Raw genomic sequence first — 72,089 nt, 5'->3', positions numbered from 1 at the left:
TAGGGCCGCGGACAGGGGCGCCCACGACCCGATCAATGCAGCTGAGCCTGTCACTGTTGTCCTGCGGTGCTCAGTAAACTACATTCTGAGGAGATCTTGTGACACTCTCACAGCGCGCCGTGGAAGGACAACATTGACAGGAGAAGGTAAGCGCTTGGGGGCGGCGGCGGGCGGCTAACAGGGGGGGCCTCATGGGGGGGCAGCAGATGGCTAACAGAGAGGGTCCTCATGTGGGAATCGGGGCCCCCTTAGCCCAGGGACCTCCATTCCTTTAATCCGGCCCTTCACTCATCTTGAACCCCAGGTATCAGTTCTTTACACACAATACTTTACAGCCTTTTATTGTGTCTGCTTACTGTGACTGGCTCCGCCTTGTGTTGCTATGACTCAGCCTAGCACTGCATGTTGCATTAGCCTCGACTGCCACTGATGACCGATGTGGTTTATAATTCCGTTAACCTCGCCTACTTTTATGTTGGAGCCGCCCACCATCGATTTGGTCACGCCCATTTGAGGCCTCTTCCAGAATTTTTCACAATGTCACTTTAAGTTCCTAATACGCCCCTGCATGTAACTCTCCCACTTGGGGCCAAATTAGCACAAAACATGACTACTTATTTGATATTACTATTAAATTAGGCAATACAGTTATGGGAATACCCAACACCTGTCAAACATGTTCTTTTTATCATAATAACCATAGGCGTGCACACAGGGTATGCCGAGTGTGCCCAGGAATATCACAATGCACAGCCGAATTGTGGTAGGGACACAAGCGGTCCATTTGCAACAGTCGCACAGCGACTGCTTCTCTTGAATAGCCACAATATATATATATCACTGTCGGAACATAGCTGCTGTGCATGCTCAGCCGCAGCAACCGCTCCCATGTTTATTGGTGGAACTGAAGAGTTCGATATGACTCCAGAGGTGAGTGGGGGTAATACTGTGTGGCATAATATGAATTAGGAACACATATGAATTGGGAGAAATACTGTGTAGCATAATATGAATTGGAGGCGCTGCTATGTGGTATAATATAAACTGGGGACACTTCTATTTGGCATAATATAATCTGCTGGCACTACAGTGTGATATAATATGAACTAGGGGCACTAGTGTGATCTGGAAGCACTTCTAGACACCCTTCCACCCATGTGTTGCTAGATACGCCCATCTGGTGGCTAGCTGTGGCGCAGAGTATCCCTCTCTAGGATTCCCTGGGTGCACACCCTAATGAAAGGCACTGCACACTCCTTTGATAATATCCCTATGAATGCAAAGTTTAAAAGGGAATGCTTAAACTTAAAAATTAATGCAGCCCTACATTATGTGATTTATTATCTATTTGAAATGGGTGGTTCAGAAAGCCCTAAAATAAATATTATTGAACGTATTTCATTAGGCAAGACACAAGGGAATGGCAAAGAAATTGATACTCTTAAACCTAAATTAAAATAGTGAGACAGATTCAGCTCAAATGCAATATTCTATATTTATAGCATGAGCATACTAAATAGAAGCAATAATATTCCTGTACAGCTCTAAAACATCTCTCCAGTAAATCTTCTCACTGTATTATCCTCTGCTTATAAAAATGAATCTGGAGAAAAATATGAATGTTCTTGGAGTCAACCCAGAATTCAGGGTCATGTAGAAATAAGGAAAAAAACACTCTTATCGTGATCACATTTATAAGTATCTTACATTTAAAATCTTTTTTTTTTACAAGTATCTTGCATTTTATATTTTATGATGTAGTTTAAAAGAAGTCAATAATTAGCTTTCATTTATAATAATGTTGATTTAAATGTCCTGATCTTTATTATGATTATAAATGTTGCAGGAATGAGGAAGTAATTCTGCTGCTGAAATGAAAGTGATTTAGGTTCTGTTTAATAGACAATAAGTGCCAGATTTTGAGTTGGATGCTAAGTCCAACTCTCAGACTTAAAAGTGCACTTTATTTTACTGTGTATGTGCAGTAAAATAACGAGTGCAGTTATTGAGTGAGCATAGTGTAAGTTGCACTTGCAGTCCCCAGCACCAGGAGAGGCAGGTCAGTATTGTGCAACATATGCATAAAGGGTATGCACATTATTGTGTCACACCTCCTGGAGATGTGGTGTATACAGGGCTGGATTAAGGGATGGGAGGCCCCCGGGCTAAGGGTACTGTGAGGGCCCCCCCTCCCCATGAGGCCCCCCCACCCCAGAGCCGTAACTAGGGTGGTGCGGGCGGTGCCGTCGCTACCTTCCCCTCTGTGGCACTTAGTAAAAAAAAAATATATAAAAAGAAAAAAAATTGTGGCCCCTCCCCCGACTCGCGCCCCCCCCGTGCGACTCGTGCAGGTGGGGGGGGGGGGGTGCCGCGAGTCGGGGGAGGGGGGCAGGGGCGGATTTAAATCTATTTTCTATTTTTTTTTTGTAGGATAAGGACCATCATCAGCCCGAGCCAATCAGGGCCGCCCTGACTAACTAGTGGCCAGCCCCGGCATTGGTCTGCTTTCTTCTTCGTCCCTCCCCTTCCTGCTTCTTACCACTCAATTTCTACTCACTCAGCATGGGCTGTCAGTGTCTGGAGTAGCATGTTGGTTTTTTTCACTTTCCAAAGTGCTGCAGACGCTGGAAGCTCTTATCAGTGTCTGAGCAGGGAGGTCATAAAAACAAAACGGAATAGAGAGGGGGGAGAAAAAAAAATCACTGTTACACATCATTTTTGCCTGCACCGCCAGGGAATAACAGGAAATGCAAGGTGGAAGTTACCAGACATCCTTTTTTTCTCCTTCCCCTGCACACTGCTATGGATGACAGGTCACAGGGAACTGCAAAGTCTGTGAACAGTTCTACAGGATTGTCAGGGTATATGCACAGACAGAAGTGTGTTGATAGAGCAAACAGAATACACTCAGTGGAGAAGAGGTGGATGTTATACTTAACCCTATCTTTTTAGTCTGAGTCTATGTAAGTACGTGGATTATTTACACTAAATATCTATTTTGAACTAATGTTTGTTTTCTGAGATGTTCTGGTACCAGATATTGTATGTTGAATCTAAAATCACTAGTAAAACAGATGGGGGGGGGGGGGGTCATTTATGGTTTAAAATTCAGCAGAAGAGTTGAAATACTGCACCTGCCCTTGAACACATAGGAAGATAAAATTAGCACTTAGGATCTTCATTACTTAACCATCCGTCCATTAATAAGCCACCAGTAGAAGTAATTCCCAACAAGATGCCACCAGCAGTAGAATTATTTATTAATGAAGTTGAAGTAGTAGTAATTGCCACAATACTGGGGCACCCTCGGGCTACTGAACTAAACCAAATGGCAGACAGTGTACCTGGTGTGCCACTAGATGTTGGTGTGTGTGCTGTGCATATATATATTTTTTTTTTTAAACCAAGAAGGTGGTTAGTACCCTTTCCCTGTACCAGCCACCTTCCTTCCAGTGGTCACGAATCCGTTTCTCTTCACCCTATATGTGGCCAATCCCATAAGAACTAGATGTCACATGGGACGCACACCATGTGACAGGTGCCATCGTTCCATGTGAGCAGAGAAGACAGCGCGGCTGCAAGGTAAGTGTGAACGGGGGGTGTGATGTCAGTGTTGTGTGTGTGTTGACAAAAGGGGCTGGTGTCAGTGTTGTGTGTGTGTGATGACAAGGGGTCTGGTGTCAGTGTTGTGTGTGTGTTGACAAAAGGGGCTGGTGTCAGTGTTGTGTGTGTGATGACAAGGGGTCTGGTGTCAGTGTTGTATGTGTGTTGACAAGGGGGCTGGTGTCAGTGTTGTGTATGTGTGATGGCAAAGGGACTTTTAATTGAATGTGGGGCTGACTTTGGGAAAGATGGCTATTTATTAAATGTGAATATTAATTATTTAATGCCTGGATGGTTGTGGGAAATGGTTATATTTATTATACGTAAATGCTATTAATTTGTTGCTGGTACTGTTTGGAGGCAGGGAAATAGGTTTATTTATTAAATGTGAACACTAGCATTTTAATGTTGGGGCTGGAGAGAGACCTAATTTTTAAATGTGGGTGCTATTTATTTAATGCCGGGAATGGTTGGAGTTTTCTAAATGTCATGTACCCATTTTTTTTCTCTAAATAGGGCCGCCAGCATTCCAGGATCCAGACAAGCGGCAACTGAGCAAGAGACACCAGCAGCCACAGGTAGGGAAAGCAACAAGAACAGGTAGGAGAGAGCAGGACAGTCTGCCAACTGTATATTTCTACATTAGCAGTTCTTCTGCACCATGTTATTAAATAAACACGAATATGTATATATTGTTACTGGCTCACTACTGCTAAATTTAGTTGCTCATTTGTCCTACTTTTTTACCCAGAGAAAAACAAAAAGCAAGGGGAGAAAAAGCATCATAAAGGGGCACAGCAATAGAGGGAAGACTCAAAGGGGAGGAAATATATCATAAATGGAACAGCAAAAAAGGGGAGAGAAACAGCATGATGGGCACAGTGTGATGCCACTGTGTGTGTGTATTATGTGTGTGTGAGGGGCCACTGTGTTTGTGTATTATGTGTGTGTGAGGGGCCACTGTGTGTGTGAATGGGGGCCCAAACCAATATCTTGCCTAGGGCCCCATGAGGTGTAAATCCGGCTCTGATAGATATATATATATATCATGCATTTGCAAATATGTGTAGCAGAATTATTTCAGTAAAGTGCTAGCCACACACCCACATTAGGTTGGCCACACCCACTTGGCAAATGTCACTCCCACTTCGATGGGGGGCGCCGGTGCCCTGTCTCGCCCAGGGCACTGAAATGTCTAGTTACGGCACTGCCCCACCCACGACCCCCCCAACACTCCCTGTAATGCTTCTGCGGCACGCTGTTATCTCCTTACTGAGTACTACAGTGACAGCAGGCTGCTAACAGCATAACATTTGCTGTTAGCTGCCTGCCATTCTCCTTGAACAGATGACAGTCGGAGCCGGGGGCGGGGACGCCTCGAGCCAATGAATGCCAGTGGGCACCCCAACTCCCCGAGGCCCCTGGGCTGTAGCCCCTTTAGCCCTATTGTTAATCCGGATATGGGTGTATACTGAGTAGGTTAAGAGGCCTAAATTAAAACTTGAGTACTCATAATAGTTGAAATATTATTATCAGTTTCAACATTGCATAATATCTAATTAAAGTGGCTAAACTAAGGTGCTCTAGAATGGGGTAGAATATGGTAAATAAATATTTTAGATAGCTAATCTTTTGAATATAGGGGCATACAACCTTTTTTTGGTCAGAGGGCCCCATTAGGAGATATACATATTTGAAGGGGACAAAAATAAAATTGAACTTGCTTAATCAAGAATTTACTACAGGTGAAAAGCAACATCAGTTATGCCACACCTCTCAAGATTGTTAAAAGTGCCCAAATGGACAGAATTGTGAACCGTCACTGCAAGACAGAGGACTCGGGACACCAGGACAGAAGTACTATTAGCACAATGCTAGACATATTCAGGGGGTCTCAGGACATCATGGCAGAAATACTATCTGTACAATGCAGGACAGATACAGGGGGACCTGGGGCACTGGGACAGAAGTACTATTGGTACAATGCGGGAAATATACAGGGGGACACAGGACATGAGGCAGAAATAATACTTGTACGATACGGGACAAATTCAGGGAGACTCAAGACACAGGTGAAGAAATACTACCTGTACAATGTAGACGTATATAGGAGGACCCGGGACACTGGGTCAGAAGTACTATTGGTAAAATGCAGGACATATACAGGGGGACTTAGGACATCAGGGCAGAAATACTACCTGTACAATGCAGGACATATACAGGAGGACCTGGGACAGAAGTACCATTGGTGAAATGCAGGACATATACAGGGGGACTTAGGACATCAGGGAAGAAATACTACCTGTACAATGCAGGACATATACAGGGGGGCTCAGGACATCAGGGCAGAAATACTACCTGTACAATGCAGGACATATACAGGAGGACCCGGGACACTGGGACAGAAGTACCATTGGTAAAATGCAGAACCTATACAGGGGGACTTAGGACATCAGGGCAGAAATACTACCTGTACAATGCAGGACAGATACAGGAGGACTTGGACACTGGAACAGAAGTACTATTGGAATTACTATTAGGCCAGATACAGGGGAACCCAGGACACTGGAGTAGAACATACATGTTACTGTCCCAGCATCATGGGTACCCGTGAAACTCTCCCGCATTATATGAAAAGTATTTCGGTCCTGGGTCCCCTTGCATCTGTCATATATTATACTGTGGAGCTCAGTCTCACTGCTTGGGAGCCAGGGAGGGCAAGTAATGTGCAGAATGTGTTGCTGCATGGAAGAAATACTACAGTAGTATTTTTGTCCTGGGCCTTCCTTTATCTGTTTTGCTTCTGGTGGGCTACAAAAAATTGCCTTGAGGGTTGCCTGGGGCTAGGGTGCATTAGTGTATATCAGTGCTTTAAACTATGCCCTTATAAGACTAGTTGCACTGACAAGTCAGCTTCAAATAAATAAAGCATTGCACCGCTCACAAAGCTTGCTTGGTAAAGCAGTCTACTTATATATAAGTATAAACCTCTATAAAAGTATAAACCTTATTTAGAACACTGCCACTCTGCCGTCCCTCATTGGTGCTTTTACTAATTACATAAATGTTGAACAATTAGCTACAAAATTTAAAAACATTCTTTTGTTCATATGACCATGACAAATAGCAGAAGGAAAATGTTGATGGGCAGTACTGAGTTTATACATTATATTGCAACATAAATTTGTGTGCTGTATCATTTGTGACATGAAGAGCCAAGAGGGATCCAATGAAGGCAATTAGTGTTCTAATAAAAACACTAATAATACTGAGAAATTAAAGAACAGCTGCATAGCAACAAAACGACTGCATTAAGTTAAATGACTTCAGTAAACTAACTGTAGATATTTAAGAGAAATACCCTTTAGGGATGGATCATTTCCAATTTGTTCACGCAGTTCATTTAAATAATTAAATTCAGAAGTGTTAATTTTACTGTGTTTAAAGATGCATGGTATAATTCCTAATTTTAAACAGTGTATAATTGGTGCAAACTGTATAAAGGGAAAATAAAAGCAGGGTTATAATTGCTATCCGTGGAGTGAAATTCTTTTGGAATCCACTTTAAACCATTTTATATAGTAAAAATGCTTCAGTTGGCGCTAGAATCTGGCTGAGTGAAGCAGACAATTCAGGCAACAGAATATACACTACATGGAGGGTCATTTATGATAATAAAAAGAAATTGTTATGGAGTGCAGCCTGAAAGCAGATTTATCCATATCTATCATTGTGACGATATATGCACAGGGGTCAAATTATGGACCCACATTGCGACTGGTAGAATGCTTACACATCTGGTGCGTGGAGTCTAAAAACCACCCTGGAATTCACCAGGTACCTTGCAAAGATGTGATGCGCTTTGTAACAGGATGACCACAGGTCACGGCCTCTAGGCTAACTCCACTAGGCAGCAGCTGTAAAGGCAATAATGGTCACTGACTCATAAGCCAGGGCAAGCAGCATATGTACGGAGCAGCAATATCAAAGTAAGTAAAGGAGCCAAAGTCAGTGTCACTAGCAAACAACAGTCAGTAACTGGTAATCAGAATTGCAATAGGAAATACAGACACACAACTAGCAAAAAGTAACCTATTGCTCAGCTGGTCTGCACAGGTAGAGTGGCTTATATAGCAGCAGTTATGACCATTTCTTTTAAGAGGCAAGGTGAAAGCATAATGTCTGGCAGAGCCAGAGATACGATTTTCATCTTGCCTTGCACAGCTTTAAATTGCATCTCCTCCAGCTCTCTGGTACCTTTATTCTCTTTCCGGAATAACTGAGTATAGAAGAGGGGCAGGGTGACATATTTCTCCTGTGCTCCTTCCTGCAATCATTTCAGCACAGTGACTGCAGTATGGGAGCAGTAGGGATAGGAGAGTGAGCAGAAGTATTCAAACTTAGATTTGCAAGATTTCCCAATGAACAAAAGTACCAGAATTGAATGCCACAGTGGAGGTGATGTTATCAGCTACTGTCACCAGGGTGTCTTTTCCTCAGCCTTGATGCACAAAGGTCCTCATTATTAATTTAATCCATAAATGAGGCTGATCAGTATTTTAATGTTTCATTATATGAAGGGATAGTAGGGGGTGGATCTTTAATGTCACCAATTACACATTTCCACCTCTCTGCACACCTAGGAACATTTATAGTCTCCTTTGCAGAGTAGACATGCTCTTGTTGTGAACTGGTGCTATCTAGGTGCATTGTTGCAAGACTAAGGTATTTTGCACTGTGCGGTGAGTGTACATCGTATTTCAGACCCGTAATTTTGAGCTGAATTTGGTCTAAAATATATAATCAATCATCTTTTCAACCACACCAACTGCAATATTTGTTGGAGTGAAGAAAGACATTTGAAAGTCTTGGTGAACGGACTCTGTCATTACAATAAAATAAGACAAAAATCCAATTGATATAATATAAACTACACTACATAGCAATTCACTGTGATATATTTAATAAATATATGCATAGTGCTTTGTCTTTTTACTAGCATCTTAAATAACAGACCAGAATAGGCATTATAACAAGAAGGGGAGAGGGGAAGAGGAGGAGAAGAATGGCGGAAGGGGGGGGGGAGGAGTGACAGCATCAGATTGTACATTGTATGCCTTTGTTTTATGTATGTCCTGTTCCTCATACTGTACGGCACTGCAGAACCTTACATATTTGAAGTAATAATAATACTGAACCTAGGATTTGCACATTCATTTCTCGACAGTGTACACACATATTTCTGTGACAGTTTGTGATTACCCTTATAGTTACCTATTTATTCTTAGCAGCAATTCTTTTTAACCAAGTTTATATATACAGGGCCTGATTCATCTTTGGACGTAAGTCCCTTTCCGTGCTCTATCTTGCATGAAACTTCTCTGCGCATGCTCAGAAAGGGACTTTATGCCATTGATCGCAATTGCATGTAATTCATGTGTGAACACAAAGGACACTTACTACTGCCTACGACTTGAAGGGCAGAATGGGGGGAGGAAAGGGCGGATAAACGTAGACAATGTAAAGTAAGGCGAGTTAAGCTCTGGGCATCTTGTATGTACGTGTTTTTTAGCTGTATAATTTGCAACAGCTACAGGGCAGGTGTAAGTGCCGAATGGTAGTGATGACTACACGTATGCATGCTACTAGATTGCATATAACATTTGTATGCAAGGTAGAGAAAGTATGAACACAAATTGTATGTACAGTATGCAGGGCCGGTGCTAGGGTCCATGGCGCCCTAAGCAAAATCGGCGCCCTCTCCCCCCCGCCGCGCAAAAATCGGTGCCCTCCTCCCTCCTCACCCCGTCTTTTCTTACCTTGTCTCACCACCGCCGCCTCTCTGCTCCGTCTCCTCCCCTCCACTCACTGACACTAGTGAGTGGAGGGGAAGAGACGGAGCAGAGAGGCGGCGGTGGTGAGCAATAGCCTCTTCCCCCCCTCCCCATGCATCTGAATGCTGTGCGGCGGCCGTGACAGGTATGGTCAGCGGTCGCCGCACAGTTTTAAAATTAAGTTCCAGTTCTGTGGCGCCCTCCAGAGCCCGGCGCCCTAGGCAAGTGCCTAACCTTGCCTAATGGGTGCATGGGTGCGCCGGGCCTGACAGTATGCACTAAGAACATCCTGATTTATCTATTTAATGTAGGTTTTTTTAAAAAAAAAAACAAAAAAAAACAACACATTTTTATTAATGATTATCGTATTATGAGTTGGTAATTTATTTTATAATTCTTTTTTTTACATGTGACAAGTACCGTATAGCCAGAGTGTACTTCATCCAGATTCAAATGAAAAAAGTGTCTTGATTTTCTCTTGTATTTGAATATGGGCACACAAGTTAGGTGCATTTTTTTTTAACTCAAGGTACATTCACATTACTTTCGAACATGACTAATGCCCACAGTGAAATACTTATGTTCCTAACTTAAATAAACAGACTATTACTAGCAGCTCTGCTCATTATGCACCATAGTTGCTGTTTAGCATGTTGCGTATCTGTAACTTATTTATGTATGTTGCTGACCTGTATTAAAAATGAAGGGGTGTGCATATAGATAATGTGGTTATCCTTCTGACATCTGGTTTATTCTGACCCAGAAGGGTATGTCTAGAACAATCTGCTTCTCCTGCAGCGCCCTCTACCGAAACCTCCACAAACAGCCAATGTTTTTAATTAGGCTTTACCTATGTGGAATGGCGAAACCAACCAACAATAAAACGTAAGGGGTGGGCTTATTCACTAAAGCATTTTAAGGTGATTTTGCTTGCTATTTCCTAACCACTAAACATGCAATGTTGTTGTTATACAGGGGTGCAGGAATGAAAATTTTCATGGGGGGGTAAAAGGCCAAGGACTACTATAGGGCTTGTTGTAACAGTGGCTGTAGATTACAAAGACTCACAATGTTAATTTTTGTCAGTGTTTCAGGGGTTGGCCAAAAAATTATTTATACATTATTAAATAAATAATATTATTAATATTAATTAACAATTATTACAAAAGCTTTTAGAAATATATATAAATTAAATTGTTAATCTTAAAAATGTACATTTTTCATAGTCATTAATGTAGTTTTTATTCAGATTTCGTTGACGACCTAATCTCATTTCATTGGGAGTCTTTTTAAACGGTGGTAGTCACTCTCTAAATGTCGAGAATACTTACCCCGACATGATTACACCAAAGACCTCGTAGCCGACACATTGGTAGCACAGACTGCTAGAAACAGAGACTTAAATTGTGGCAGCTGAAGATCCCTGCACACTCCGATGACGTCACATTGAACGGATACACTGTTTTGCGAGCTGTTAGGGTAGTAATTTGATTTAATTTTTTTGTGGATTTTCACTTTAAGCAATGCCATTTTATAGAGTTGAGAACTGCATGCGTAACGGGAAAGAGTCCTTGTTGCCTTTCTCTGGGTCCTCCGGAACAGCTGAGAATTGTGACAAAGCTTTTGATGCCATCTATCAGAGACAAGAGAGACTCCTGTAAAAGTTTTAGAGCTTATTCATTTGACTCGATATAGAGGAAGAATATCTATAGGGAGGGGGGGGGGGAAACTACCCAGCATATCTATAGGTAGGGGGGGGACTACCCTGCATATCTATAGGGAGGGAGAGGGGGGACTGTCATGCATATGTATAGGGAGGGAGAGGGGGACTGTCATACAAATCTATAGGGTGGGAGGGAGGGGCTGCCATGAAAATCTATAGGGAGGGAGAGAGGTTGATATGTATGAAGGAGGGCAGAGGAGGGGGGCTGATATATGTGACTGGGGGAGTTTTGATGTGACGGGGGGGGGGAAGCTACAGAGTGGAGGTAAGGAAAATAGCTGCAAGGGGGATGGATGCAGGGTGGGAGGTAAAGAAAATGGCTGCAGCAGGGGTTAAGGAAAACGGCTGTGGGGGGGGGTGTTGTGGTTAAGGAAAATGGCTGCAGGGGGTATTTAAAAAATAGAGCAGCTTTGGGGGGCAGAATCTCGTGATTGTGTGGTGGTCACATGGGTGGTCTCAGCAATCACTAGAATACTAAATATTAGTGAGATGGGGCTGGTAGAGGTTTGTATTTGATTGACAACAAATATTCAGATATTGCTTAAATATGCCTGTCCAATGGGGTACTTTTAGCTGGTCATAATGGAGTGTTTTGTTTTAACTAAAGGGCCTAATCATTCAGGGTTTGCAATATAATACAGTTTTGCATTTTCAAAACAGGACGCCAACTTTCCAGAAGCCAGCGAGAGGATAACAAAGTTGCAAGAGAGAAGAGCAAGAACAGGTAAGAGACAATGGCACAATCTGTCTAAATTTGAATGCTGGAGAATACACCTGAACATTTATATTCAGGAGTGTTCCTATACACCTATATATTCGGAGGAGGGGGGGGGGGGGCGCTGCGGCCGTATTAACCTAGGGCGGCCAGAACCCTTAATCAGGCCCTGGATAGAGTAGTGACAGTACAAAGAAGGTTTATTCCTGAGAATAAAGACAATATCCTGGTTGATGTTTGGAAGACAATAGAGAACGGTTGAGAGGTCATTACCTCTGCATGTGGTTTTCTGCTCTATAAAGAGCCATAACGCCTTACCTTATAAACAGTATTATTGTATGTTTTGTAAACATCTTTTAAACAGAATATTTCCAGTAAAATCCCTTTGTACAAACACAATTGGAGACCCATCATTTGGACAGCATGGTGGCATAGTGGTTAGCACTTCTGCCACAGCACTGGGGTTATGAGTTCAATTCCCCACCATGGACTTATCTGTGTGGAGTTTGTATGTTCTACCCGTGTTTGCGTGAGTTCCTTAAACGACCTGCATTGTTCTTTAAACAACCTGCATAGTTCCTTCTTGTTTCAGGATTAGCTCTCTGCTAAAGACATGGACTAATTCTCTAGTGCTACAATTTCATGAGAGTGATTGTATATGCTTTGTGATTTAACATCATATTTTGAGTACATTAACAAGGGGAACGTACATGTGATAAATATTTGGACAGCCCTGAAGACTGGTATATTCTTAGTCTTTATTGTTCTTTCTTTTCAGTGCTTTTTATTTTGAAATTGCCCAGTCTACTCCTGCTTCTTTGTAATATTTTAATTTATTACAGTCTTGATGTGATTGTGTTAGGGGTTTGTGCAGGCTGCTTTCATTTGTGTGTCAGTTGAGTATATATATTTTGATGTGATCGTTTTAGTTAAAGTAATGTATAATGGTATCGCTTTTGGGTCCCGGGTAGCAAACAACATTATAAGTAGAATATATTGATGACCCAGGGCAGACCTTATTAGAGGCCTAACTAGTCCCATGGCTTTTTATTCAAATGAAATCCCTATAATAAGTAATTGGACCAAAGGACTACAAAAATGTGGCCTGGGAGCTTTGTATTGCTATTTAGGCCACTATGCATTTTTGTATTTGTAAGCATGAGCCATGTCTAACACCATTCTCTGATATAATTTATGAACTACCAGTTGTTCCACAATCTGTTCCCCTTTTTGCCACCTGATACAACAAATCATGATGTATGTGAGGATGCAAAGCATACTACCAGTTTCTACTGACTTTCAATTAACTACATTTATATTTTCTCAGATATCAGTCCTTTCTCCAATCTGTGGTCCTATCAGGATCTCTGGGTGCAGCCCATCTTTGTGAGGTGGATGAGATAATGCTTCTGTGAGCAGGTGGCCACTCATTGCATCTGGATAGCTAGGATTACTCACAAACAAGTTAAGATTTATATTCTCAATTTGTCATAGTTCTGTTCATAAGCAGAACTCAAATAAAATTAAGATTTTTGCGACCTGCTCATTATTCTTTAGGCCAGCCCACTCACTTATCTGTTTTCACAAAGGTTGTTAAGAGGCCTTGACATCATGACTCACAACCATCTTCTGTACAAAATTACTAACCCATATACAGCTTGGCACGTGTGGAGGCATTTCAAGCCACCTCTTTTATGATTTCCAGGTCTTGGTAATGTTTCCTCCGGTGTCTTTGATTGCCAATTGGTATTGGTGCACCTTGGTGTCCTCCCACTGAGCGGCTGATGCCTGTTTACTGACCTGGAAGGCAAGTAGACCTGAACTGGCATTCAGGAATGGAAGCCTGCACTTTCTCCAGGGAGAGATACATATGCCCCAGGTTTCTGTCATCTGTGTTTTAAAACTCCAGGGAGAGTGAGTTTGTTTGGGAAAGTAAGTTTCCAAACAACGGTCCAGCTTAAGCGGTAAGCCGGAGAAAGGGTCCCTGGGGTCATGAATGGAAAGAGAAGTGCAGGCTCCATTCATAAGGCCCATTTTGGGTATTCCAACCTGCTAACCAGTTGCTGGATAATTAGAAGTTGCACCTGTGTGGTGTAGATAAAAGGCTGTGAGGCTGTTCCCTCAATCTCTTACTACCTGGGGAACAGGTCAGAGGCCTGCTGAGAGACACTGCCATTGTTACCTGTGAGTTCTATTATTTTGTGTGTGTGTGGCATTTGGTCCTTTCACTTTACAGATGGAATTCCTTATTGTATTGTGTTAGAGCCAGAACAGGCTAGGAATTTTGTTTATGTTTTGTTTATTTTGGAGCTGCTCAATAAAAATAGCTGGGGCTACTTAAACTAAGGCACTGGACTGGTGTGATATTGTTTGACTGATACTTTGGAAGTGCAGACGTTTACCCTAGGAAATGGCGCCCCTAACCTTATCATGTGGCACAATATATGTATCAAGTACATCTCTTTTTTCTGGTATATGTGTTACTGTTTGTATGAAGGCGTTAATAATGATGATTTGGATGTATCCAGTGTGGACTGTATTCTTACTTTTTTCATAAGGTACCAAATATTAATTTGCTTTGGACAACTTCTTGGTAACCACGTGCCCTTTTCTCACAGTAGCCTACTGTACATTTCTAAAATACACTGTTAAATACATTAGCAACCTTGAAATGATTGCTTAGGATCTATGTCTCAGTGTGTAGTGATAGAAAGTCCAATGCTAGGCAACTGGGCTAACGCCCAGCACACAGAATCACTCATACACCTGTATATGCATGACGTGTATTTTACATAAATGATTACAAGTAAATGATTATTCAAGACGTTGTGCAATGTGAAATTATTAGGTGCTAGGCAACCAGAATTATTTATTCATATTACCTATTAATTTACCTATACATAAATATGCATGATGTGTATTATATATCATTTACATGAAGTAAGTAAACAATAGAAACTTGAAAAAATACAATGAATAGTTGATTCAAACTAAAATAAAAGGCCAATGACTAATTACAGCTAACCAAAACACTAGTAGAGGGAAAAGCATACAGGGATACTACAGATCAAACAACTGGTCCATGAAATTTCTTTTTTTAAGATTTTAATGTATTCCCATTTTGTGGCCAACTCTCCATCAGACCCTTTTTCTTTAAAACATAGTTACCGCGGGGTGCGGCAGATAGCGTCATTTTGTGACACAATGAGGCAAAAGTGTCATTTTGATGCAAGGGCGAGCTCAAAATGATGCAATTCAATGCGAATCGCATCTTGGAGACTCCCCTACTGCCCACTTCACTAGGAAGTAGGCAGGATTTGGGAGAATGAACTGTTCTCCCGGGAGACCTACCCGGAAATCAGGAGTGCCCCAGAAATTCCGGGAGAGTGGGCAAGTATAATTTAAACTATTAATAAACCATTTGTTTACAAATTCTACAGCAATCACGCCATTGCAATATAATCATGAGTCATCCCATACAAACATACAAGGAAATGTAATTTATCTCTAGACAGAACTGTCAGGACATACATTAAATGCTGCTAATATTATCTCAAACATTATGTTTGATCTTGGTCACATCACTGGTGTGGAGGCAGCCATGTCATTTTCCATTATGTGATTATGGTTTGGAACCTCCCAGATAAGAATATTGCAAATGTATAGAAATAAAATAGGAACTAGGAAGTGTTTATCATCAAACTGACAATAACACCTGAGAAAATAATGTTATTTAAATTATCCTCTACTCTGCTCACTCTTGTTATGTTAGCTGTGCCATTTGTCACTAGATTGTAAATTTTCACAAATATAGTCCTTTCTATCCTTTGTTTTCACATCTGCACTTACTTTGCCTACCTTGTATGTTCCTGTCTTATGTATGCTCTATTTTCTCCACTGTCTGGTGCTGCGGTGCACTGGAGCGCCTTACAAATGAATGATGCTACTATTACTACTACTAATGATAGACTGCCTTATGGCGAGGGGTGTGGGGATTAGGCACACAATACATTGCCACAGTATTCATCGGTTGCCAAGATCATAGCTGTCATTACCTTGATTTACTTATATGAACGTGCCATAATCCTGACCAGGGGACTCATATTTATTTATTGGGAGGGAAGGCTGAAAAATCATTCCCCCTCAGTGGAAACTTCATCCAACCCCAAGGTAAAAGGTACTGCCCCAGACTTGCAGCGGAGGTGGCCCCTAAGAACCATGTATTTAAATATGGAATGTATATAAATAATATTTATATGTTCTATTAGTGACGTGTAAGAAATATGTAAAACACAGTTCAGATAGGCCCATAGTAGCTCTTCCCACACATGTACGTATATATAATACTTATACTTGATGCAGATTTGGTTGCCCAAAACATGTCTTGACAATGCAATTGAAAGTCCACATTCTGAGAAATTATAAGGACAGATTTTGAACATGGCAAATAATACATGTATAAATGGAGATATGATGGAAGATGATTTATGCTATGTGATGGAGTTAGAGAACCATAAAGTATGGATAATTATTTCTTGAACTGAATCAGAGAAAGCAAATGCACTGGTGGTAGTTTTACAAAATCCTTCATTAAGGCAACAGTGGACAACTACGGACAGCGGCATTAGTGGACATTTAAAAAATGATGAGAGGGCACAATGTTAAATGGTGCAAGTAATGACGGCATTGTCCTTGGAGTGAGGTACATCTGTGCCATAATACTGCCCTTCTGAATCAAACCGTGGACTAGTAAATATTTATGTTTGAGGGAGGGTGAAAAAAATCATTGTCTCTGTGGTAAGCTTCGTCCAACCGCGGGATAAAGGGGACTGCCCGAGACTTGTAGCAGAGGCGGTCGCCAAGAAGAGGTGTACTCCCTCTGATGCCAGGGCAACCAGGATGCCTCACGCAGCCGCTACGTCTCGGCTAGTGACAAGCAGCCAGGGCGCGCGTCTTTAATTAAAATTATTGCTGCCTCTTGAGTGGACTTGGGGGGAAGGGGGGGGGTGTTCTTGACCCCATTTCTGCTATCTCTGTACTACTGGTTCCTGCTCATATGCTTTACTATGTTAGGTCCTGGGGGCATCCGAGTACCTGTGAGTGCATCCAACTCTTCAGGAAAGGCGGGTGCTTTAGGTGAAGACCTATCCTGCTAGTTCTAAAAGCTTATGACAGTTACTAGGAAGCCGTAACATTGTAAAGAATGAAATCCTGAGACCAGTGCTGTAATAGCAATCTGACCTTCCACTGTTTGGTTTTGCTATTAGTTGTTAGCTGACGTACATTACTCTTTCCGCCACCATTTTTGTTTAAATAAAAACTGTGACCTTTTGCCAAAATTACATTGGTGTCCGTGTGGTTATTTATTTATTCAAGTACAGTAATAATAAGTCTGAACATGTAAAGGAGGTTTGGGTGCAGCGAAAGGTAGATATCAGCCATATGCTGTTTATTATTTTTTAAATTGAATTGAATCAGAGAAAGCAAATGCAATGATGGCAAACTTACAAAATCCTTCATTATGACAGCTCGCTGCAGACTTTGGCCAAAATTGGTGGAAATGGGGGTTGTTGTAAAGGGATCATTAGAAAATAGACTGGAAATGACTGGAAATTAATGTCAATACTATAAATAGTAATATAGGAGCAAAAGCAGCTCGAAATGACATTATTTTACATATTTTCCACAATTTTTCATTAAATCCAGATCCAAGACCAAAACCTTTTGTGTTTGTTCGATAAAACCAGTAGCAAAGCTGAAACACGAACTTGGTTTACAACCGACAATGGTTTTAAACCGGAAACACGAGCGCACATCTCTACTTTAAAGTCCTGCCCACTCACACATTAAGGGCATGAATCATGTTCTGATGTATGCCCATTTTCTTGCTGTATCTTGCGTGAAATAGCACTACACATGCTCAAAAATGGTCTTTACACTAATGAGCTCAATTGCATCGATTCATTTCTGAATGAAAATAACACTTATAATAACCTACAACTTGAAGGGCAGAACAGGGGTGGGAAGGGTGGACTAACATAGGCAATGTACAGTAAAGGGGTTCAATGGGTGTACCAGCGCTTATTATTCAAGTAAAGGGTTTCTCTTAATTACTCTTGTTTAAGCCGTATCATTTGCACCAACTACAGGTCAGGTGTAAGTGCCAACTGATAGTGATGACTGGCACATCATAGTGTGATTGGAAAAGTACACTTATGCATGCCACTAGCTAACACAGAACATGTGTATGCAAGTAAGATAGACCATAAAAACGCATTGTATGTTCAGTACGTGTTAAAAGCATCTTAGGTCTTAGTTTATGAATTTAAAGGGAAAAAAATATATACATATATATATTTTTTTAAATGCAACCATATTTTCATGAATGATTAAACTGTTTAGAGTAGAGATGCTCGGGCTTGGTATTCTGAAAACCGAGCCCACTGGAACTTAGGAGATCCGAGTAGGCTCGGTACTTTCATGCGTCTTCAGATCTGAATTGAGGCAAAACGCTATCGTTGCGTTGTCGGATCTCGCAGGTTTTGGATTCCATAAGTACCACTAGGGGAGGATTTGGAATTTAAAGTGACCCTGGAATTTTTTTTTAAAGTGGCCTCATGTAGGCAGGACCAAATAAATGGTAGGCGGAGCCAATATTGGGCTGCTTTAGCACACCATTAGCCCTAGCCACATCGGTTTTAGGCAAGGCAAATGCAATGGTAGGCGAAGTCCGCCTGTCACAGTTGGTGGAGCTAACAAGTAGGCGGAGCATTGCCCATGTAGGCAGAGCAAACACAAGTAGGCAGAGTCAGCACACCAGTGGGTGGATTACACACATTGGTTATGTGAGTGGAGCAGATTAATCCAACAGCATTGGGTTCCCAGAGTTAGCATTAATTTAATAGTAGTTGGGTCTCCCACCTGTTCAAAGTCTCTCTAACAGTATAAATGTTAATAAAACAAACAAAGAAAACAACACTTCTGCAAAGCTGTATGTAAAACTTTAGGGTGTTCCAACCATGGTGGTGTGTGCCCTACACCCCAAAAAGAGGTTCCACCCTCCCATGTCCTCTATTCCGCCCAATCTCCTCTTCTTGGGGATGGGGGATTTTAAAGATTGAAAACGACATACTTTTAAATAAAACTGTGATTACTTCTACACACTAGCATGAAGAACTAAAAAAAAAAATGTTTTTTTTTAGAATTAAACAAAAATACTCCCATGGATGCGCCATACAAATTGTTCTGCAAGGTTTATACTGTTCTGCATTATAATTTGGACAGTATTAGTGATACAGAAATGCTGGGAAAAGTATTGAATGGCAGAGGTATATGTCCCAGGCTTTCTACCTTGTGTTTATTAAAACCCCAGGAAGATTGTTTGTGTGTGTGGAAAAAGGTTCCCACACACACAGTGTGTTTCTCAACTGTAGGAAAAACTGATAAGGGTCCCTGGGGTTATGAATGGAGAGAGAGGGTCTTAATTCATCATGCCCATTCCAAGTCTTCTAGGCCTCCAACCTAACTGTAGGCTGATTTGCAACTGCACCTCTGTGTGGGAGTTTAAAAAGCAGTCAGGATGCAGTCTCTCAGACCTGGGGAGGAGGTTTTATGCCTCCTGAGAGACTCTGCAATTACCTCTAGTTGTGTGTGGTACACAAGAACCTTCATAGGAGAGATGGTCTTCCTGTATGTTTATTGTTCCTAGTAACAGCCATACAATGCAGAGAGCATTCAAGTGAACGACATACAATGCAGTGGGCATTCCTGTGATCACTATACTGTCCCCTGTTTAATGTGTGCATCCAGTCTGTCTGTCCCTGTATGCAGGGACAATCTAGGCTGCAGCCTAGGGTGTAAGATTTTAGGGGTGCAAAAGTGTGTCAGGTAGAGTCATAAACTGAAATTCACTTTAAAATATAAGAACTCTTCCTTCGGCAGGTGACTGATGATAAATGGGTAGAATACAGCGAGAGGTGCAGGCCCCCCTCAGTAACGCTCATCACAACCCCCTTTCACTATACATATGTATCTGTTTTTACTTAAATAAAATGAGTGATAAAGATCAATGTGACCCTTTTAAAAAGCCAAGTGGAGCTGAGTTTCAAAAACACGCAAATATAAATATTGGTGGGGGGTGAAGGAAACTTTGAATAAAGGACAAATTTGTTTTCGCCTACCACTTATTAGACTGCCATGGAAGATAAGAGGAACTACGAGAGTATTAGCCTAGGGTGACCTGAACTCCTAATCAGGCCTTGTCTGTATGAGTGCGCCCACTTTGTCTGTCCCTGTATGTGTGTGTGCCCAGTGCGTCTGTCCCTGTATGTGTGTACGCCCAGTGCATCTGTCCCTGTGTGTGTGTGTGCACCCAGTTCGTCTGCTCCTGTGTGTGTGTGTGTGTGTGTGCGCGCCCAGTGCGTCTGTCCCTGTATGTGTGTGCGCCCAGTGCGTCTGTCCCTGTATGTGTGTGCGCCCAGTGCGTCTGTCCCTGTGTGTGTGTGCGCCCAGTGCGTCTGTCCCTGTGTGTGTGTGCGCCCAGTGCGTCTGTCCCTGTGTGTGTGTGCGCCCAGTGCGTCTGCTCCTGTGTGTGTGTGTGTGTGCCCAGTGCGTCTGCTCCTGTGTGTGTGTGTGTGTGCGCGCCCAGTGCGTCTGCTCCTGTGTGTGTGTATGCGCCCAGTGCGTCTGCACCTGTATGTGTGTGCGCCCAGTGCGTCTGCTCCTGTGTGTGTGCCCAGTGTGTCTGTGTATGTGCACGCCCAGTGTATGTACCTGTCGATTTGGAAAATTAAATTACCATAAGATATCCAGGGACACAATTAATTTACAAGCTGTATAGTATATTACAATTTTTACAAATATTAATATGTGGGGTTTTTAGCAGCTATTGCTATGACACAATAATCTCTGTAATTTTGATATAAGAAAACTTAATACCCATTATTAAAAAAAAAAAAAGACAACAGTATAATTTATGTATTTTATGTTACTCTTTACATTAGCACATTAGTCTGTTGCCTGTTGTTCCTACCTTAACCTGATCCTGATTCTGTGGTGCCCCTGACATCCGTCTGGGTGGATTTCATCCCTGCCTGATGAAGTCTTGTGAAAGCCTCTGCAGCCCCCACTCCACTCAGCAACAAGCAGCCTCGCACTTTGCTGCATGCATCTCTCCACTCACTGGAATGCCCCCTGGCAAGGAAGCCGGCAGCGTATCCCAAATAGGATACAAGCTCGCAACACCCCCCCTGAGGGCCACAGGTGGGGTTCAGAGGGCCATCTGTTCCCCACCAATGTACTAGATCCATAGAAATTGGATGGTGGGGGACCAAAACATTTATGGTAAAAATGCTAGTTGGACAGCCCTGGCCTATATATTGAAGTACAGGACGTATTTCCCTCCTACAGTGCCACCAGCCCCTGCTTTTTGTCCCCCCAATTTTGCCAGTACCAGCCTAGGCGGCAGCACTAAAGTGATTTGGTTTTGTTTTTGGGTTCACGTTTTTTTTTTAAAAAGTATTTCTTTGACGGACTTACACGCTGTAGCGTATGATATGCTTAAAGATTATCATACGCTTTTACCATAGGATACGCTTTAATCATATCTCACTAAAATGTCTGCATTTTTTGCATTCAGTGTGGTTCTGAATAGAGAGTAAACTATGGGGCCAATTTACAGCTACATTTTGTGTCCAGCTCTACATAAGCCCCTTAATGTTGGGTAGTGCTTTATGTCACCTAGGACTTAATTTAGTGATTGTTGCACCCACATACTTGTAAACGTATGGCTGCAAAATTACACTTTTTAATAATACAGCATATAAATTCTCTTTGGTATTGAAGATAAATAAATAGTGGCTTGCTTCCCTCCCTCAAATGAAAAAGCAGCATCAGTTCTACAGACTACCTCTGGGTCTAGACCAGCAGACCCGTAGCACATCTGGCCTGCACATGATTACCACGACCTGCAATTGGCCCATTACCTCCGTGGCTAGACCAGAACACCCGTACTATACCTGGCCTGCGCAGCAAGTGGGCCATCACCTCCAGGTCTCCAGCACCTGTACCATACCTAGCCTGCGCACATGTGGCCCAACATTAACTCCGAGGCTAGACCAGCACAGCGGGACCATACCACGATTTGCGCACCAAGTGGCCCATTACCTCTGGGGCTAGACCGGCACACCCATACCAAACCTGGCCTGTGCATGATTACCACAGTCTGCGCATCAAGTGACCCATTACCTCCGGGGCTCCAGCACATGTATCATACCTGGCCTGTGCACCATGTGGCCCAACATTACCTCCGGGGCTATACCAGCACACCAGGACCATACCACGACTTGCGCACCAAGTGGCCCATAATACCTCTGCGGCTAGACCAGCACACCCATACTAGTATGCCACAAAATTAAAATTTTCCCATTTCAGTAAATTAGGCACATATGTACATCCAATCTGCACTCCCAAACACCAGGATCCTCCTAACTCTTTCTATTGGAAACTGCAATTGCACCTACACAGATGCCACCATGTTAACCTACAAAGGCTGAAAGATGGATGTGCATCTTTAAATGTGCATAGTGGACAATTAGTGGTATAGTTCAACAATTTTCCATAAAACTGAGCATACTTGCACAAAAGAGTATCTGCACTGTGGATTTGCACTTTTTGTCCATACAGTCATATGGGTTTAGTCTAGATCTGTTTGGAGATGATAGAATTGAACCAGCTACTTCTGGCCCGGAATATTAATTTCTGTCTCACGGGCAGAGCAGCTGGTAATTTATTTTACCTATAGCACTATAGGAGGAGTCACTGCAGCAGCCTGGAGCTGGAAAGTTTTGTACCTGTGATGGAAGGAAGCTATTATCTGAGAACTGGGTTCCACCCCTTGTAACACTGCAATCTTCCTGCCTGGTATATAATTTGTTGCAGTGTTTATGCACATATCATTCATTTAGATCAAGAGAAGGCAAACATTTTAAAAGGAACTGCCAGGTTATCTTCTCCTGTTCATACGTTAACAATTGACAATGAAGGAGATGTGCACTGGGCCCTTCACAAGGGCATTTGCAGCAGAACTTTTGGGCACTTTGATATTTGTCTTTTTTGGCCTGGGCTCCACCATGAGTTGGCCATCAGCGCTACCAACTGTACTGCAGATCTCCCTCACCTTTGGCCTGGGCATAGGAACACTTGTCCAGGCAGTGGGGCACATCAGTGGTGCCCATCTCAATCCAGCTGTGACTGTGGCTTTCCTGGTGTCATCTCAGATCTCCCTCCTCCGTGCTGTTTGTTATGTCTGTGCCCAGCTGTTGGGAGCAGTGATCGGAGCTGCCCTACTATATGAGTTCACACCTGAAGCAGTTCATGGCACCTTTGGTGTTAATGGGGTAAGTTGCCAACAATAAATAGCGTATGAAATTACGAAAGTTAGAGGAGTGGGGATACGGACAGAAAGTAAGATACTTAAGTAAGATATGTCATTTAATGTTACAATATAATATGTATGTAAAATATTTTTATGGACATTATACTGTATCCAGGGACAAATAATGGTTCGGTAGGCCCCCTGAAGTATGGTTCCACAGATAAATGCACTATTTTGTTTTTACATGTTGGTTTAAGAAACCAGGGGCTAGATTTACTAAGCTGTGGGTTTGAAAAAGTGGAGATGTTGCCTATAGCAACCAATCAGATTCTAGGTATTATTTATTTAGTACATTCTACAAAATGACAGCTAGAATCTGATTGGTTGCTATAGGCAACATCTCCACTTTCCCAAACCCGCAGTTTAGTAAATCTAGCCCCGGGTATCTGGTGCATTTGTTATATACACATAGATGTTTTAAGTGAAAAATAGCATTCATTAACGAATACAGATTTTTTTCCTATCAAGATATACAAATTACACGTTACAATCTAAAGCTAAATAACATATGTAAACTAGAACGTATATAAACTATATGGCAGTTTAAAAAAAAAATCTCTCTCCACCTTTGAATATTCTCAGTTTAAACAAAAATGGGACTTTTCCTTTGTAGCTGTGCAAATATATTTTTAGTCTAGTTAATAAACTGAAACTGTGTCTTTCCTCTGATGTGTGTCGAGAGATTTAAAGTAATGTGATTTGCTTGTACTTCATAACTTAATGTTGGGGAAAATATTGTTAGACTATGAAGAAATAATAAAAAAGATACACAATAAATGATGAAACAGAGACATTGCCAAGAGCTGAATCTGATTATATCGCAGAGTTTTCTAAGACAACATAATTAAATCCTTTGTTGCCGCACAGTCTGCAAAGTGTATTGTTAAATGTTAAAGTAGAATGTCAAATCTTTAAAAGCCTTTTACTGAAAAATCATCCAGCACTAAAAAAGTGGTTACATATGGAAGGACCAATATTATTCAAACTGATTCGTTAAGGAAGATTCTCAATTAGATTAATTAAACTTTTAAACATGGAGGAGTCCAAACTGTTGACATGTTCACTCTCCCAGACTGTTTGTTATCCTGGATTACAAACTAGTCCGTTATACATAAATCAATTATAGTTCAGTGACTAATAATTGGAAATACTTCCCATACATCACTTATGACTTTAATGCATGCTTATCCCTCATCCCATTGAGTGCCTTTGTTGTCTAATAATAATAATTGAGATACTTCACACAATTAAGCCATATGAAAGAAGTGAGCTGTCATAATCAGAAGGATGTTACTGAGTATGTAAAGATCATTATCATTTGCCATGTTTAGCTGTAATTGGGGGAATTCAGTGCGATGCTTCCTGTGTTTCAGGTGAAATTCCAGGTGAGTATTCTGATCTCATTCACGATGTTGCATATGTCACATGTAATATATTAATTATAGAGACTAATGGGCTGATTCCTAGTTTTCAATTATACCTTTGGCTTTAGTTTTTTTTTAACAACTCCCAATGATTATCACAACTTTCTTGAACTATTGGTTAGAATTGGCCTAACAATGACCTTTGAAATCGTATAGCTGATTTTCAGCTATAGACTACAGATGTGTCCAGGCATTTTCATATCAATTCAAATAATTTTTTATATGATATAAATAAGATTGTGCTTTTCTGCAATAGTATGGATATTTTATTAGATAACACTTCTGAGAGGTATTTCAGAGATCCTGAACTGTGTTAGCCAGTGTGGATATGTTACACATTTATAGACAGATTTATATAGTATATTAAACATTACACAAGAGTCGGACAAGAGCTGAACATTCTACCTGAAAACAAAGTTACATGAGGACAAGATTCAACAATCACCTGTAACTCCATATTGCGCGCCTGAGTTTTTCTTCTCTCCCTGACTGCATACTTCACACTCAAGAAGTCTAGGTCTGTTTTTCGATCTGTCAGTTTATTCCCCTGCAACATCCCCTCTGTTAATCACTCTGCTGTACTAATTGCCCAGCCACTCCCTCCCCCTGCAACAGCTGATTCAGCGTCTTTCAACACTGTATTATCAAGCCTGTTCAAGGCTCTGTCTGCCATCAGAAGCATGAAGAGTTGAAACTGGAGTTTGAACTGGATTTGGACTGACTTTGGCCCACTCTCCTAATTCATGGCTCTGCTTTTCCTTACTACTCTATATTCAACACTTCCACCCATTCCCCCCACATGGCTCCCCACATCATTGCTCCATACTACATTCCAAAGCCTATCCCCTCTATCTGCTGTCACTCCCCTCTCCACCATATATCACCCTGTCTTCCCAGGAAATACAATCCCTCTAAATTCCTATGCTCCCTCTCTCCCATTGCCTGTTGTCACCTTGCTCACCTCTTCAGCCTCTCTCTCTCCACTGGTATCTTCCCCTTGGCCTTCAAGCATGCTCTCATCTTCCCTATTCTCAAGAAATCCTCCATTGACCCACCATGTCTCTCCATCTATCGCCCTGTATCTCTTCTTCCCCTTGCTTCTAAAATTCTTGAATGACTTGTCTTCAATCATCTGACCCACTTTCTCTCTTTCCCCGCTCTTCTTGACCCTCTCAAGTCTGACATCCGTCCCCTTCGCTCAACTGAAACTGCACTCACTAAAGTAATAAACAACTTACGGTCAGCTAAGTCTAAAGGCCACTTCTCCGTTCTTGAACTCCTTGAGCTCTCTGCTACTTTTGTCACTCTTGATCATTATCTTCTCCTCACCTCCCTTCACTCCCTAGGTCTTCGCAAATCAGCTCTCTCCTGGTTTGTCTCCTACCTCTCTGGCCATTACTTTAGTGTCTCTACTTCTGACTATTTCTCCCCCCCTCTTTCTCTTTCTATTGAAGTCCACCAAAGCTCTGTCCTTGGACCTCTACTCTTCTTTCTCAGCACCACCTCTATCGGTGAACTAGTTCAATCATTTTGCCTCCATTACCACCTCTACGCTGATAACAAGATAATCTATCTTTCCCCCCTGACCAGTCTCGCTCCTTCCCCTCCCAAGTATCTAGCTGTCTCACTGCTGTCACTATCTGGTTATCACAATGCTTCCTCAAACTCAACATCTTCAAATCCGAATTTCATTATCATTCCTCCTGCCAATGTTGCTATTCCTCCCAATAATATTCCTCTTGGTCAATAACATAACTCTCCTGTCACCCAAGTTCGCTGCCATAGAGTTACCTTTGACACTGTCCTCAGCTTAACTCCTTATATCCAGACTATCACCAAATTCTGCCACAGCTGCCTTATCAATAAAATCCATCCCTCTCAGGAAACAACCAAATTCCTGGTACATTCACTCATTTCTCATTCTGACTATTGCAACCTCCTTCTCACTGGCCTACCTGTCTCTCATCATCCCTTCATTGACTGCTTTTCCATGTCAGATTCAGTTCAAGTTGCTTACCCTCACTTACAAAACCCTTACCAAGACGTCTTCCTCATACATCTCTAACCATGTCTCTAAGTACATACTCACCCGGCTACCCCGCTCTGCCTCTGACTTCTGCCTTAATTCACGTCTCATTACATCCTCCCATGCTCACCTCCAAGACTTCTCCTGTGCTGCCCAATCTTTGGAACTCCCTACCCTGCCTTACTTGACTACCCCCCAACCTACAATCCTTCAAATGCTCACTCAAAACTCACTGCTTCAAAGCTTATCTATCCTACTACCTCCTGACCATCTTTTACATCACTTCCTCTTCCTCCGCCCATCATCTCCATTTTATCCCAGTTGGCCTTAATATCTCTCAACACACCACCCTTTAGATCATAAAGATTCTCTCTACCTTTGTTCTCATGTAAGTCTACTGTCTTAGTCCCTCGTATGTCCTGTCATGCCTTTTGCTGCATTCTCTGTGAGTTCCCATAGCATTACTCATACTTATCTGTGCTACCTATGTGTCTTACCTTATCTATTTCTTACTTGCTCACTGTATCCGGCACCACAGAATCTGAGGCTCCTTATAAATAAATAATTAAATAAATAATAACTATGATGGCTATTTCTTAAGCTAACTGGCAGGGAACTGTGAATGGTTCTCCATCATGTTCCATTTCCTTATATTTTACATACTGTAGGTCGATGCTTTTTTGCCATAACTTCAAGCGTGACATATAGCATAAAGTTGTTCTGTAATATTACAGTCTGTTTGTCTCCCTTTAAATGGCCTATGTATGGCTAAACTTGTTTACCATATGGATAAATATAATGATTATATTTGAAAACTTGTGGATTTGGTTCATTATCTTCATATAAATACTGCTGGAAATATTGATTTGCATGTTACTGCTGCTTGTATTATTCATGGCCATAGACTAATGTTATTGCAGTCTGTTTACACCCAACTCTTAATTACTGTATTTCAAAACTAATGATCTGTTGGACCATCTGCAATCTGGTTATTGTGCTTCTCACTGGACAGAGACAGCTATCTCTGTAGTGGCAGAAAACATCCACTCGGCTGTATCCATGGCTATTTCTTAATTCTCATGTTGACATATCAGCTGATTTTGACAGCGTTTTTCACTCTATGCTTGTTCAGTTTTTTCATCCTCTGGGGTTTTGTAATAAGACAGCTACATGGTTATTAATTCAATTTTTATTTCTCAGATTCAGTAAATGACACATTCTTTATCTATACCTATATTTGGTGGTATACCTCAAGATTCCCTGTTAGATCCTGAGCTATTCTTCCTATATACGGTTTAACTGTGGCTTCTTATTAGATTGTGTGGCTTCAATTAATACTTTTAAGCAAATGATACATTAAAATACCTGGCTGTGTAGCGCCTACGGAAAGTTTCTTACCTGATCACGATCGGTCCACCTACCATTCACACTGAATCCTCACATAGCTCCCCTCACAATGCTTCGGGTTAGGTGGAAGAGTACAACAATTTATTCAAGTGAAATAATACAGGAGGGAAAGAAGAAAGTTTTCGAAGTGATGGGCAAGAGTAGAGATTTCTGTCTTGGCCTGGGTGCTGGGCTGCAGTTATTCGCGGCAGGGAAGTCTCCCGCCCGAATATCTTGCTCACAGATTCACTGGTGAGAGCCTCACTAAGAGAAAGACAAAACCCAACAGAGAACACTCACCGTGTAGTCACTGTCTACTGTTGATGGTCATCTGGAACTCCCAGGAATGGCTTCTAGTAGAAGGGGCGACACACAACAACCCTCCGACAGAGCTGTCTACTGAGCTAGTATATACTAACCAATTTAGTGGTAACTACAACAACAACAGCAGCATTATGGTCCAAACAATGCTCTATGTGACCGGTATGCTGCGCAACATTAATTTTAGGGAGCAAATGGGAACCAGGTTGGGCGTGGTCTCTTAGTGTCAAGGACTAAACTCCTACTGATGCCAGGCCTATGGCCTAAGTTGCCTCCACAGATTCGCTGTCACCATGCCCGTGGAGCACTGCCGGAAGGGAGAACTTACCTGCGTTGGATCGCTGGTTGTATGAGTGGAATCCTCTTCTTCTTGTTTCCCTCTTCATGGGCTCCACATCAGGGAGATACCATTCTACATCTGTATCAAAAATCATTCAGAAGTGATATGGCTGGATAGTTTTTTCTTTGGGTTCAATTCATTTCCAGACTTTCATTACATTTTTTCGAAAACTGATTTTGCTGGCTAAAGGCATGCTCTGGTGCAAAAAAATACCTTTTCAGTTTCCCAGGCAATATGGTGGAGATTACCATTCTCAAGATTTTGAATTGATAAATTGATTCAAATAACTAAAAAAAAGTACACTAACTACCGAAGTATTATTAGAGATAAAACACTACTCCAAAGTAGCAATTGATTTCTTTTAACCCTTACAATACACACTTCTCAAGTTTTCAAAGGACCAGCAATACTCTCATATACTAATGATTTGTTTTATGATACACATCTCATGTGCATCATTTTATGTTACTAGGTTTTCCTTGTGCTGCTATGTTGTACCATCTGTTCCCTTATGACTGTTAAACTGCTGTGGGGTCTTTGTTTGTTGCTTTTTGTCATTACATATGTACATTTGTTGTTTCTGAGAATTGTGTAGTTCTTTGTAATGTTAATGTTTTGTGACATTCCCATGTACTAAATATAAATGTACATATTAAGAACTTATTAAATAAATGTATAACCTACTGTAACTGCGATCTAAAAATGTTCTTATTCTTTTTTTCTGTGCTAAAACACACTGTTAGGTACACACTGAAGAATGTTCCAACTGATGTGTTATCTACAACGATTTTACTAACGACTGAAGCTCCGTTCAATCGTGTGATTCATGTATACACACTGATGTGTACATTCATGTGTACACACTGATTTACCTTCAGATCTGTCCTCTTCATCTGGTCCTCTAGTCGTTTAGAGAATAACAGCATAATAATCACTCATTCATTCCTGTCACACTGATTAAAACTGCCTTGTTATAGCCGGTCATAGTCATAATCATGGCTTACTAAAAACGATAGTACTTACAACACGACTCGAGGATCCCGAAATTCTGATGCCAGGCATGCTGACATTGAAGACTGTTTGAAAAACTGAAGTGGAACCATTTCGACGCATGAAGATCCCGGCTTCCAGAATGACGTCAGTTTGCACGGCAACAGTGTGATTGCGGCTGTTAAATGGGTGAGCAAGGACGCGCGTGCTGTGCAATGCACACGACTCAGTAAAAGCATTGTCCAGCACCTTATCACCCCTTTACCAGCCGTAATTTTTGGGATCCTTGAGTCGTGGCATCTACTGTCATTTTTCAGTAAGCCGTAATTTAGTACCCAACCCGTTATAGCTATCCATATGTCCTTACAATTCCATTAGCTTTTGTGACTCTGAAACAAATTTTCAGTCTCACAACGAACAAACAAACTATTCTATCTACAGCACTCTCTACATTTAAGTCACTGGGACATGTTCATTACCGGCATCGGCTGAAAAGACCATGACTATGCAAACCTATATAGATCCTGATCGTGAGTGCATACACACTACATGATCGGAAAGTGATATGGAACGAGATTATTAAACAGTATGACAAACCAAATTAAACGACAATCGGCACTTTGGAACAATTGTTCATCTTGTGATTATACACACTAACGTGATATGTGGTTGAATGGTCGTTTATCGGGTGATTGGCCCGATAATCAGCTGAAAAACCTCCAGTGTGTTCCTAGCCTTAGTAGATATAAACCAGACAGATATGAATACAAAAGATATTATTTATTATATAGTGTAAATAGTATAAACTTATTCAGTGCCATAACTGTGAATTGCTTTGTTTTGCAATATTCCTTAGGCATACCTGGACTATGTCCATTTCCTGTTGGATGTAGTTCAGCTATGCCTGAGTTAGGTGGATTTTGCTATCCAGAGTGATTTACTGGAGCTATGGAAAGAGAAAAATAACACATATAAGTTTCCTTCTATGTAAGTTGTAGTGTCATTCAATATTCACAAAGACTACTACGTAAACATCATTATGCATCTTGTTGAAATTGGATCTTTTACATGTTTGCACTGGGGGCATGGTACAAGGGAATTAATAGCGACTGTGACATTCCATATTTGTCATTAATAGGCCTATGGCCTATGGTCTACACATACTATAACACAAATATATTTTACACATCAAAAAGCATCAAGCCAAAAGCTGATATGCTTCACAATTATTTTGGGTGACTAACTTGAAATTATTCATGAAACATTTTTTGTTATACATATTATTTGCATAAACATATATAGACATTTAGGTTTGACAACATTCAGTCATCTAAAAGTTAGAGTGTCATGTTTATGTAATTCATTTGTTGTTGTTAATCAATTATTGTGTTATTTTTTCACACTCTACACATTGACCATATATAATGCCAGAGACCTATCTTAAAGAATACCATATTTTCATTCTTAAGGGGGTGGGCATCATATTTGCACATTGTAGTTATATTGGGTGAGGTCAGAAATAATAAGTCTAACACATTGTCCATCTTTTAAATTAATGTTGCCAGCAAACAAAGAGTATGAAGGTGTCATGTCCTAGGGGAATTAGGAGTAGCTTCTTGTACATACAGCTCTAAACAGATAGAAAATCACCATTGGCTATAACTGCCATAGAATGTTATACTAATTAGACTACAGGGAAAACATATGTATCATTTAACATACTGTCACATGCATACTTACGGCGTCTATTCCACCGCCGAATTTGGGCAGCCTCCTCCTCAGATTTCTCCATCGTCCTGTAATTGTATGATAGAGTGCCCGACCCCAACTATGGAAATTGTCCAGGGCATATGCCCTGAGTTTTTACTACATTTTGCACAGGCACAGGTGACCTGTAGTGCTTGTCCATGCAGCATGTCAGGATGAGGAGCTGAACCTATCAGCTTGCATGCTTACAACTAATGAGATATTTCAATAATTGCTATGCTGATTGGCTGTGCAATGGTAAGAGGGCTGTCCTTTTGAACGTAATTAGGCTGCCGAGCTTCCTCGGATCCCTTAAGTAAAATGGCCTATATACAAACATTGCTATCACGTTACAGAACTCTATGTGGTGTGCACGCGTAACGTTCTTACACACCATAATCTGCTGCAAATTTTGGCCAAGTAACACCGACAATCACGTTTACTCATACTGTATATAAAGTCACATAGGCAAGCCACAACTTGGTATGCTGCAGAATGGCAAAAGCAAAAATATAAACAAAAGCTTGGTATTCTTACACAGAAAATATCTGTGCAGCCACATGAGGAGCACACTGGCTCCAGCCGTACCCTGACACAGAAACATCAGCCAAAGAGTGATATGGGAGGACATCACCGAGTAAGTCAAACTGATGAAAAAGAGGTGGGTATTACATAAAAATTATTATATTACTGACATGTGATTGGGATGTATGCATATAAACTTTATTATTATAGTCCAATCTATGTTCTCAAGCAACAATAACGCAATCAAAATGTTATTATTTTCAACACTAATATGTTCTACTGCAACAAAGGGAAATATTTAGTTGGCAACCTGCAAAGAGGACATATGTGTGACAAAATAATAGTATAAAGTTTGATTTAACTTACATGGTTTGAAGTGTCTTTTCCCACAGCAGGCTGACAGGGAGTGCTGTAGTCAGAGCAAACAAGAGCAGCTGAGAGAACTCCCTTTTAAAGGGAAGGTGGGACTGTCACCTGTCCATCAGGATATGGCTGTGGGAGGAGTGTCACGTATAAAAACCTGATGCTTGAGAAGTTGGCTGGTGGCTAGAGAGCTGCTCTCTCTTTATTTAGTGTTTAGGGTCACAAAAAACTTTGTGGAATAATTATATTGCCGAGTACTTTTACCATCCTGACATTAAAACAAAGTAAAAAGGCAAGAAGTTGTTCACATGTGTTTCCCCAGAAGTGTGTTTTTTCCAAACTACTTGACAAAAATTGTTTTAATATTTTTATTATATTGTTTTAACAGGTGGCAGGACTTGAAAGACAAATTGAGGGATGACCATTGTTATGCAAGTAAGATCGACGGCGGCCCATCTACAACTGTTGAAATTTCACCTGTAGATCGGACGGCGGTGGCCTGCTTTCATATGAAACAGATAAAAGGTGTTGGAGTAGTGGGCAGTGATGCAGGTTCCCCTACTGCAACACCATATCAAGAGTCAGGTAATTATAATTACTATTTTATATTTGAGAAATACAATTGAATTTTTGAATAGTGTATAAATGCTTGACATTAAAAGTATCTGCTTCATCTATGAGCACAGAAAGTGATATATCTGTAGTTGCTACATTTGATTAAAATTGGGTTTTCATTTTAGTAATGCCTAGCCTCACTAACAATTGCAATCTATATAAAGTATGTTAAGGTTCAGGTTGGGTGCTTGATTTTTAAATTAGTGTCTTTTAGATGAGGACCAACCATCCACCTTAGTGGCAGAGGAGGAGACACAGGAGGAGGAAGAGGAGGAGGAGGAGGAAGAGGGCCAAACAGAGATAGCAACATCCTCTCCTACTGTAAAGGTCTATCCACAGCACCAAGCTCCTGAAGGAGCTCTAAGCAGTCTCACTATTGAGAATCAAAAGATCATGATGGTACTCCTCCAATTAACTAACAGCAGTAGAATCTCATGTGCAAGCAAATAACAGCCACATAAATGCAATTTTTGCAGTGGGAGTTGGTGCCAGCAATACAAGCAAATGCCAATGCATAGCTTCCACTCCTCGATAAAACTGTCCCCAGAGCCCTAGGACCTGGCCACCCCATTTGGCTCCCATGTGTCTGAGCCTGATGGAGCAGAGGCTTCAACACCTGCCTCTGTTCCTTCATCTGTCAGTGCTCAGGCAACACATAGCCAGGTGCGGAAGCCAGCATCAAACAATGGCCCTGGGGGCAAAAGAAGAAACAAAACAAAGTAAAAATGTTATTTATTCTGTAATGCTTATTTTCGAATTTTAATTTGTTTCAATGAATGACTTTCTTTATTTTTTTGTTTGGAAAAACAAATATATATATTATATTCTTAATAAATTGCTTAATGATTTTGACCAACTCTGCTGTCCTTGATTAGTTAATAATCCATTACATAGTGAATACAGAGTCCAAGTTCTTATTTTAAATATGTTAGATCACATTTTCTGTGGTAAAACAAGATATGCTGCAGAATTATTTGTGTTTATTTAATAAAAATAAATAGTTACACCACCATTTTTAAAAGGTAACATGTATGCTCCATTTTCACACAGAATGTATTCTATGGCCATACATACCTCTTGAGAGCAGCCACTATACATGTTTTCATAATTATAATATGATGTGGGATGGTAAATGTTATCAAGTGCCAATAAATATGTTGAGGTATAGAATTTTATTTTAAAGAAAAAAACACTTACAGGAAAATATATGTGGAGGACATACTCCTGGAACCGCAGTTGCTCCTGGGAGTGGATGTATTCCTCACCATCATCAGCCTCTTCCTCAGCCACCTCCTCGTCCATTGGCAACCCACTCCTAATGGTGATATTATGAAAGATTGTACATGGAATAATAATTTTACACACTACATCTGGAACATACATGAGGGCTTCTCTGGACTGGTCAAGTAAACGGAATCGGGCATTTAAAAGCCCAAACAACGATCAATGACTGATCTGGTGGAGGTATGCACAGCATTATATACAACTTCTTGTTCTGTGGCTGAATGTAATATAGGAGTGAGGAGACAAGGGTGGAAAGGGTACACGCTGTCTCCTTTAAAAAAAATACAAAATATTCAACAAAGATTAACAAACCTATGTTGAATATGTAGAATGACAAAGTTGAAAAACCATGCATACATGTCCATATTAACATGTTTTAAACATTGTGTTATACACATTTACATTTCGAATTAAAGACAAGGAGCATTATGGCACATATATGAGGGAGTATTTGGCTACAAATACTGACATGAAACAAAAAGCACTGTGGCTAAGTGGTTAGCACTTCTGCCTCACAGCACTGGGGTCATGAGTTCAATTCCCGACCATGGCCTTATCTGTGTGGAGTTTGTATGTTCTCCCTGTGTTTGCGTGGGTTTCCTCGGGTGCTCCGGTTTCCTCCCACACTCCAAAAACATACTAGTAGGTTAATTGGCTGCTATCAAAATTGACTCTAGTCTCTCTTTCTCTGTGTGTGTGTATGTTAGAGAATTTAGACTGTAAGCTCCAATGGGGCAGGGACTGATATGAATGACGTTCTCTGTACAGCGCTGCGGAATCAGTGGCGCTATATAAATAAATGATGATGATGATGATAAAAAAATGTCAAAAAAAGTACATATTACTAATATTCTTACCCAATAGCCACACTTCGCCACCTTGCCTCTGTGATAATGACCGCTATATGAGGGATTGCCTCATGACAAAAGAGTCATTAGCACTTCTTGGAAAATCAACACAAATGCTGCAGATAAAGAGAGAGGCATCACATATAGCGTGTACATTTATGGAATGAAAAAGCTTCCTATTCCTAAATATTTCTGCATTTTCCCCATGGGGTATCAGGGCTACCATTTACTACTCCTATGGGCTGTAGAAAAATTACAATATTTTTTCACTGTTTTACCTGCAAAAGGGCTGCCTCATCCAGTGGCCTAGTAATTAATTGATTGATGCGGGACAGAAACGCCAGCAACACGAACTTCCGCACTCATCTGAAGACTATGTGAGAAATTCCTGGCCACGACACCAACTATAGTCTGGAAGGACCCCAAAATGTAACACTGCCAACAATTTTGTGTCAGTGGTGCTATTGTATATGTAGATGTACATATGCTGATAGGTGCAGAGTTTCCATGATGACATGAGGTGTTAGCCTGAAACGGTGTATCACCTCTGCAACTGGAATCCCAATAAAGCTTACATTTGACATACGCTCCCTGGGCTAGTGATGTCTTTGGAGTTGCTGCCGTGAGAGGCAACGAGGGGAGGACTCAGAACAGAACAAGCTCTTCTCTTTTCTTGATGTGTAGATAACACAAAGAAATGTGAAGAAAGCACATATAAAAACATCATGGTAACACCCAAAACATATTTTAAAAACGTAACTTTTCACTAAAATGCTAGAAAACTTAAAAATGTTGCAATAATATTTTTTTTGTGCCTGACATTATATTATAGACAATATAATATCTGGCACATTCGTATTGCCTTTTTTTTAAATAAGTTACACATACAACAAACCTAAATGCATGTTTATAAGGTATTGGTTGGATCTATATACCAAAAATAAATAAATATTTGGACTTGCTGAACATTTTAATTAAGTTAGAATAACAGAGGACAGGAATTGGCCCGATGGTTTATACTGTATGTGCCAAGGTTGTGGTGAAGAAGAAAAACTTGAGCCCTGCATGAGCTGATATTACTAGGTCTGTTAGTTATAGTTAGCCAGCCAATCAGTAAAGATTTTGGGGAATGTACTGAACTGGGAAGGTTTCTAAGGAGATACATAGTCTAGTTTATCTCTTCATTGCCTGCAACCCTGCCCAGGTTGCCCTTCCACATGGCCAGGGTGTTTATGATATATTTTATTTCCAAGTCTTAGCCTTCATCTTTTGGTGGGGATGGAGGCTCACAGTGTGAGGAGCATGGTTTGTATTTCCTTGGTTCCCTTGCAGGGTCAAGTGTGCTGGTTACTTCTGTGGTGCTAAGCCATTGGGAGTCACGGGGTTGGCTCGATATCAGCAGCCTCACGCTCGATGTACAGTGTTGACATGTGGGATATGGGGGAACCTCATGCCTCGGGTGAGCTGGCACGCTGTGTTGGCTGTTGGGAAAGACAGGAACCATTAAGCGTAAGGGATAGTGGCTTTCTTGGTTGTGGACTGGATGAGTGGAAGACGAGCCCTACAGCAGTGAGTTTCAGAGGTTGGACAACTTTTTGGCTTTGGCCTGTCCTTTGGTAACCTGGCCTTCTGTCCAGTGTCTACCATACTGTTTAAATTCCATGATTGTGGGCATGTGCATACAGTCTAGTGGAACTATGCACAGGAAGGGTGGCGTAGGTAAGGAGGCCTACTGTTGCATGTGCTGACAGAATATTGGTTGGTCAATTATTTAGAGACCAGGTCCAAGAACCATTTGAATTTCATGAAGTATAGGTACCCGCCCTGACCAGTTTCTGTACTGTCTAGGTCGTTTGTGGTGACTTGGAGGGAGGTTCATAGTGTGCGGAACATGGCTTCTAGTGTCTGTGTTACTGGGTTTAGCGGGCAGGGAACTCCTCAGATGTTGGGTTGGAGGAGTTCCAGGGGTGGCTTTGCACACGAATAGCGTAAAGTGTATATACATATGTACATGAGGGAGTGTCTTTGCTCCTAGGATTGAGTTGCAACTTGCTTGGTCTATAAATCTTGCACAAACCCCCTGACCCTGCCCAGGGTTTTTGTTGTGCCTCAGCCTCCTTTGGTGATTTAGAGGGAAGTTTCTGGTGTGAGGAGCATATTTTCCTCTATTACCAGGTTGAGCGAGCAAGTGACTCCCCAGGAGGCAGGTAAGAGGAGGCGAAGGTTCGGGTCGGCAACTGCATTAAAAGGTGAGGTGGTGTAGGCGAGGAGGCCTACACAAGCTATGTCACTTTATTGGATTTGTCGGTTAATGTTTTAGGCCCATTATGTTGGTTTGATTTACAGGGCATGGGTGTTTTTTATTTATTTCAAATAAAGTTATTTTTCAAATGAGGTGTGTATTTTATTTACATTTGTCTTGGTGCAATAAGGGTCCCAGCTGGCCCTGGCTGCTAGGGCATGCTGGTGCTTGTATTACTACAAACTGTTAATGGCAGCCTGGGACCTTTAGCGCACCATGGACAAAATGGTGTTTTTAACATTAAATATTTTCTATTGCCCCACACCCACCACCTAGGGGTGTTATAAGAGCCCTAATACTTTCAACACCGTGATGGGTATCCCTAGGGGGACCCCATCTCCCTAGGAAAGGCAGCCTTGTGCTTTCCTTTTCATGGTCGATGATTGTGTAAAATGAAGTTACATCACATGTGAGAAGGATAAACCCCTCCTCACACTTGATATCTTTAAGGACTTCTAACGTATGGCTAGTATCCCTCAAATAGCTCTTCTGTTGGATAACAAGTGGTTGTAAAAAATGGTCTATGTAACTGAATAGATTATAGAGCGAGTCTATCCCAGACATAATGGGTCTCCCTGGTGGGTTGGTACGGGATTTGTGCACTTTGGGGAGATGGTAGATGACTGGCAACCCAGGATTCTTAATTTTTAAGAAATCCAGTTCTCTTTTATTTAGTATCCCCTCCTGGGATGCATTCTTGAGTAATGTCTCCAAATCCTTCTGGTATTTTACAAGGGAATCCTAAGATTTTATATTTATTTTGCTCCTTGCTGCTCTTGAGTTCACATTTGGAATTCAAGGGCCTTATTTTGTGTTAGGAGTACATCTGGCTAACGATGCAAATTTATACCTTGGTAAGCCAAGTTGCAAAGCAAAGGGAACAAATACATTTTTTTCATGCATTGCAAATCCTGTCTGTTTTTTCATGTAGCAAACTAATACCTGGCAGCTCTACTTTACTATTGTTTGTCAGGGTTTATGGTATTTGTATAGTGGTTACAGGTTGGATGAATTCCAATGACAGTAACAGTTTACAGTGAAAAAGATGTAATGTAACATTAAGTACAAAGCATGAGCCTGAGGACTCAAGTATAGCAATGTTCAGGTATAGCCAGGAGTCCAGAGCTGGAATGATAGTCATCCGAGAGCCAGGTGCAGAAGCCAGAAAAGTAGTCGTCCTAGAGCCAGGGGTCAGGAGCATGGGAAATCAGCAAGAAAGGAACAGGATTAAGAATGCTGGTTCACAGAGACAAGGCTCAATAAACTAGCAATATGTTGTTCAGAAGTAGCTGCCAATATAGGCCTGAGCCTATGGTAACAAGCAGCTCATTACCGGCAGCAGGTCACTAGGCTAATCCCACATAGGTAAAATGAAAAGTTGGAATATATATATATATTATATTTACGTATTTTCCTTTTGGGATCACACGGAGGTGTCCACTATTATCCATTAATTTGGATAAGAAAATATTTGTTGGTGTGAAAAACCCTGCACCTGCAGCAGTGAAGCAGTCTCATCATATAAGAGCAGTGGCACAATCTATTTTAGTGGCTCCTGCGTGCTAATCGTGAGTCCTTCAGGACATATGAAACCTACACAGCACTCTAAATATGTCTGCACATTTTAAGTTGTCCTACAGGAGTGGAACATGGTTTTTGTTAAGGTTAAGGTTTAAAACTAAACCTTCTAGCTGGTTTTATTCCTATCTCCAAGTGATGCCCTAAATCTCTACAAACTGTAAACTGAATGAAAACTAGGGTGATAAATGCATCCCGAGTGACTCAAATCATACATTGACATCACAGGCCTGGTACTTGAAACTGAATATGTCTTGATTTCTCCTTGACCTACCTCTGGCTGACTTTTGTGATTTTCTTCTAACCATAGTCCACAGATTTTAGACTGTAACCCATTTATACAACACTTTGCATGAATATCTTACTGATCTGTATTAGAGCAATTCCTCCTGATTCTGGTAAATTGGCCTTTAGGAATGTTGTGCAGCCAGTTCTTGTGATGGCTGCTACAGGCTGGGATATATGAATTACAGTCTACGTCTTTAAGGTGTGTTCTAGTGGCAAAAGCGTTATTTTCAATGTATATCTCTAGGTCCAAAAATACTACTTTTTCCATACTGTAGTTAGCCGTAAAGTGCATATTAAGATCGTTACTGTTAATGTAAACCAAAAATGCTTCAAGTTGTTCCTTGGTGCCTGTCCATACACAAAGTCTGTCGTCTATGAAACTATACCATTAGTGTACATATACAGCAAAGGGATTATTGGCTCATATGCATTGGTTCTCCCAGAGGGCCACAAACAAATTCGCATAACTGGGTGCGAATTTCGCGCCCATAGCTGTTCCGCAAATTTGCCTGTAAAACCCGCTGTTCGCCCAAAAGTAATTGTGTTGTAGAACAAATGGCATGCTGTTGAGAAGGAAGTCTATCTGTTCTTGTGGAAGGTCAGACTCATCTCTTAGAATGGTACCCACATGATTACATCCCTTTTCATGGTCGATGATTGTGTAAAATGAAGTTACATCACATGTGAGAAGGATAAACCCCTCCTCACACTTGATATCTTTAAGGACTTCTAACATATGACTAGTATCCCTCAAATAGCTCTTCCGTTGGATAACAAGTGGTTGTAAAAAATGGTCTATGTAACTGGATAATGGGTCTCCCTGGTGGGTTGGTACGGGATTTGTGCATTTTGGGGAGATGGTAGATGACTGGCAACCCAGGATTCTTAATTTTTAAGAAATCCAGTTCTCTTTTATTAAGTACCCCCTCCTGGGATGCATTCTTGAGTAATGTCTCCAAATCCTTCTGGTATTTTACAAGGGGATTCTATGTAAGATGTTCATATGTGCTGGAGTCCCCCAGTTGTCTTTGCAATTCCGCTATATAATCAGTAGTATTCAAGATAGTGATCCTCCTCTTTATCTGCCGGTTTTATGACTATCTCTCGATTGTCTTTAATTCCTTAATGGCCTTTCTCTCTGCTTTGCTGATGTTAGAGCGAATTTTCTTCTATTTTCAATTTCTCAATATCATTCTCTACCAGTTTTTGGAAGGCGGTAATAAAAGATCCTTTCATAAAATTGGGGTAAAAAGTGGACTTGTTTCTCAGGTCTGTATGTGTAAATCTATCTAGTTGTTCCTCTCCATCTTTCTCTTTTGAGATTGATGCAATTTCCCTTTGATCCTTAATAAAAAAAACTTTTTGAGAGTGAGATTGCGAATAAATCTATGTACATCAATATATGTCTCAAATTTATTGAGCGGCGTTACAGGGGCAAATTTTAGTCCCTTTTTAGGACCTTGTTCTGAGATGTGGTGAGAGGAACACTACTAAGATTAAAAATCCCCTCATTAGATGACCTAATCATCTCTTTGCTTTTGGTTTTGTCCCTGCACATTCTTCCTTCTCATTTCCCTCTGAAGGTATACGGGCTAGATTTACTATGCTGCGGGTTTGAAAAAGTGGGGATGTTGCCTATAGCAACCTATCAGATTCTAGCTGTCATTTTGTAGAAAGTACTAAATAGATGAAAGCTAGAATCTGATTGGTTGCTATAGGCATCATCCCCACTTTTTCAAACCCGCAGCTTAGTAAATCTAGCCCAGACGTCTTTTTCTCCTTTTGGGGGATGGAGGTGTTCTCCCCATGGGGTTTGTGTCCATATGGACTACCTCTGTCAAGCACCTCTGATCCTTAGTGAGGTCTATAAAAGGTCCAAATTTTTCGGAGTCCTGATCCCATGGTATATCTGGGTGTTGCGTGGGGTTAGTTATGGGTATGCGTACTTTATTTAACTTGTTCAAAATATCTAACTGTACTTTGGTAATTTCTCTGTTGGCCGTATCCTTGCCTTCTCTAAATTCATCCCATGCTAGTTCAGTGTAACCATTTGAGGGAGATGTCTGCCTATGTATATTGCCTACATTCCTTGGGTCTAAAGGTTTGTAGACCCTTTTATGAATATTCCTCTGTGGTAATTGCTTAATTAGAGGGGATTTGGGAACAGATTTCCTCCTCAAATGTAAAGATTCTGGCCTTTGTATAGGGGGACCAACCCTTTTTCTAGAAGTTGGCCGCAAACTTTCTCCCCAATTGACTCACTTTGTCAAAACCCTTGGTAAATCACAAATTCTAACTCTTGCTATTTTAGAAACTCTGGCAAAATCCCAATTTTAGAGAAAAAAATCTTAGCAAGCTATAGCTATGCAGACTCAAATTGGACAAATTAGACACATGTCCACAAAGTTTTCTAAAGTTTTTTACATCCCACAAAAAGATCACTACTGGGAACATATTTTTCAAAGCAACAAACAAGCTGCAATAACAGGGTACAATGTATATATTGAAAGCAGAGCTCATTACTTGACAAGGTGGGCTTGCTTATACTTTGCTTTACTTAATTGGGACTGCTGTACATATAATGTGCTTTGTCGATCTTACTTGGCTCGATCCTCAAATCCCTTTTACTTTTCACAATCCTTGTCATATTCACAATGAAGGTACTGATCTCTGCTTATAGTCTGCAATTTGTTTGGGACATCCTGTGCATGTATGTAGACTATATAACTCCATCTAGTACCTCCACATGGCTTCTAAATACATATTTGACTGTGATTATGTCCTAGTTTAGCACCTGATGAATTATTAAAAGTGTTATGTGCTATATTTTATTAGCAGAAGAAAGTTGTATTGGGTCTTTCCTGGCTTCACCTACACTCTCCAGCGATTGATTGGCACACCACACCTCAGGACTCCAAGACAGCGCTTGTGGGTCCTCATTGCCATTCTCAGTATCTTCAAAAGTTTGTCCATCTTCCTCAATTACCTGTGTCTTCCACCACTGTGGAGCATCTTTTACTTCCTTAATATACCCCCTTTGCTATATAATGTTTCTTAGGGTTTGCAAATTATTATTGCCAATTTCGGTGGTAGTCGATTTCCCGAACATGAAAATACCGACAATTATTACGACTTCAAAAATCAATTACTATAAATCCGACATATGTGAAATAAAAACATATCATAATTTAGATGCACAGTATGTCCGACACTTGTTATAGCCGTGAGGTATAAAATGTGACTGGAGAGAGGGCGATGAGTCGCTATCTCGTCATTTCCATTGGTCTGATAGGTGGTTTAGAGGTGGCACCGCCAGACGCCTGTATCCATTATACAGGCGGCTGGTCGTGGCATTGTCACCTTAAAACCGCTTTTATTGACAATTACATTAAGTTTATGCAAAGAGTTATTACCAAATTTCGATGTTTTGATCACCGAGCCACATAGGTATCACTTTTTCTGGAAAAGACATTGCTCGTCACCAATCTGTTCTTGGATGGTTGGGAGAAGTTGCTCTTGGAGGGTGTTTTGGTACCATTCTCTTTTCATGGCTGTGTTGTTAGTAGAGATGGTCACTGACCCCCGTGTTTTGGTTTTGGATTCGGTTTTGGATCTGGATTACCGTCGTGTTTTGGTTTTGGTTTTGGTTTTGCAAAACCGCCATTGCGTGTTTTGGTTTTGGTTTTGGTTTTGTTTGGTTTTGTTTTGCTATTTTTTTGGAAAATCCATGTTTTTGGGCCTAAATTAACCCAATTTAGTGCTCCAACTGTTTTAGAGACAAGTAATCTAATTGTTGAGGTAATAAATCATCCAAAAAAACAGTTTAATTCTTCGTTGGTAGACCTATTCTACACACAAAACAGATTGTCTTCCTCTCCATCTATGCATATTGGCAATGCAGCCATCGTCTTTGAATGTATATTACACCCTACACTTATAGTTAAATATGTAAAGAAATGGAAAAAGCCAGTTTGGTTTCTGTCTCTCAAGGCCCCCCTCCACTTGTATAAAATACCAAAAAATTCAGCCATTATAGACTGTACAATATTAATTGACATGGAGAAAGCCAGTTTGGTTTCTGTCTCTCTAGGCCCCCCTCCACTTGTATAAAATACTAAAAAATTCAGCCATTATAGACTGTACAATATTAATTGACATGGAGAAAGACAGTTTGGGGTCACTCTGTCTCTCTAGGCCCCCCTCCACTTGTATAAAATACCAAAAAATTCAGCCATTATAGACTGTACAATATTAATTGACATGGAAAAAGCCAGTTTGGTTTCTGTCTCTCTAGGCCCCCCTCCACTTGTATAAAATACCCCAAAATTCAGCCATTATAGACTGTACAATATTATGAAAAATGGACAAAGCCAGTTTAGGGTCACTCTGTCTATGACACCCTACCCTTAAGGATAAATTGCCCTAACAGCAGCCTTTCAAGATGGTATGTGATATGGAAATGCCACAAGTCCCTTTCCTCTTTGGGGGTAGATTGCACCCTACACTTACATAGAAAGTTTTAAAAAGATGTTATCGGCATCATCTTCAGCTTAATCCTCACCCTCATCAGTGTGTACGTCATCATCACAGACTATCAATTCATCGCCGCTTGAATCCGCCATTAGAGAACAGTCAGTGCTTGGATGTCTTGGATGGTGAAGGCCTTCCTCGTGGAAGATGTAGTTCATTTTTATAAACATCATTTTCTCCACATTTTTGGGAAGTAACCTTCTACGGCGATCACTGACTAAGTTCCCTGCTGTGCTGAACACTCGTTCAGAGTACACACTGGAGGGTGGGCAGCTTAGGTATTGCAAAGCAAGTTTGTACATGGGTTTCCAAATGGCCTGCTTTTCTTCCCAGTAAGGAAAGGGACTGTCTGACATTTCCATATCAACTACCTCTTGAAAGTAATCCTCCACCATCCTTTGCATGTTTATACTCATATTGGATGGAGTTATGGGCAAAGTGACACATTTTTTTGAAAAATCCTTCAAACCAGCCCAGATGTTAAATTGTTCTGGTCTGCCCCCTGTGTCTTCCCTGCTTCTTTTTTGGAAATTTAATTTTTTACGAGCAACAGCTTGAGAAAGTGAAGGAGGACACGTCGTCAAGCCGAGGCCCAGTTCAGCGGCCAACTTGCTGAGCAATAGCTCCTTGCAAAAGTTCACATCTCGCTCATTTACAAGTAAAGACTCAATGTAGGTTTTAAACCTTGGATCAAGCACAGTGGCCAAAACGTACTGATCCGAGTTCAAGATCTTAATAACTCGAGGATCATTGTGAAGCGAATTAAGTACTTGATCGACAAGGCCAACATACTTTGCTGAATTGCTTGCTTTCAGCTCCTCCTTCATTTTCTCAAGCTGCTTTTCCAATAGTCTAATTAAAGGAATGACTTGGCTCAAATTAGCAGAGTCTGCACTGACCTCACATGTCACAACTTCAAATGGTTTCAGCACCTTGCACAGCACTGAAAGGATTCCCCACTGTGCAAGAGTGAAATACATCCCCCCTCCTTTCCCAATGTCATGACTTGTGCAATATGCTTGGATGGCTTTGCGCTGTTCCTCCATCCTCTGAAGCATGTACAGGGTGGAATTCCACCGAGTTACCACCTCTTGCTTAAGTTGGTGGCAGGGCAAGTTAAACTGCTCTTGGAGCTGCTGTAATCTCCTACATGCTGTGGCTGAATGCCTGAAATGGCCTGAAATTTTACGGGCCACCGAAAGCATCTCCTGCACCTCACGGTTATTTCGTAGGAAGCTCTGCACCACCAAGTTGATGGTGTGAGCAAAACAGGGAATATGTTGGAAATCACCCAGCTGTAATGCTCGCACTATATTGTTGGCGTTATCTGAAATGACATACCCTGGGGAGAGTCCGAGTGGTATAAGCCATGCATCAATCACATCTCTCAGTTTGCGTAACAAATTGTCAGCCGTATGCCTGTTAGTGAAGCCGGTGATACAAAGAGTGGCCTGCCTGTGACAAATGTTACGTAGTGGTGTACATGCTGCTGCTGTTCCTGCTGGTGAAGGTGAATGACCAACCCAGTGGGCTGTCACAGTCATATAGTCTTTGGTTTGGCCACTTCCACTTGTCCACATATCTGTGGTTAAGTGAACAGTGGGCAGAATGGCATTTTTAAGCGCAATCTCTACATTTTTACACACTTTTTGGTATAGTTGTGGAATAGCTTTACGGGAGAAATGGTGCCGCGATGGAATTCTGTAACGCGGACACAAAACCTCAGTTAACTGTGAAAAACCAGCTGCGTTTAATGTGGAGATTGGACGCAGATCTAACACTAACATTGCAGCCATGGCGTCTGTGATTCGCTTGGCGACTGGGTGACTGCTGTCATATTTGCTTCCCCTCGCAAATGATTGTTTCACAGTTAATTGCTGAAATGTAGGACTGCTCATTTTATTAACCTGCCTCTGGGATGACGATTCACCCCCAGCAGAAGCAACAGCAGCAGCAGGACTAACGCTTTCTTCAGAGGAATCAATAATAGTGCCGGAGTTATCCAGCCTTAAGTGGGATGCCGGGCTAACTCCGAGCGCTACTGAGGATATTGATGAGGATGGTGTGGTGGGTGTATTTTGTAGCCGTCGGTATGTCGGTGAGCGGAGGGTCTTAGCTGATGAGGGAGTGCTTGTATTCTTTTGGGAAGAACTTTCAGCTTTTCCCAACAATTTGCCATGAACTCTCGTTAAATGGCGTAACATAGACGAGGTTCCAAGATGGTTAAGGTCCCTCCCTCGACTGACTGTGGCTTCACATACACTACAAATGGCTATACAATTGTTGTCTGGATTTGGGTAGAAATAATTCCACACATAAGAAGTGGATTTTTTTGTTTTATGCCCAGGCATGACAATGGCCTTTTTCTTGTCACGTGCCAGAACTGCTGCCACTGGTGCAGGACTTACACAAACAACCTCATCCTCATCAACATCCTCATTAGCGCCCTCGTCGCCTACACAAATCTCCCCCTCATCCTCTTCTAATTCCAAAGTGGCATCCTCAATTTGGGTATCACCGGCTACACTCGGGCTATTAAGGCACACATCAGCAGAATGCTCACGATTAGACATCCCACTGTTGGATGGACTCTCCACAGGGATTGTTGTCATTTGTGAATCAGAGCAAATATTCTCCTGTAATGCCTCACTGTTATCTTGTTGCTCGGCTTTGACGCGTAACAGTAGTTGTGCACCAATTGTAGGCTGGGTAACTTTTTGGGATCTGCCACTAATAGCCAAAGGTGAAGGCCTCATTCTCTCTTTGCCACTGCGTGTGTAAAATGGCATGCTTGCAATTTTTTTTTTATCGTCACTTAACTTTTGCTCAGTTACACTTCTTTTTCGCTTCAATACAGTAAATTTTTTTTTGGTTTTTGTTTTTTGCACTAATTTGAAAACACTCTGTTGTTTGACATCGCCTTGGCCAGATGACGTACTGGGAACACTGACATCAGGACTGGTGACAGAACCTGTTTGCTCATTCAGATCATATGTGGACTGCTTTGAATCCATTCTGAGCGCAAACCACTGGGGAGTGCTAAAAATTATTTAGTAGATACTGCTGACAGATATGACTTTTGACAGCCAGAAATATTAATGCACAATTAGGGAGGACACCCCAAAAGCACTGAGGAGTGCTAAAAATTATTTAGTAGATACTGCTGACAGATATGACTTTTGACAGCCAGAAATATTAATGCACAATTAGGGAGGACACCCCAAAAGCACTGAGGAGTGCTAAAAATTATTTAGTAGATACTGCTGACAGATATGACTTTTGACAGCCAGAAATATTAATGCACAATTAGGGAGGACACCCCAAAAGCATTGAGGAGTGCTAAAAATTATTTAGTAGATACTGCTGACAGATATGACTTTTGACAGCCAGAAATATTAATGCACAATTAGGGAGGACACCCCAAAAGCACTGAGGAGTGCTAAAAATTATTTAGTAGATACTGCTGACAGATATGACTTTTGACAGCCAGAGATATTAATGCACAATTAGGGAGGACACCCCAAAAGCACTGAGGTGTGCTAAAAATTATTTAGTAGATACTGCTGACAGAAATGACTTTTGACAGCCAGAAATATTAATGCACAATTAGGGAGGACACCCCAAAAGCACTGAGGAGTGCTAAAAATTATTTGGTAGATACTGCTGACAGATATGACTTTTGACAGCCAGAAATATTAATGCACAATTAGGGAGGACACCCCAAAAGCACTGAGGAGTGCTAAAAATTATTTAGTAGATACTGCTGACAGATATGACTTTTGACAGCCAGAAATATTAATGCACAATTAGGGAGGACACCCCAAAAGCACTGAGGAGTGCTAAAAATTATTTAGTAGATACTGCTGATAGATATGACTTTTGACAGCCAGAAATATTAATGCACAATTAGGGAGGACACCCCAAAAGCACTGAGGAGTGCTAAAAATTATTTAGTAGATACTGCTGACAGATATGACTTTTGACAGCCAGAAATATTAATGCACAATTAGGGAGGACACCCCAAAAGCACTGAGGAGTGCTAAAAATTATTTAGTAGATACTGCTGACAGATATGACTTTTGACAGCCAGAAATATTAATGCACAATTAGGGAGGACACCCCAAAAGCACTGAGGAGTGCTAAAAATTATTTAGTAGATACTGCTGACAGATATGACTTTTGACAGCCAGAAATATTTATGCACAATTATGGGGGACACCCCAAAAGCGCTGGGGAGTGCCAAATATGAAGAAAAAATAATAAACCTCTATCCTCCTCTCTGCACTAGCGATTTTGGTTAGAGCAATTGCAAGAACAATATTGTATTCTCTGTCCCTGCTCTAATTAGCCTATGACAACACCCTGCTCTCTCCCTCTGTCAAATGGCGATGGATTGCTGTGGAGGCGTGTATTTATAAAGTTGAAGTATCGCGAGAACCGAGCCCCGAGATCCGACGACGTCACAAAACGTTCGGCCTCGATTTGGATTCGGAATGGGCGGGAGAGTACCGAGCTGCTCAGCTCGGTACTCGGATACCCAAAGTTCGGGTGGGTTCGGTTCTCGGAGAACCGGACCCGCCCATCTCTAGTTGTTAGGCACAATTGTGAGTGAGCCCACTCCTTTGGCTGAGAAGCAACCCCACACATGAATGGTCTCAGGATGCTTTACTGTTGGCATGACACAGGACTGATGGTAGCGCTCACCATTCCTTCTGCGGAAAAGCATTTTTCCAGATGCCCCAAACAATCTCAAAGGGGATTCATCAGAGAAAATGACTTTACCCCAGTCCTCAGCAGTCCAATCCCTGTACCTTTTGCAGAATATCAGTCTGTCCCTGATGTTTTTCCTGGAGAGAGTGGCTTCTTTGCTGGCCTTCTTGATACCAGGCCATCCTCCAAAATCCTTGGCATCACTGTGCATGCAGATGCACTCACACCTGTCTGTTGCCATTCCTGAGCAAGCTCTGCACTGGTGGTGCTCCGATCCTGCAACTGAATCAACTTTAGGAGACGTATTAGCGCTTGCCTTCTTCACATCTATTGAACCTCTCTCCTTGAAGTTCTGGATAATCCGGTAAATGGTTGATTTAGGTGCAATCTTGCAGCAATATCCTTGCCTGTGAAGTCCTTTTTTTGCAAAGCAATGATGAATGCATTTGTTTCCCTGCAGGTAGCCATAACAGAGGAAGAACAATGATTTAAAGCACCACTTTCCTTTTAAAGCTTCCAGTCTGTTATTCTAACTCAATCAGCATGACCGAGGGATCTCCAGCCTTGTCCTCGTCAACACTCTCACCTGTGATAACGAAGAAAATCACTGCCCTGATCTCACCTGGTCCTTTTGTGGCGGGGCTGGAATCAGAGAAAATGTTATTTTCAGAATAAATGTCATTGTCATGGCAAAGAGGGACTTTGAAATTAATTGCAATTCATCTGATCACTCTTCATGACTTTCTGGAGTATATGCAAATTGGCATCATAAAACTGAGGCAGCAGACTTTGTGTAAAATAATATTTTTGTCATTCTCAAAACTTTTGGCCATGACTGTACACTCTGAATCTCTGCCTCCGGGTCCCAACCATTCAAAAACCCACAAACAGTTAATCCAGTAGCCTTCAGATTGGATTTGTCTGCTTCTTTATGGGTTTATATATTCCATGTTTCCTTTTTATCTTATTTCATCAACTGCTTCTCTGCCACTCTCTATTATGCTGTACCGTTAAGGAGGGGGGTACTGTCACACTCTGGACTTGAAGTCTGGAGGCCGCCTACCTGATCCAGTGTCCTGTGTTCTCCCTCCATCCTATTCACTGCAGGACATGGTGCTTGGTTTCTGTGCTCCCTCTCCCCTGCTGACGTCACAATTCTGCCAATTTTTAATCTGTCAAAGCCGATATAAGCACTGCTCTTTGCACAACTATTAGTCTATCTTTTTCACAGTATTAGGCTCACTCTGTACCTGTGCTCCAACATTCCATGTGACTCCTTGAGGCTGATTCTTGTGTACCAAACCTGGACTTTTGATATGTATCTTTAGCTTGGGATTCTGTACTGTCACTAGTTACCTGTTCATTTCTGATTCGGCTTGCCCTCACACTCCTTCTGTCCCCTGTTTTCGCACCCTACAGTACGACTATGTAAAAGACACCAACCAATTGACCCATCTTATTCTCACTGTTCTGACATCAGCTTGTCACACCAGGGTGCAAAACAGTGGACCAAGACTTGCAGACCCACCAGCAGCATAGCCCAAACCTCCTTATGGGGGTCCCAAGTAAACATCGGATGTCCGTTATACTACACAACAACAAACATCAAAATGGAATCATAGCAAAGCAAACACTTGTCAGAAAGTGTGTACAGATCAATTTGCTTACATTATGTTTTGCACAACTGTACAAGGCCTTTCTCTCCAAGCACACATATATGATATTGAATAATCATTTAATAATAATTATGCCTTTTTTGCATTGCATACATTTTAAAGTATACTGATGCAAAATATGTATTTTGATATTTTTAATTAATTAAACTAGGGTCAGAGCACCTATTGCTTCCTCTCCCACCGCTCCTCTTCTGCTGCATTACCCAGTAAATCCCTTCACTGGCTTTCTTTTACCACCAGAATTCAGTTCAAGCTGTTCACCCTAATCTACAAAGCCCTCACTAACTCTTCCTCTCCATTCATGTCTGACCTTGTCAAGAAAATACCCCATTTCACCGCTCTTCTGTGTCTCTGACCTTCAACTCAGCTACCCTCTTATAACCTCCTCCCATTCCTGTCTCCGTGACTTCTACCACACTCCACAGCACCTTTGAAACTTGCCCTACCAGACTCTCCCCCCAACCTACAATCCTTCAAACGCTCACTCAAAACCCTACCCTTGTCTACCCTATCCCCTCCTAGACCCTCAGTTCTGCTTCCTCTACTTCCTCCATAAACCAAATTCACTTGTGTCCTTTGGCTCCTACTTTCTCTCCTTACCCCCTCCCTCTAGAACAGGCCTGTCCAACCTGCGGCCCTCCACGTGTTGTGAAACTACAAGCCCCAGCATGCTTTGCAGGTAGACAACCAGTTGATAACTGGAAGGGCATGCTGGGACTTGTAGTTTCACAACATCTGGAGGGCCGCAGGTTGGACAGGCCTGCTCTAGAATGTAAGCTCTTACGAGCAGGGCACTCTCTACCCTATGTCTCATGTTTGTCTATCATGTACATTTCTGATGTCATGTCTTATGCTTACGTATATCCCTGATGTCATGTCTTATGCTTACGAATATCCCTGATGTCATGTCTTATCAGTTTTTTACTGTTTATTCACTGACATTCATGGAATTTGTACCTCTATTCATGCTAGCTGTAATTGTCAACTCGTGTCTATCCATGTTTGTGTTATTATGCTTAATTGTATTCATATTATCTGTGGCGCCTAAAAATAACTTATGATGATTATGTTGATGATTCATTCCTCAAAACTGATGACACACAGATGAGCAGTGATGTTTGTACAACGTAGAAGCACCACATTATACCTCACAACTGGCCTGATCTGTTTTACATAATTAACATTAGGACAAAGTTAATGTCAATTCGCTGTGATGTGAGACTAGAAGTGCCTGTTGAAATACATTTTATCTTTCACACTTCTCCTATATTGTCTTTAAAAATGTATATTGTCCCTTGTTTTAAAAACATTTCCTTTGCAGGACACATATATGTCACTATTATCCACACAGTAGCTATACGTAAGTGCACAGGCTTTGGCCTGAAATGCTTTAAATAGAGATGTTCAATTTTGAGCCCTGTCCGGACATAATGAAACCATGCACACAATTAAATCTAATGCAGAAATGTGATTTTCTATGACATTTTATATGCATGTAGCTCCCCTTTATTAAGATGCTGTGCCAACATTATTCATTATTTAACATTACCCACAGCCTGGACTTTTTCACAGCATTTACTGTAGAGAAGAAAAGACTAATCATGTTAGTGATCTGATGTATTTGGTTTAATCGTTTAATTCTCTTTAATAACTAAGATGCTTGCCTGCAATATGATATAATAATGTGGATAATTCAGTATAGAATGAAACGTATTACAGAACAGGAAAATGACATTATCATAATGAAAGCACTTTTGTTTCTGTAAATGGGTAAACATAGAGTAATATAATCAGATTTGAATGCCTTTTGGGTATGGAATTTAATTAAGTATTTGATACATGTCTTTCTTTCAGCCAAGCAATAACGCAACAGAAGGACAGGCCGTCACTGTAGAAATAATCCTTACCCTGCAGCTTGTGCTTTGCATTTATGCCTCTACTGATAGCAGACGTGATGACAATGTGGGATCCCCATCAATTTCCATTGGTCTCTCAGTTGCGCTGGGTCACCTGGTTGGGGTAAGTTGGAGCTATTATACATTATTAAAGGTGACCAGGTGATCATTTCCAAACTTTACACAGCAGCACATTATTGTGGTCAGTCTTCATCTCCTAATCATCCACTGTATCCTGTTAATTAGCTAATTAGATTATCGGAATGTTCACAGCACGGCTAGAATGTTTGCAATAGTCAGAGATGAGTGTGCTGATCTCTTGGGTTGCAGTGTCCTATCCACTTATTTGATATGTTAATTAGGATAGGTTTGCATGTGACACTGGCAGTGATCTTAGCACAGGAATGGAGCCAAACCTGGAGTCACAGAGTGTGAGTTAGTTGAAGGAGCAGTTTCCCTGATAGCACAGCATAGTGATGTGAGGTTCCTGTCACCCTGTTGCAGGAAGATTGTGGAATCAAATAGACTTCTGTATGAAGCAAAGTTCAACTTGTATTCAACTTGTTGATAGACTGGATGGGAATCCTAGCATTTATGACAGGTGTAACTGTGGGGAACATGCTATTTTTTAGTCTAGGTGCCCACTGGAGTTGCATTAGCATTTCTTAATGCATTTGACATGTACTTGTTAATTTCACTCTTATTAGTGTTTGGAGCTCACATGAAGCTCACTTTAAGCTTTCACAATGTGCTTACATATGTGGATAGAACAAGATGTGTTCCGTAATCCGTAATGCAAATACAACACAGCCTCAACTAGTCAACACTAGTAACAGCAGCAGTGGGTATGGTTGACATTAGAAACAACAGTTTGTAGTGTCATGAAATTAATACCAGTGGGTACAAGGTCTTACTGCGAGAATTCAAGCAGATAACTCTATTTATTGCAGTAAGCTACCAGCAAAGGGAAAATTAAAACTTGCTGCAAGTGGATTTGTACCTTCTGCTGGTACATGCATTTTAATCACAAAAGAATATGTTGAAATGATTCATACTGAGTTCGACTTTCCCTCAGGCAACCTAGTTTGGGCAATAAGACGATTAGTTCTATGAACTTGTCTGCAATATAATTTAATTGTTGAAATCATGAGAAACTCCTAAGTATTACACTTTACAAGCTCTACAAACTCTGGGCCTGATTCATTAAGGCAAGTAAAGCAAAAAAAAAAAGGAGTAAATTTGCTCCTGGACAAAATATGTTACGATGCAAGGGCAGAAAATTAGTTTATTTTTGAATTTTTAAATTAGTAATTATTTTTGCACGTAAGGAAAATACTGGCTGCTTTTTCATGCAGCACACAAATACTTGATAGCTATATTTTTACACTGAAATTTTATGTTGCTCTAGGACATGAACTAGCTCAACTATAAATCTATCCCCACAATTTCAATTTACCTCCCCCTCCAATACAACATGGTTTTGCCAAGGTGCATTTACTTTTTGCTCAGTGTACCCCTCATGAATCAGGTTCCCTCTGTTTACCGATAGTTTTGCACCTTACTGTCGTGTTATACACTACGGTCCTGATTCATCTTTGAATGCGACCTGCATGTAACGAGCACGTAACCTGACGTAATTCCGACCGTATTCAAATTGAAGCGGATTTGAAGATACATTTTTCCTTTTGAATCTGGGTGTAAGTGACTAAACGTCACTTGCTGTATGTTAATAGTCTGAACACATGCTTATGTGCGAATGCATTACACTATAATGAAATAAAAAAATTAAAAAAATAGTAAAAAAATAAATTTTTCACTTTTTTTTCATAGTAAGTACATAAATCAGAAAGTTCTTAATGCGTACTGTACATACAATGCATTTTCATAGTCTATTTCGCTTACATACACATGTTCTGTGCTAACTAGTGGCATGCATACGGGTAGTTTTTAAAACCCTGTAGTTGGTGCAAATAAGACGGCTAAAAAAAACCTACACAAGAGAAACCCAGCACTTGAATCACCCACATCTGTGTTGGTACGGTGTCAGCATACCCTTACTGCACATTGCCTACGTTAATTCACTCCTTCCTTCTCCCATTCAGCCCATCAAGTAGTAGGCAGTCTTGTAGTTTGCATTCAGACATGAATTACAGGCAACTGCATTCATTGGCATAAGATCCGTATCTACGCATGAGCGGAGTAATTTCACGCAACAAACGGCACACAAAGGGACTTACGTTTGAAGATTAATCACTCTATGTTTTGATAGTTCTGATACTAATCCAAGGGCCACAACACTTTCTTGCACTTTGATAGATAATGTACACTAAAATAGATCAATAGTAATTTATAAACATCCTAAAATAATGTGGAATAATAAAAGACATTGATGATTGTAGAAAGCAGATGGAACCTTATGGGAAAGAAAATATTTTGTGTTAAATTCTGTATGAACCAGCTATTTACTTTTACAGCCTATCATAATTTACATAAAAATCCTCAATAATTCTTGCCCAACATCGATATAAATACATTATTTAAATACAGTCTAATATATTTTACTCTGATGAATGTCTAGAAACTTAAAAATGTCAAAGCATGTAACTTAAGATCTGTTGTAATTGTCTCTTGAATAGCAGCAGGAGCCACATTCTAAAGCCTGCAGGCAGTGGACACGTGGAGCTGCTGTGGTGCAAACTCTCATTTGATATATGTTGAATATAAAATGACTCACGATCCAGATCAGATGGTGAGGGCTTAACCCCTTGCAGACAAGGAGGAACAGTCCAGGTATAGCAGCAGGTATAACAGCAGGTATAACAGCAGAACCTCTGGTAGAACAGAGGTACTGCAGGCCTAATTCAGAATAAGAGTCTTTACAATTTTACATTGTGTCTTGAATCTCCACCTCTCCCTCAATTTCAGGACTCAGTGTTCTTTACTGCAGATTTTAAGTAAATTAGCAGGCATTAACATAAATATAATTTACACTAGAGGATGCATGTTCCCTTTTTTTAAACTCGTCTTTTATTTTCAATTTAGATTTATTTCACTGGCTGCTCTATGAATCCAGCTCGCTCATTTGGACCAGCGTTGATTGCAGGAAATTTCAGCACGCACTGGGTAAGTCTATATTTACATCTAAATAAAAAATATTCTGTAATCTTGGCAAATTCAAAGAGCTGGCTTAGTGACTACTTAGGGACAAGGAATGAGTAGCTTTCTAGTAACAGACACACACATATATATATATATATATATATATATATATATATATATATATTTATATATATATATATATATATATATATATATATATATATATATATATATCTTTATATCTATATCTATCTATCTATCTATCTATCTATCTATGTTACATTCACGTGTGTGTGTGTGTGTGTGTGTGTGTGTGTGTGTGTGTGTGTGTGTGTGTGTGTGTACGTAAGGCAGAGGCAGGCAATTCTGAAATACTTTTGTGAGTAGTGGGCCAATTATTTTCAATCACTAAACGTACCAAATCCAAGCTTGATATCAGCTTATCTGAGTTGCTGACTTCTAGAGTATTCCCCACTTGTAGGTATGCAAATATATGATAAGCCATCCTCTCAACAAGAGTCCCTATATTGGGTCGCATTGTGTTTTTATATTGAGAGCTAGCTTCAGTAATGCTAGTTACAGGAGAGTCATGTTCATGTTCACGGTTTCATTTTATAGAGATTCCTAGTGTTTAAGAACAATTTACGATCAGAGTTTAATACGGTATTGTTTTTCTTCTCTGCAGATCTTCTGGATAGGACCTTTGGTGGGAGCCATTCTAGCATCATTGATCTACAATTATGTCCTGTGTCCCCAGGAGCAAAGTTTTTCTGAAAAGTTGTCTATTCTCCTGGGAAGAATGTCATCTGTGGTGGAAGAAGAAGCAGAATGGGAAGAGAGACAAGAACAGCCCAGGAGAAAGTCAATGGAACTTCAAACTTTGTAACCCATGTTGCAATGTTGTATAGGAAAAAGTGCCGTAATGCACTTGAAGAAAATGCGCATGAAGGACAAGAAATATTTCACGTGTAATTCAGAAGTACTTGGATAGCAGATTGGGGTACTAAATATGTGATTAATTACTGTAGGTTATTATGCTATTTTGCTTAGCACAGTTTAGAGTTACCATATTTTTGTACATAAATAAGAGGACATGTGGCACTACAGTTCACATACATACACATTTTTAAGTCTTGTTTATGCCCCTTAAGGCCACCCATAACTCTCACAAGCTGCTCTGTTATGTTGCTGATAAATGTAAAACAAGACTTTGATATTTGAAAATAGATTAATACACACTATAATAAAGGTTTTTAGAATTAAGTAAGGCCAAACACACTATGCTGGCTCCATATTCGAGCATTGTCCCACGTTATGCTCAACAATTTATGAGCAGCAGTGTCCAACACATTATACCCAGTATGACCTAATGTATAGATAGGGCTACTTTCCAATGCAATGCACACACTTCTTGCTATATTTATCACTTTTACTACACATAGAAAAATATCCTCATCAAAAATATTTTTTTAATCATTCACTCTAGAGCCCAGCAGGGATTTGTCCTTAGTTTAACGTTATCAAAACTCAGCAGGGTTCACTAGTACTAATAGTAGCAAGTCCATCTCACTAGACTAAAGCTGGGTCCGATCGCTCGGTCCATGGACTGCATACACAGTAGCCTTGTTTAGGACGATAAAGGGAAGAGCGGACGTACCTTTAGCGACTTTTTACAGCCATGTTGTCGTGAGCAATGACTGTAATTTCATACTCACTGTTGTGGATCGGTCGGAAGTTTATACACACTGCACAACGTAAACGAGATTGGAACGAAAATATTAAATGGTACAACAAACCAAATGAGGCGACAATCATCCGTTTGGGCTGACTTTCGACCATCGTGTCACTGTACACACTGACCCGACTTTTGAACGAGCAGTCGTATGTCGGCTGATTCAGCCGATTATTGGACGAAAACCGTGTAATGTGTACCCAGCTTTACTGATTAGCTTGACATGTGCTGGTTGCTTTTCGTTATTGTAGGCAATAACATTTTCTAGGGAGAAAGAATGTAAAACAGCACAAATGCCATTAACAAAAAAGTATTAACTTGTTTAAGAGTATATCTGGGATCCTCGGTGATTCATGTTATTATTCTTTACATTAAAATAATGTGTGTAAATGGACTTTTGCAGGATTACTTAATAAAGTCACTGTCGTTCTGATCTAAATCTAGAAATAAAAGTAAGTTCCCACTGTCCCCACCAAAAGAAACCCCTTACAGTCATTGACAATGCTAACACGTAAACATGAATGTAATCCATAGCTGAAGCACTTAAAAATAATTTTACAGCTAATAAAAATACAATTATTCTCTGTTTTGTGAATGATGTAAGAAATCATTGCAATATTTGATTTCAATAATCTAATGTACATAACTGTACATGAAGGCAAACATTTAACTGAATGTACACTCCTAATTTTCATCTTTATTTGTTGTAATGTTGTTGTTTTTATCTGGCACATTTTCGCCCTGAGGCACTAAAGTAAATAAATTGCCAAATATGAAAACTTTCATTCTGCACCCCCTTATGGATAGCACTGAATTGTATTGATTGGTTGAACTATTGTGACTTCATTTAGAGTCAGGGGTAAATGGAGCTAAAGGTGCAGATTTGTACCTGGTCAATCCATGTTGCTATGCAATGAGTACAAATGCTTTATTTTTACACTGATATCTAGAGATGTGCTAGGAGATGCCCCCTCCCAACTCTATATCTGTCATCAGAGTATACATTAAAGGGCTCACCGTGTATGTTCCCACAAACTTCATATCAACCTTAAACTTTAAACATTTGCATGCAAATAAAGACAAGGAGACCTGTGTAAGTTATTAAAAAATTGGCAGGAATTTTATTGTAAGGATTTTATATTAACTAACCTATGGTGGCGGAGAAAGAGCACTGCGGAACAGCTCACGAGCTGATCACACAAGATTACTTAGTGGACTGGCGCAAACCGCCGTAAGTCCGCAAAACCACGGGGAACAAATCCCTACATACATAACCCTTACAACTCACGCTGCCCTCCCTCACCGAGCCGGACAGGGACCCTCCTCACCGAAGGACCAAAAGGAGTTACTGTTGCTTCAAAGGGGGCAGTGACCTACGACCAACTACCTGTGCGCCCACTAATCAGCCGCTGAACGCAGTGCCTTCCTACCCCACCTAACAAAACCTCGACTAAATTGAGGGATGGGTGGGTGGGATCTCGTGCTGCAAGTGAGGTAAAGCAGGAAGTACATCCTGCTATATTCTATCAAGGTCCCTCCCACGTGAGCCACCATTGGTCGGTCCCCACCCCATGTTAAACCACACCAGGTAACCATTCAGCTTGTTACAAACCCTGTCGCCCTTTAAGTGCGTTCATCCTAAAAGCCTCACTTGTCATTAAAATTTTACCCCCCCCCCACTCACTGCAGCTTGACATGGTTTTGTCAAGGTGAACAATTGCACCAATATTTTCCATTGGTGTTTGTTTGATTTTCTACATTTCTGATCTACAACATTTTACTAATGAAAGATGAATTCCACTAAAAACTTACAATTTAGTTTATTTAAAGATATGATACAAATTATGCTTACCTTTGGTACAGTGTCCCTCTGATCTGGTGGATTCCCTGAAAGGTTCTAATGACAAAGACATGCTCTCCTTTCACCTGTCACCGTTTGATAATAGGCAGTGATACTGCTAATGCTCCTCTCTTGAGAACTTTCCATTCATGCAAACAGCCAAACAGGCTCACCTAGTAAGAGAGAGGAGAGAAGTACTGGACCATTGGAAACTTTAGGGATGACACGTTGGTTTTGAGGATCTCTACATCCAAGAAAAGTAGAACTGTGGGCAGCACGGTGGCTTAGTGGTTAGCACTTCTTCCTTACAGCACTGGGGTCATGAGTTCGATTCCCGCCCATGGCCTTATCTGTGTGGAGTTTGTATGTTCTCCCCGTGTTTGTGTGGGTTTCCTCCGAGTGCGCCAGTTTCCTCCCACAATCGAAAAACATACTAGTAGATTAATTGTCTGCTATCAAAATTGACCCTAGTCGTTGTGTGTGTGTGTATGTTAGGGAACTTAGACTGTAAGCTCCAATGGCGCAGGGACTGATGTGAATGAGTTCTCTATACAGTGCTGCGGAATTAATGGCGCTATATAAATAAATAGATGATGATGATAACTGTGTATTTTTTCAATTCCACCAAAAACTAAACTTATAGTTTTGGGTGGTTAAAATATCAATATGATCTTTAAGATTTTGTTCAAATATAAAAGGATAATTTACATCACATTCTCATATATGTATAGACATATGGTTATTTCCATTTACATCTCGTGAGAGCAGAAACTCATCATGGATAGAAAAATATTGCAAATTATTTTGTAAAGAGATAAATTGCGTAGGGTTAGTTATTGTTTAAAGTGACATATTATCTCCTATGATCATTCGATCACCTTTATCATTTTCAGTTACTGCCATTGACAATTATGTTTGTCAAACTTTTTGTGCAGAGCCTTAAAAGTAGAATTGTTTTGTATACATGTATAGTTTATTCTTCACAGTCAACTCTTTCATTATGCATACCTTTCAAGTCTCTCAGGTTTTTAGGATCTAGGTCTACGGTCTCAAGATTTTCATCCCCAATGTTTTAGATTTTTAAACAGCAACTTTCTCCCCTCAATGCTTCACAGGTAAGATAAGGGACAGGAATTACAGAGCAGCACAACATAGGGCAATCTCAACATCCCATCTACAATGTGGCAGCAGGGCTTATTGCTAAGGGGACTGCTGGACAATTGCTATTCACACATTGGAGAGCCGGGGGCTGTTTTGCATTGGTTGTAGGAAACAACCACTGGCACCTCCCAAGGAAGCAGGGGTTCAGTACAGTGCAGAGTAAGTAACTATATTGGAAACAAGGGTTCTATATTGTTGCAACCACTAGAGACTGTGGATCTTCATTGTTCTAACCACTGGAAATTTGGGAGTCAACATTGCATACTAAAGAACAGAACTTGAGCTGCATTATATAAAAGTCTTCAAATAGGATTTGAATTGTAAAGCTGTCACAAGATTTTTCTTTGTTTTGTATTGTGTTTATTGCATTGCTCTTGGAATTACACTGAAGTGACTAGAATGCTCTCTGTATTGTATGCTGGTAACAAGAAAACTCTCTAATGATTATCAGCCACTAGAATAAGCTCTAAATTTAATACTGCTTAGATGGCGTTGCATTTCATTTGATTTACAGATCTTTGAAAATATTTTTCATACATTTCATTGAATAAATAAAACCCCCATCCACATCAGATAATTCACACCAATACTTACCAAGCTCATATTTCCCCAGGAACAAACATAACTCACCCTGACTTTCATACTCCTTATTTGATATCTCTGCATTTTGTACTGTACGGCAATGCATTATGTTTTTCAAGGTCAGGCGAAATAAAGCATATACACCGATCAGCCACAAAATTAAAAATATTGACAAGTTGATTATATGACGTCTGGAGAACAGTTAACCCTAAAAATAGAGATTACACCTACTTTTCTACAGTACACAATACCTACTCTAGAATTGATCTCATCCTCTAGGACAAATGGTCTTTACAAAACACACGCAAAACGCAGATTCTCCCTATGTCGTGGTTGACTATGCTCCCGTGGTATGGACATGGAAATCTAACCGAAGGCCCTTTGTGTTACGGCCATGGTGGCTGCCAGAAAACCTGTTACTTTCGCTTGAAGCGAAATTAGAGATAATAGATTCTATTCACTCCTTCACACAAACTAATGACCCAGCCGATACTTCAGTCTTCACTTACTGGTGCGGCCTTAAGGCGGTAGTTCTGGGCAAGATTATTCAATTAGCCTCTAGATTACATAAGGCAAACATGTACTTACAGACGAAACTGGAGGCGAAACTTAAACTTTTAGACACCCAGAAAAAAGCACATCCGTCCAAAGCATTGAATTAGAGATGGGCGGGTCCGGTTCTCCGAGAACCGAACCCACCCGAACTTTGGGTATCCGAGTACCGAGCTGAGCAGCTCGGTACTCTCCCGCCCATTCTGAATCCAAATCGAGGCCGAACGTCATTGTGACGTCGTCGGATCTCGGGGCTCGGTTCTCGCGATACTTCAACTTTATAAATACACGCCTCCACAGCAATCCATTGCCATTTGACAGAGGGAGAGAGCAGGGTGTAGTCATAGGCTAATTAGAGCAGGGACAGAGAATACAATATTGTTCTTGCAATTGCTCTAACCAAAATCGCTAGTGCAGAGAGGAGGATAGAGGTTTATTATTTTTTCTTCATATTTGGCACTCCCCAGCGCTTTTGGGGTGTCCCCCATAATTGTGCATAAATATTTCTGGCTGTCAAAAGTCATATCTGTCAGCAGTATCTACTAAATAATTTTTAGCACTCCTCAGTGCTTTTGGGGTGTCCTCCCTAATTGTGCATTAATATTTCTGGCTGTCAAAAGTCATATCTGTCAGCAGTATCTACTAAATAATTTTTAGAACTCCTCAGTGCTTTTGGGGTGTCCTCCCTAATTGTGCATTAATATTTCTGGCTGTCAAAAGTCATATCTGTCAGCAGTATCTACTAAATAATTTTTAGCAATCCTCAGTGTTTTTGGGGTGTCCTCCCTAATTGTGCATTAATATTTCTGGCTGTCAAAAGTCATATCTGTCAGCAGTATCTACTAAATAATTTTTAGCACTCCTCAGTGCTTTTGGGGTGTCCTCCCTAATTGTGCATTAATATTTCTGGCTGTCAAAAGTCCTATCTGTCAGCAGTATCTACTAAATAATTTTTAGCACTTCTCAGTGCTTTTGGGGTGTCCTCCCTAATTGTGCATTAATATTTCTGGCTGTCAAAAGTCATATCTGTCAGCAGTATCTACTAAATAATTTTTAGCACTCCTCAGTGCTTTTGGGGTGTCCTCCCTAATTGTGCATTAATATTTCTGGCTGTCAAAAGTCATATCTGTCAGCAGTATCTACTAAATAATTTTTAGCACTCCTCAGTGCTTTTGGGGTGTCCTCCTTAATTGTGCATTAATATTTCTGGCTGTCAAAAGTCATAACTGTCAGCAGTATCTACTAAATAATTTTTAGCACTCCCCAGTGGTTTGCGCTCAGAATGGATTCAAAGCAGTCCACATATGATCTGAATGAGCAACCAGGTTCTGTCACCAGTCCTGATGTTAGTGTTCCCAGTACGTCATCTGGCCAAGGCGATGTCAAACAACAGAGTGTTTTCAAATTAGTGCAAAAAACAAAAACCCAAAAAAAATTTACTGTATTGAAGCGAAAAAGAAGTGTAACTGAGCAAAAGTTAAGTGACGATAAAAAAAAAATTGCAAGCATGCCATTCTACACACGCAGTGGCAAAGAGAGAATGAGGCCTTCACCTTTGGCTATTAGTGGCAGATCCCAAAAAGTTACCCAGCCTACAATTGGTGCACAACTACTGTTACGCGTCAAAGCCGAGCTGCAAGATAACAGTGAGGCATTACAGGAGAATATTTGCTCTGATTCACAAATGACAACAATCCCTGTGGAGAGTCCATCCAACAGTGGGATGTCTAATCGTGAGCATTCTGCTGATGTGTGCCTTAATAGCCCGAGTGTAGCCGGTGATACCCAAATTGAGGATGCCACTTTGGAATTAGAAGAGGATGAGGGGGAGATTTGTGTAGGCGACGAGGGCGCTAATGAGGATGTTGATGAGGATGAGGTTGTTTGTGTAAGTCCTGCACCAGTGGCAGCAGTTCTGGCACGTGACAAGAAAAAGGCCATTGTCATGCCTGGGCATAAAACAAAAAAATCCACTTCTTATGTGTGGAATTATTTCTACCCAAATCCAGACAACAATTGTATAGCCATTTGTAGTGTATGTGAAGCCACAGTCAGTTGAGGGAGGGACCTTAACCATCTTGGAACCTCGTCTATGTTACGCCATTTAACGAGAGTTCATGGCAAAGTGTTGGGAAAAGCTGAAAGTTCTTCCCAAAAGAATACAAGCACTCCCTCATCAGCTAAGACCCTCCGCTCACCGACATACCGACGACTACAAAATACACCCACCACACCATCCTCATCAATATCCTCAGTAGCGCTCGGAGTTAGCCCGGCATCCCACTTAAGGCTGGATGACTCCGGCACTATTATTGATTCCTCTGAAGAAAGCGTTAGTCCTGCTGCTGCTGTTGCTGCTGCTGGGGGTGAATCGTCATCCCAGAGGCAGGTTAATAAAATGAGCAGTCCTACATTTCAGCAATTAACTGTGAAACAATCATTTGTGAGGGGAAGCAAATATGACAGCAGTCACCCAGTCGCCAAGCGAATCACAGACGCCATGGCTGCAATGTTAGTGTTAGATCTGCGTCCAATCTCCACAATAAACGCAGCTGGTTTTTCACAGTTAATTGAGGTTTTGTGTCCGCGTTACAGAATTCCATCGCGACACCATTTCTCCCGTAAAGCTATTCCACAACTATACCAAAAAGTGTGTAAAAATGTAGAGATTACGCTGAAAAATGCCTATCTGCCCACTGTTCACTTAACCACAGATATGTGGACAAGTGGAAGTGGCCAAACCAAAGACTATATGACTGTGACAGCCCACTGGGTTGGTCATTCACCTTCACCAGCAGGAACAGCAGCAGCATGTACACCACTACGTAACATTTGTCACAGGCAGGCCACTCTTTGCATCACCGGCTTCACTAACAGGCATACGGCTGACAATTTGTTACGCAAACTGAGAGATGTGATTGATGCATGGCTTATACCACTCGGACTCTCCCCAGGGTATGTCATTTCAGATAACGCCAACAATATAGTGCGAGCATTACAGCTGGGTGATTTCCAACATATTCCCTGTTTTGCTCACACCATCAACTTGGTGGTGCAGAGCTTCCTACGAAATAACCGTGAGGTGCAGGAGATGCTTTCGGTGGCCCGTAAAATTTCAGGCCATGTCAGGCATTCAGCCACAGCATGTAGGAGATTACAGCAGCTCCAAGAGCAGTTTAACTTGCCCTGCCACCAACTTAAGCAAGAGGTGGTAACTCGGTGGAATTCCACCCTGTACATGCTTCAGAGGATGGAGGAACAGCGCAAAGCCATCCAAGCATATTGCACAAGTCATGACATTGGGAAAGGAGGGGGGATGTATTTCACTCTTGCACAGTGGGGAATCCTTTCAGTGCTGTGCAAGGTGCTGAAACCATTTGAAGTTGTGACATGTGAGGTCAGTGCAGACTCTGCTAGTTTGAGCCAAGTCATTCCTTTAATTAGACTATTGGAAAAGCAGCTTGAGAAAATGAAGGAGGAGCTGAAAGCAAGCAATTCAGCAAAGTATGTTGGCCTTGTCGATCAAGTACTTAATTCGCTTCACAATGATCCTCGAGTTATTAAGATCTTGAACTCGGATCAGTACGTTTTGGCCACTGTGCTTGATCCAAGGTTTAAAACCTACATTGAGTCTTTACTTGTAAATGAGCGAGATGTGAACTTTTGCAAGGAGCTATTGCTCAGCAAGTTGGCCGCTGAACTGGGCCTCGGCTTGACGACGTGTCCTCCTTCACTTTCTCAAGCTGTTGCTCGTAAAAAATTAAATTTCCAAAAAAGAAGCAGGGAATACACAGGGGGCAGACCAGAACAATTTAACATCTGGGCTGGTTTGAAGGATTTTTCAAAAAAATGTGTCACTTTGCCCATAACTCCATCCAATATGAGTATAAACATGCAAAGGATGGTGGAGGATTACTTTCAAGAGGTAGTTGATATGGAAATGTCAGACAGTCCCTTTCCTTACTGGGAAGAAAAGCAGGCCATTTGGAAACCCATGTACAAACTTGCTTTGCAATACCTAAGCTGCCCACCCTCCAGTGTGTACTCTGAACGAGTGTTCAGCACAGCAGGGAACTTAGTCAGTGATCGCCGTAGAAGGTTACTTCCCAAAAATGTGGAGAAAATGATGTTTATAAAAATGAACTACATCTTCCACGAGGAAGGCCTTCACCATCCAAGACATCCAAGCACTGACTGTTCTCTAATGGCGGATTCAAGCGGCGATGAATTGATAGTCTGTGATGATGACGTACACACTGATGAGGGTGAGGATTAAGCTGAAGATGATGCCGATAACATCTTTTTAAAACTTTCTATGTAAGTGTAGGGTGCAATCTACCCCCAAAGAGGAAAGGGACTTGTGGCATTTCCATATCACATACCATCTTGAAAGGCTGCTGTTAGGGCAATTTATCCTTAAGGGTAGGGTGTCATAGACAGAGTGACCCTAAACTGGCTTTGTCCATTTTTCATAATATTGTACAGTCTATAATGGCTGAATTTTTTGGTATTTTATACAAGTGGAGGGGGGCCTAGAGAGACAGAGTGACCCTAAACTGTCTTTCTCCATGTCAATTAATATTGTACAGTCTATAATGGCTGAATTTTTTAGTATTTTATACAATTGGAGGGGGGCCTAGAGAGACAGAAACCAAACTGGCTTTCTCCATGTCAATTAATATTGTACAGTCTATAATGGCTGAATTTTTTGGTATTTTATACAAGTGGAGGGGGGCCTTGAGAGACAGAAACCAAACTGGCTTTTTCCATTTCTTTACATATTTAACTATAAGTGTAGGGTGTAATATACATTCAAAGACGATGGCTGCATTGCCAATATGCATAGATGGAGAGGAAGACAATCTGTTTTGTGTGTAGAATAGGCCTACCAACGAAGAATTAAACTGTTTTTTTGGATGATTTATTACCTCAACAATTAGATTACTTGTCTCTAAAACAGTTGGAGCACTAAATTGGGTTAATTTAGGCCCAAAAACATGGATTTTCCAAAAAAATAGCAAAACAAAACCAAACAAAACCAAAACCAAAACCAAAACACGCAATGGCGGTTTTGCAAAACCAAAACCAAAACCAAAACACGACGGTAATCCAGATCCAAAACCGAATCCAAAACCAAAACACGGGGGTCAGTGACCATCTCTACATTAAATCTCGAGAGAACACCGGTTAAAGTCGAATTGCAAAAACTACTTATGCAGCGTACCCAAATGGCACTATCTAAGCTTCGTCAAAAATATTACGTAGCGGGTAACAGAGCGGGCGGATTGCTGGCACGTAAACTCAGGGGTCTGCCGGCCCGGAATCGTATTAGAACCATTACAACTTCCAAGGGCACTAAGATTACTAACCCTAAATATATTGCAGACTCTTTTGCAGCCTTCTACACAGACTTATATAATCTACGTACCGACACCTCTACCCATCAGCCAACAGAACACGATATTGCCACCTTCCTGAGGGATCTCCCCCTGCCAGCTATATCCCCCTCCCTCAGGGAAGAACTAAATGCCCCTTGGTCCTTAGATGAGATAGAGTCATTAAACAACTCCCTAAAAATAAGGCACCTGGCCCTGATGGATATAGTAACTCATTCTTCTCCACATTTCAAGATGTACTGACACCTATCCTTCTTCAATTATATAAGGCTGGGACTCACTCTGGTTCCTTCCCATCTGAGATGTTAGAATCCCATATAGTGGTCATCCCCAAACCTGGAAAGGACCCTACTGACTGTAAGAACTATCGTCCCATAGCCCTCTTAAATACTGATGTCAAGATATTCGCGAAACTGATTGCCAACAGACTTGCTCCTATCATCCCGAAATTGATCCACCCAGACCAAGTGTGTTTTGTGCCAGGTAGACAGGGCCCTGACAATTTGAGACGTATACTCCATCTAATAGAACAATGTCATAAAAATAACGATAGTATGTTACTGCTATCTTTGGATGCTGAAAAGGCGTTCGATAGGTTACACTGGTACATGACTCAGGTCCTTCATACCTTCGGGTTTGCCGGTAATATCCTAAATGCCATATTATCCCTATATTCGAACCCTTCAGCTCGAGTATATAGTGATGGATTTCTCTCTCTAAACTCCTTAATTAGTAACCGGACCCGACAGGGCTGCCCCATGTCCCCCATAATATATCTGATGGCCATTGAACCATTGGCAGCACGGATAAGACTCGACCAAAGATGCTCAGGATTAGAAGTAAAAGGGACATCCCATAAAGTGTGTCTATTCGCTGATGACGTGCTCCTATTTGTGACTGACCCGGAGACCTCATTGCCAGCAATCCACGACCTGCTGCTTCAGTTTGGGAAAGCCTCCCTTTATAAACTGAATACCTCAAAGATGGAAGTTCTCCCTATAAATGTCCCTGTGGACACATTACAGGCTTGAAAAGGTAAATTTAGTTATTCTTGGAAAACTACTGGACTTACTTATCTTAGGATCCAAATAACCCCCCATCTGGACTTAATTATAGAACATAATTTCTCAATCAACAACTATTGAAGCTTATAGGGTCATGGATGTGCATTGAGGTCTCTTGGTTAGGCAGGATCTCAGCGTTTAAAATGATGCTTCTCCCTAAACTAATGTACCTATTCCTCATGCTTCCATTTTGTCTTCCCCCAGGGTTACTAGCCAAATTGTCCTCCCTGTTGAAAAAATATGTCTGAAAGTCCAAACCCCCCCGTATTGCTATGCAACGTATGATTAGAGGGAAACGGAAAGGGGGCTTGACCCTCCCTCATTTGACAAAACACCATAAGGCTTGTATTTTGTCCCAGGTTCGACATTGGTACCTTCCAAGGGGGGGGTGAAACCTTGGGTAGACTTGGAATTAGCATGTAACCCAGAGTTCCCTTTGACGGTCTTCTATGGGTACCTGCTCAGTGGAGACCTCCTGGGGAAGCCCTGCCGGCCCTTATTAGAGATACCTTGACTGTGTGGGATCGGTTATGCCAGGGTACTGAGGGGCTGCTGTGTCCCACGATGGGTGTGTCTCTACAGGTGATCGCCAAACAAATACCAGACTTGAATCTTTCTGGATCGATCAGTAGAGGTATTCAGACTCTAGGTCACTTGATGGACTCGGGCGAGCTCTTCTCCTACTCACATCTCAGTGCCCTATATTCGTTGCCCAAAGGCGATTTCTACAAATACCTCCAAATCAGGCATCTATTAACTTCGTCACCGTTGAGAAACCTGGCAATAGGTCCTCCCCTGGCCAGGTATTACTCCCCGTTAACTAAAGGTAGTAGTAGAGCCAGTATTACCCTCTGGTATAAAACCTTACTGATTCTCAATACCACATCTAAGTCTAAGCCTCAGATCCAATGGGAATCAGACCTCCAATTAATATTGTCAGAAGAAGATTGGGAACATATTTTTGTCAACTCCTTTAAAATGTCCAAGTGCCTTAACCATACTGAGATGCTGGTAAAATTATTGAATAGATTATACGCCACCCCAGACAAGCTTCATAAAATCTGGCCTTCCATATCTCCGCTATGTTGGCGCAACTGTTCTGAGCGTGGTGATATTTTCCATATATTTTGGTCATGCTCTGTAGTAAGGCCTCTATGGAATAAGGTCTTTCAATTGATAAGCTCAGTCCTTGTTCACTCATTCCTCCCCACACCAGAATTAGCTTTATTGCAATACTATCCCCCTACTCTTCCCAGTTGGAATAGATGCGTGACAGGTCAAATACTGATAGCAACCAAAGCAGCTATTGCTCAGGCATGGAAGCAGCCTCTCCCCTCTCCCCTGGCCAAGGTGATCTATAAAATCAACTTCAATTTTTAAATGGAAACCCTGGGTGTCCCATACTCCACGTTTACATCGTCCCCGCTGATTAAGTGGAGAGCTTGGCACAATTATGTGACAGATGGGGAGGGAGCCCCATCACGTTCCCTACCCTCATCCTCTAATGACGCTGGCGAATGATCTATTGTTTGTTGGTATATGAAGTATTAGTTAAGCCTAAGGTATACAGCAAATAGGAAGATAATTTTGATTCTGGATGCTTTCAGGTGCATTGTGTTTGTGTTCCATTCCCTTTTATGTACCCTTCCCATTTTTTTTCTTCTGTACCCCTTTTGAAAAACTTTAAAAATCAATTACATTTTTATTCATTAAAAATATATATTGACAAGTGGAGTGAATAATATTTATAATCTCATTACAATGATACCTGTCAAGGGGAGGGATACATTTGAAAGCAAATGAGCAGTCAGTACTTGAAGTTGATGTGCAGGAAAATGGGCATGCATTAGGATCTGAGCAACTTTTGCAAGGGTCAAATTGTAATGGCTAGATGACTGGGTCAGGACATTTCCCAAATGGCAGATCTTGTGGGGTGTTCCTGGTATACAGTGGTTAGTACATACCAAAAGTGGTCCAAGGAAGGAAAACCGGTTAATTAGCGACAGGGTCATGGGCGACCAAGGCTTATTGATACACATGGGGAGCAAAGTCTAGCCCATCTCGTCCACTCCCACAGAAGATCTACTGTAGAATAAATTGCTGAAAAAGTTAATACTGGCTGTGATAGAAATGTGTCAAAACACATAAAGCAGCTTGCTGTGTATGGGGCTGCGTAGCCACAGACTGGTCAGAATGCCCATGCTGACCCCTGTCCACCGTTAAAAGCGCCTACAATAGGCATGTGACTGCCATAACTCGACCATGGTGCAATGGAAGAAGGTGGCCTGGTCTGATGAATCATGTTTTCTTTTACATCATGTAGATGGCCGGTCGGGTGTACGTTGTTTACCTGTGGAAAAGATGGCACCAGGATGCACTATAGGAAGAAGGCAAGCTTGATGCTCTAGGCAACGTTCCACTGGGAAACATTGGTTCCTAGAATTCATGTGGATGTTACTTTGACAAGTACCACATACCTAAACATTGTTGCACACCATGACCACCCCTTCATGGCAACAGTATTCCCTGATGACAGTGGCCTCTTTCAGCAGGATAATGTGGCCTGTTACCTTGCAAAAATTATTCAGGAATGGTTTGAGGAACATGACAAGGAGTTCAAGGTGTTGACTTGGCCTCCAAACTCCCCAGATATCAATCCGATCGAGCATCTGCTGTTTGTGTTGGAAAAACAAGTCTTTGCCATGGAGGCCCCACTTCACAACTTACAGGACTTAAATAAGCTGTTGCTAACATCTTGGCACCAAATACCTTCAGAGGACTTTTGGAGTCCATGGGGTAAATGTATGAAGCTCCGGGTTCTTCAACACCCGCGAGTTTGGCGTCTTCAGCGCTTAAATTTAAAGCGGCACTGCCTTGTAAAGGGAAACTTCCCTTTACAAGGCAGCGCCGCTTTAAATTTAAGCGCTGAAGACGCCGACCTCGCGGGTGTTGAAGAACCCGGAGCTTCATACATTTACCCCATGTCTCGATGGGTCAGAGCTGTTTTGGAGGCACAAGGGAGACCTACACAATATTAGCCAGCTGGTTTTATTGTTGTGGCTGATAGGTGTATATGATAATTTTTAAAAATAAGTAGCATTCCTAGGAATTCTCTGGTAAATAATAGAAGTATCCAAGAAACTAAACTGGTAGAGAGAATAATATCTCCTGGCACTATCATGTAGCGCAGAATAACATTGTACAGTTTATGACTTTAGTATAGACAATCGTGTAGGCTAATTTTAGTGAGCAGCACCCCTGTGTGGTGATCACACAAGCTCTTAAAATGAGCGAATTTAAATAAAATACTTAATCGCTGAATGTAGAATTGAAATTAGTGATCACACATTCTACAAAGGTTAATTCTAAGTATCATTATTATGTATCAGTGCTTTAACAATTAAGTGCTGTGCTTAAAAGCCAGAGTTTTAATCGCCTGCAAGATTGGAGTTTATCTACAGCCGTATGGTTAATGCTTTGTGAAGCAAACACCGGATGTTTTTTGGATTCTTAGAGCAAAATTGCAATTTCTTAAACATTTAAGTGTGTTGTAACGCACAAAGCCAATGATCCACTTTATAATAGCCCTATAAGGTAGATTGTAATTAAATTTAATACTATTTGAATTTATCGCATTTTCGGTGCAAGAAACTGGATTAGTCTCCACAACCTATGAGTGTGAAATCTTTACATCATGTGGATTAAATTGATTTGCAAAGAGCAGACTACATTCATGGCCAAACGTTTTGAGAATGACAGTAATATTATTTTCCACAAAGTCTGCTCTCTCAGTTTTAATGATGGCAATTTGCATATACTCCAGAATGTCATGAAGAGTGATCAGATGAATTGTAATTAAATTAAAAGTCCCTCTTTGCCATTACAGTGAACTTTATCCCAAAAACAACATTTCCACTGCATTTCAGCCCCGCCACAAAATTACCAGCTGAGATCAGGACAGCGATACTCTCAATAACACAGGTGAGAGTGTTGACGAGGACAAGGCTGGGGATCACTCTGTCATGTTGATTGCATTAGAATAATAGAATTGAAAGCTTTAAAAGGAGGGTGGGTTCTTGAAATCATTGTTCTTCCTGTGTTAACCATGGTTATCTGCAAGTAAACACGCACAGTCATCATTGCTTTGCACAAAAAGGGCTTCACAAGCAAGGATATTGCTGCTAGTAAGATTGCACCTAAATCAACCATTTATCGGATCATCAAGAACTTCAAGGAGAGAGGTACAATAGTTGTGAACAAGGCTTCAGGGCGCCCAAGAACATCCAGCAAGGGTCAGGACCGTCTCCTACAGTTGATTCAACTGCGGGATCGGGGCACCACTAGTGCAGAGCTTACTCAGGAATGGCAGCAGGCAGGTGTCAGTGCATCTGCACGCACAGTGAGATGAAGACTTTTGGAGGATGGCCTGTTGTCAAGAAGGCCAGCAAAGAAGTCACTTCTCTGCAGGTAAAACATCAGGGACAGACTGATATTCTGCAAAACAAAC

General features: G+C 41.1%; 1 protein-coding gene across 1 annotated transcript; it reads left to right on the top strand.

The window, feature by feature from the left end:
• The first annotated feature begins 22,848 nt into the window (after window positions 1-22,848).
• LOC142141047 (aquaporin-2-like) lies at window positions 22,849-57,582 on the top strand. Its single transcript, XM_075199132.1, has 4 exons — window positions 22,849-23,271; window positions 52,116-52,280; window positions 55,199-55,279; window positions 55,941-57,582. The coding sequence occupies exons 1-4, from the start codon at window positions 22,912-22,914 to the stop codon at window positions 56,139-56,141; spliced, it is 807 nt and encodes a 268-aa protein (XP_075055233.1). The 5' UTR covers window positions 22,849-22,911; the 3' UTR covers window positions 56,142-57,582.
• The last annotated feature ends 14,507 nt before the right edge of the window (window positions 57,583-72,089 follow it).

Source organism: Mixophyes fleayi, chromosome 2 (assembly GCF_038048845.1).
Source record: "Mixophyes fleayi isolate aMixFle1 chromosome 2, aMixFle1.hap1, whole genome shotgun sequence".
NCBI lineage: Eukaryota > Metazoa > Chordata > Amphibia > Anura > Limnodynastidae > Mixophyes > Mixophyes fleayi.
This window is presented reverse-complemented; position numbering and strand designations above follow the sequence as displayed.

What these genes read in the sequence shown, in the direction of transcription:
- LOC142141047 (XM_075199132.1), top strand. Translation starts at nt 22,912, where the DNA reads ATGAAGGAGATGTGCACTGGGCCCTTCACAAGGGCATTTGCAGCAGAA. An exon ending in GCACCTTTGGTGTTAATGGG is followed by an intron (nt 23,272 to 52,115) that starts GTAAGTTGCCAA and finishes TCTTTCTTTCAG; the next exon opens with CCAAGCAATAACGCAACAGA. An exon ending in CGCTGGGTCACCTGGTTGGG is followed by an intron (nt 52,281 to 55,198) that starts GTAAGTTGGAGC and finishes TTTTCAATTTAG; the next exon opens with ATTTATTTCACTGGCTGCTC.